General features: G+C 37.1%; 1 pseudogene; it reads right to left on the reverse strand.

Moving 5' to 3' along the window:
• Positions 1 to 11268: 11268 nt before the first annotated feature.
• LOC114687743 lies at positions 11269 to 26299 on the reverse strand (annotated as a pseudogene).
• Positions 26300 to 72089: the final 45790 nt, after the last annotated feature.

Below are 72089 nucleotides of genomic sequence, written 5' to 3' on the forward strand. Positions count from 1 at the left end.
AACAAAGGACAGACAGGGTAATCCTTTGCCTCAGTCTTCGGGAAACTCCCAGAGGGGCCTCATGCAGGCCCCATAGCAAATCCAGTTCAAACCTTTCCTGCAGCCATAGAGGAAATCCCTGCTCTGAGCGATTAAATAACCAAATGCCAATTGGAATAAACAAGGCTGCTTAGGATGATGAAACAGAGAGAATAGAAAACTCAGGAGAAAACAAAGAAAATTTTTTTGGCACACTTCTATTAATGAACAAAGAACAAATTAACAATAAAAATAAATGGTGTTTTGTTGTCTGCTCTGATAGACACACGTGCAGACATAACCATAATTGCACCAGAATTTTGAAATCCAACTTGGCTTCTTCAGGATGTAAATGTTCAACTCTTAGGAATTGGGACATTATCTCAGGTGAAACAGAGTGCAAGATGGCTCGAATATATAGGTACAGATAGATAGAGAGGAAAATTAAAACCAAATATGGCTAACATAACTATGAACCTGTGGGGTCGAGACTTGTTGCATCAATGGAATACTCAGATTAACATCCCTCCAATCTCAGAAACAAATCATAAACTAGCACATGTTACTGAGAGAAATATTAGAAGATATTGTTCTAATGAGTGGTCACCAGCCATCCATATTATACAAGAACAGGGCACAATAACTGATGATCTTCCAAAGACACCAACAGCTCTACCTTTAAAATGGTTAACAGACAAGCCTGTATGTGTTCAGCAATGGCCTTTAACAACAGAGAAACTCCAGGCTTTAGAAGAGCTGGTAGAAGAACAGTTAAATGCTCAGCATATTGAAGAATCAACCAGCCATTGGAATTTTCCTGTATTTGTTATTAAAAAGAAATCTGGTAAATGGAGAATGGTAACAGACCTTAGAGCAATTAACAAAGTAATTCAGCCAATGGGCTCTCTACAATCTAGGATGCCTTTGCCTACTCTGTTACCAAAAGGATGGCCTCTCATAGTTATTGATTTAAAAAACTGTTTCTTTTCAATACCCTTACAAGAAAAAGAGAAAGATTTGCTTTTACAGTGCCTACTTATAATAATTCTCAACCGGTTAATAGATTTCAATGGAGGTTCCCCCCACAGGGAATGTTGAATAGCCCAACCCTGTGCCAATATTTTGTACAACAGCCATTGGAAGTGATATGTAAAAAAATTACTAAATCTATAATTTATCATAATATGGATGATATTTTACTATCTGACTCAAAGGTTTGAAGGAGTAAAGAAAATTTTGCCTTGGTGGGGAATACAAATTGCTCCTGAGAAGAAACAAAGAAGAGATTCTATTAGTTATTTAGGATATAAAATAGAACTACAAAAAATTAGACTCCAAAAGGTAAAAATTCCGTGAGATAGACTATAGACTCCTAATGACTTTCAATAATTATTTGGAGATATTTCTCATTTATGAACTATTGTTGGGGTAAAAAATGATGAACTGACTAATTTGTTCAAAACCTTAGAAGGTGACAAGGACTTAAGTAGTCCAAGAGAATTATCACCTGAAGCTGAGAAGGAATTGGCCTTGATAGAAAAGAAAGTACATGAAGTGCACGTGGATCGTATTGATCCAAAGCTGGATTGCATTTTGGTTATTTTACCTTCTAGGCGTTCTCCTATTGGAATACTAATGCACAGGGAAGATATTATATTGGAATGGATATTTTTACCAAATAAACCAAATAAAAAATTAAAAACTTATGTGGAAAAAATCTGTGACTTGATTTGCGAAGGAAAATTGAGACTTCATCAATTAGCAGGAATAGACCCAGTAGAAATTGTCATACCTTTAACTAAGGAGGACATTGGAAAATTATGGACAGAAAGTGAACCTTGGCAAAGAGCTTGCAGTAATTTTTTGGGAGAAATTAACAATAAATATCGCAAAAGCAATAGAATTGATCTTATAAAGAGAGCTGATTGGATCTTGCCTCGAATTGTATGGGAAAAACCATATCTGGAATTCATACATTTTATACAGATGCCAACAAAGAAGGAAAGTCAGGTTATAAATCAGAAAATTTAAGTAAAGTGGCTCAAAGTCCGTATAATTCAGTTCAAAAATCAGAATTGTATGCTATTCTGTTGGTATTAATGGATTTTTCAGAACCTCTCAACATAGTAACTGACTCTCAGTATGCTGAAAGAGTTGTATTGCATATTGAGACTGCAGAATTTATCCCTGATGTTTCAGAATTAACTTCACTATTTGTTCAATTACAAGATACAATCAGGAAGATGGTGCCCCACAACAACAACAAGTCCATGTGGACAATAATAATATCACTAAGCTGACAAATATCATCTACAGATCAACTTTGAACTACAAGGTGCTCAGAGCAATTTTGAGATGACTAGCTGAGATAATCCAGTCTCAAGACTACTTGAATAAGGACTTGAGATAAACCCTGAACTTTGGAATTATACACAGACTGGATAATGAAGGATATAGTTACCTTTCCTAGAATTTGACAATTAACCCCAAATTTTTCTTTCAGAACAGAGATAACTTTGCCCATACCCAGTAGGAAGCAATTTTAAGAATACGATGCCCACATTCCCAAAGAGTTGGTGTGTGTCCGGTGGTTTTTTTGGTCTTTTTAATGGGTTTTGGGTCTGGGACAATTTTCATTGTTTAGGGGGGTTGGTTACAAGTTGTTGTCAAGGGTTAGGAAAAAGGTTTAAGCAAAGGAGATTAGATTTAAGGTTCTTGTTTAAAAGAAAGAAAGAAAGAAAGAAAGAAAGAAAGAAAGAAAGAAAGAAAGAAAGAAAGAAAGAAAGAAAGAAAGAAAGAGAGAGAGAGAGAGAAAGAAAGAAAAGAAATAGTCAATTACATGTTTTTAATACTTTACTTTGGATTGGATTGTTTTATATTGTATACAAATTTGAAACTGATATTGTTAGAAAATGCTATATGTATATTTCTAATAGTATTCATACCATTCATTTAACAATGTAATGCAATTTCCTGATCCTTGAATGTTATTATTACCAACTATTAGGATATAAAGAAATGAAAGTTAGTAGTTAGACATTACAATAGAACTTGTAGTCATATTAGATATGTTTTAAAAATTGAGCAGAGATGTTTTAGACAGGTCATCTTCAAACCCTTCAGAGATCTACAGAATGTGGCATTTAAAATGTTTTAATAACTTAGAAAATTTTTCTTTTTTGAGACATGTCGGCTCCTGGCAGTACCAATCTACTTCAGAGAAAATATGGGCATTGAAGAAACTGCATATGGAGTCAACTTTCATTGTGGCAAAAGTTAGCCACTGGACAACAAAATATCCTCTAAACAACAGGACAAAATGGACAGACAGAACACAAAACAAAGGACTACTGATTCTTGCCAAAACAAGTGTGGTTATGGCTTTATCAAAAAGGCATCTTCTGAGGCCAGGACAAAATGTCACCATCCCTGAAGTTTTCTTAGCAATCCTGAAAAAGTACAGTGCCGTTTTCTTCGAAGGCAGCTTAACAGGCAGAGGGCCAATGGCTTCTGTTCTGCAATGGAACAGCAGCTGAAAGCTCACACCTCTCAATAGTAGATTGGAATTTAATAGAGGCATGTGGAGAAGAAGGGGATGCTGAGATGAAGCCATATATACACAGCCAATAACAATGGGCAGCTGACTTCAAAAAATGTGAACAATTTCCAGAATTTAAAATCCTGAATCATGACATGACACTAGTGGAATTCAAGTGTATCTGGTACATGGACTGCTCTCACCCAATGTGAGGTTGAACTGTTGACCTTGTGTACATCCTACTTCACAAATGAGTCTGTCAGATATGCTAAGCCTATAGGCTGAAGATAATTCCCCAACACTGTGGAAACCTCAGGTGACTGTCCAGGCAGCTGGCTGTTTCTGTCAACTTACAGATTTTTTGGAAGTAGCTTGCATGCACTTCCTTTTTTTATTTTTGTTAGCTAATATTATTTCCTTCTTGGTTCTCTAAGGGAGTTGAAGGTTAGTTAGTTATGGCTGAAGATTAATTAGTTAGAGTTGAAAATTAATTAGGATAGAAAGTGCATTGGATACATCTTGGATTTGCCAAAATAGGATAGATAATGGAATTATTTTCTCTGATTTGTCAAATACCTGTTTTGGTATTTATTACTTGTATATATTTTATATAGTTATTGTACTTTTGTATGTACTTTTTCTTATGTTAGTTATAACCTTTTGCTCTTTTTTCTTTTTATTAAAATAGAAAGGGGGAAATGTGGTGGTATTCTAATTGTACTGAAATGTGATTTTGATTGTATGTTAATAAATAAAGTTCCCCGGTGGTTAGAGCTATTAGAGCCATAGAAAGAGCGTGGCGGTGGTGGCACACGACTTTAATCCCATAGATCTCTGTGTGTTCAGGGATACAGCCAGCATTGTAGACATATGCCTTTAAGACCTAGGGGGCTGTACATTCAGACAGTGATGAGGCAGTCACGTGTTTGGGTTTACAACCAATGAGAAGGCAGAACAAAAATACTATGAAAAGATGTATACACAGGAATTAGCTCTCTTTCAGGAAGCTAGGAGCACGTAGGAGGAAGCTGAGATTTTAGCTCTGAGCTCTGACCTCTCTGCTTTCTCTTTTACCTTGGTTCTGTGTTTCTTATTTAATGAGATGGTTGGTTACATCTACACCTTTGTCTTTACCTAACCTCTCTGGGTCTGTGGATTATAGCTTGATTATCATTACTTACCGTCTAATATACACTTACAAGTAAATATATGCAATATTTGTTTCTCTGGGTTGTAACCCAAATTACTAAATTGTCTTATTAAGTAAAAAAAAAAATCCAGAGCCAGATATGGGGGGGTGTTGAAAGATCAGAGAAACAGAACAAGCTAGTCACATTCTCTCCTCTTCAAAATCCTCAGCCTCAAGAGAGAGACTTCCTGTTTACTCATTCCTTTTATACCTTTCTGTGCCCTGCCATTTCATTTACTTCCTAGTGCTGGGATTAAAGGCATGTGCCACCCTGCCTGACTCTGTCACCATTGTGGCCTTGAAATCACAGAGATCTGGATGGATCTCTGCCTCCCAAATTCTAGGATTAAAGGCAAGTGCTACCACTGCCTGACCTCTATGCTTAATATAGTGGCTAGCTTTGTCCTCTGATCCCCAGGCCAACTTTATTGGGGTACAGAATATATCACCACATTTCTTCTTTATTGTCTAAAATAATAAAAGAATGTTATAACTAATATAAGAAAATTATACACAATAAGTACAATAAATATATACAACATATACAGGCAATAAATACATCAACAATGTCTAGTCCATTTGCATTTCACACATTCAGAAAAAATACTCCATTTTATAATCTATTTTGGTGAGTCCAAAATGTACCTAATTCACTTTCTATCCTAACTTGTATTACCAACCAAAAACTACCTTTTGATGTCTTTCAAACTTATATACTTTACATCTTTTAATACAGTTGCTAGCTTTGTCCTCTGATCCCAAGGCTAGCTTTATTGGAGTACACAATATATCACCACACTGGGTTTGGGTTACCTCACTCAGAATGAATTTTTTCTAGTTCCATCCATTTACCTGCAAATTTCATGATTCATTTTTTTTCTAACAGCTGAGTAATACTACATTGTGGAAATGTACCATATTTTTTAATCCATTCTTTGGTTGATGGGCATCTAGTTTGTTTCCAGTTTTTAGCTATTATGAATAAAGCTGACATGAACATGTTTGAGCAAGTGCCATTGTGGTAGGATGGAAAGTCCTTCAAATATATGCTGAATACCATAGGTGGGTCTTGAGGTAGATGGATTCCCAATTTTCTGTGGAACACCCATATTTATTTCCATAGTGGCTTTACAAATTTGTACTCCTACTGGCAATGAAAAATTATTCCCCTTGCTTTACATCTTCACCAGCATAAACTGCCACTTGCATTATTGAACTTAGCCATTCTGACTTGTGTAAGACAGAATCTTAAAGTTGTTTTGATTTGTGTTTACCTAATTACTAGAGATGATCAATAATTTTGACGTATTTTTTAGCCTTATTTTCTTTTGGGAACTCTGTTCAGGTCATACGCCTATATTTAAATGAATCATTTAATTTTCTTGACTTTTCATCTCATGATTTCTTTATATATTGTGACTATCAATCCTCTGTGGGTTGCATAGCTGATCAAGGACCTTAATATCAGACTTGATATTATGACCTGAAGAGAGAAGAAAATAAAGAATACACTTCAACTGATAGGTATTGGAAAGGATTTTCTGTGCAGGATACCAATAGCACAGGCACTGAGAATAATTGACAAGTGGAAACAAATGACATTAAAATGTTTCTGTATAGCAAAGATCACCATCATTCCAGTGAAGAGGCACTCAGTGGAAATACTCTGGTTACACTGGCCAAGGATTCAGTTATATGATTGACCTTCTCTCCTTCCTTTTTTCTAATTTTATTCCTCCCACTACAGTCTTATCCACAGCTGTGTAGCAGACCACCTGTTTTTGGTCTCCCCTTCCTCTCTGCCCCCATTCCCAAGGGTCTACAAAAATGTTGGTGGAATGCCCAGCTTTGCTTCCTCATGTGGACCCTTTCTCTCTGCCCCCAGAAGGCATACCCATCCCTTAGTGTTAGCTCCCAATACATAGAAACACATTCTACCTGGGATCCACAGGTGCCACACCTGGTAGGATCTCAGAAGCATTATCTACCTGATATCCCACAGCCACCACAGTCTCCTAAGAACCAGAGAGGGAAACAGAAACAAAGGAATGGACCTCAATGCAAGGTCAGATACATTGAATCTGATACAAAAGGAAGTGCAAACAGTTTTGAACTCATTGGCACAGGAAAGGACTTTCTGAATGGAACATTAGCTCAGGAACTAAGATTAACAATTGCATGGGATCTCATTAAACTGAAAAGCTTCTGTATGGCTAAGGACACTGTCATTCAGAAAAAGTGGCAGCATACAGAATGGAAAAAGATTTTTACCAACTACATGTTTGATAGAGGGCTATCCAACATATATAAAGAACTCATAAAATGGGATATCAGGAAAACCAACAAATTAAAACTGTGGTATCTGGTGATATTTTAATGGTGCTGAAATGTGATTTTATTTGTATGTTAATAAATAAAGTTTTCCTGGAGGTCAGAGGTCATTAGCAAGCCAGGAATAGACATCAGGTGGTGGTAGCCCATGCCCTTAATCTGATCACATAGCAGGCAGAGTCTCTGTGTGGCCAAGGACACAGCCAAGTGTGGTGACCCTTGAGTCTTTAATCCCAGTACCAAATGTAGAGACCAGGAGGTCTGTATAGACAGGCAGTGATGAGAAAATCATGTGGCTGGGCTTAGAGCTAAGAAGGCAGAACAGGAAATCAATGAAATACAAGGAAGAAGGTCTTTCTCTCAGGGGAAGGATGACAGAGAGTGGTAAGCTAAAGGGAGTTGTGGCTTTTGCTCTGATCTCTTAGGCTTTAACGCTGTATTTGGCTCTGTGTTTCTTATTTAATAAGATCATTTACAAATTCATCTACAGTGGTACAGCCAGGCAGTGGTGGTGCATGCCTTCAATTCCAGTACTCAGGAGGCAGAGGAGGGGGATCTCTGAGTTGGAGGTCAGCCTAGGATACAGAACAAGTTCCAGGACAGTGATGGCTACACAGAGAACCCCTGTCTTGAAAAACCAAAATAAAGATCTCCTCTATTTCCCCTTCCCAGGGCAATCTATGTGTCCCTCTTATGGTCCTCCTTATTAGCTAGCTTCTCTGGAGCTATGGGTTATAGTCTGGTTATCCTTTGCTTTACATCTAATATCCACATATGAGTGAGTATATACCACATTTGTCCTTCTGAGTCTGGGTTACCTCACTCAGAATGATATTTTCTAGTTCCATCCATTTGCCTGAAAATTTCATGAACATTAGAACAACAGCTATGGAACCTCCATGGGACTGGACTTGGCCCTCTGCATAAGTGAGACAGTTGTGTAGTTTGGTCTGCTTAAAGGGGGCCCTGGCAATAGGATCAGGATCCATCCCTGGTACATGAGCTATCTTTTTGGAGTCTACTGCCTATGGTGGGACACCTCACACAGCCTTGATGCAGGGAGAGGGGATTGGACCTGCCTCAACTGAATGTACCAGGATTTGTTAACTCCCCATGCGAGGGCTTACATTTTCAGAGTAGGGAATGGGGGGTGGGTTGGGGAAGGAAGGCTAGGGGAGGGAGGAGGGACAAGAAGGGGAATCTGTGGTTGGTATGTAAAATGAATAAAAAAATTCTTAATAAAGAAAAAAAGAAAAACATAAATAAATAAATAAATAAATAAATAAATAAATAAATAAATAAATAAATAAATAAATAGAAGTGGTACAGATCTAAAAGGAACGTTCTCAAAAGAGGAAACACAAATGTTGAAGAAGTACTTAATGAAATGTTCAATATCCTTAGTCAATAGGAAAATACAAATTTAAACTACTTTGTGATTTCATCTTTATCCATTAAAATGGCCAAGATCAATTAAATAAAATGATAGTTCATGTTGGAAAGGATGTTGCATCCATTGCTGGTGGGAGTGTGAACCTGTATAGCCACTATGGAAATCAATATAGCAATTCTTCAGGAAGCTGGGAATATATCTACCCGAAGATTTAGTTATCCCATTCTTGGACATATTCTTACTACAGAGACACTTGCTCAACCACATCAATTGCTGCTCTATTCATAGTAACCAGAAATTGGAAACAGTCTAAATGATTATCAAAAGGTAAATAAAGAAAACATGGTACATTTACACAGTGGAGTGTTATTCAGCCACTAAAACATGAAATTCACAGGTAAATGGATGGAGCTAGAAAAAAAAGTTATCCTGAGTGAGGTAATCCAGGCCCAGAAAGACAAGTATAGTGTATATTGACTTATATGTGAATATTAGCTGTTAAATCTTCTAAAAACAAGCTACAATCTGTGTCAGCACGGAGGTTATGCATAGAGTAAGGGACTGAGAATGGGAGAAGGATCTCCGTAAAAAAGGGACATAGAATAAATAGTTATTGTTGGATTAGTGGAGGAATTTGAGTGGGAGGATCAGATGGGGAGGGGAGGGAAGATAAGTCTACATTGGTGAATATGCTATACAGGAACCAGCTCTACTTTTTCATGTTCAGTAACTTTTCCATTCTTTCACTTTAATGTACTATCCATCTTTGATGGTGAGGTGTATCTCTTGGAGGCAGCAAAATGATGGATCCTATGCTCTAATCCAATCTGTTAGTCTGTGTCTTTTTTATTGGAGAATTGAGACCATTAATATTGAGTTATTGTGGAACAATGTTTTGTGGTATTCTAATTGTACTGAAATGTGATTTTGATTGTATGTTAATAAATAAAGTTGCCTGGGGGTCAGAGCTATTAGAGCCATAGCAAGAGTGTGGCGGTGGTGGCACACGCCTTTAATCCCATAGATCTCTGTGTGTTCAGGGATACAGCCAGCATTGGAGACATATGCCTTTAAGACCTAGGGGGCTGTACATTCAGACAGTGACGAGGTAGTCACGTGTTTGTGTTTACAACCAATGAGAAGGCAGAATGACTGGAAAATCGACTTACACACAGGAAATAGCTCTTTTTTGGGAAGCTGGGACAGCAGGAGGAAGGGTGAGATTTTAGCTCTGAGCTCTGACCTCTCGGCTTTCTCTTTTACATTGTTTCTGTGTTTCTTATTTAATAAGACGGTAGGTTACATCTACATCATTTATTAACTCCTGTTATTTTGTTGTTGTGGTGTGTTTTTTTAGATCACCTTTGGTTAACTCTTCTCGGATTATTGTGTCCTCTTGTTTGTATATGCTCTTCAGATTGTAATATCCCTCTTACTATCCTTTGTAGAGCTGTGTTGGTGAACATAAATTCCTTAAATTTATGGTGGTATTTTATTTGTGCTGAAATGTGATTTTATTTATATGTTAATAATGTTGCCCTCGGAGTCAGAGCTAATAGTAAGCCATTTTGCACAAGTCTGGCAGTGGTAGCACATGCCCTTAATCCGAAGACATGGCAGCCAGAGTCTCTGTGTTCACAGATATAGCCAGCATGATGACACATGCCTTTAATCCAAGTACCAACCATAGAGACCTGGAGGTCTGTATAGACAGGTAGTGGCAAAGAAGTCATGTGTTTGCGTTTAGAAACAATGAGAAGGCAGAACAGAAAGTCAATATAAAATACAGACACGCAGGAAGTAGATCTCTTTTCTCAGGGGAAGAATGGCAGTGGCTAGTAAGCTAAAGGCTGTTTGCTCGTGCTCTGACCTCTTGGGATTTTAGCTCTTTATTTGGCTCTGTGTTTCTTATTTAATAAGACTGTTTAGAATTATATCTACATAAATTTGTTTATATTATAAAAGTCTTTTTATCCTTTGATTATGACTGACAGTTTATGGATATAGTAGTCTGGGCTAGCATTCTTGGTCTTTCAGTACTTGTAGAGCATTGCAGATAGAAACAATTTTTATCTTAAAGAAACAAAGATACTTGACTCAAGGGTCACAAGAATTGCTGAAGAGTAATAGAGAATTCAATTTCTTTATTGAAAAATACACTTTTGTGTGTTTGAATACATAATAACAGTAGTAACCATGCATATATGTGTGTCATGGTCCAAATACCAAGTTTCCCTGTAGATTGTGTGAGGCTTCTTCTAATTTACAAGTTGATAATTGGTCTAGATTTACATGGTTAAATTCTACTGGAGAACAAGTTATAGATTCTTTGAATCTTTCTTTTTAAAAAAATTTAATATATTTTACTACACACTTTCTCCTGGGAATAAAAGCCATCTCTCCTTTGGCAACATTTATCATGTAATTCTGAAAAAAATATAATAAGATATACATAATACAAGGTACAAAGGCAAATAATGCCATTGATGTCAGTCATTATTTTAGTATTCTGGTAAATTGCTTTGTTTATATTTTGTTGGTCTTTATGAGAACTTGAAGATTAAAACCAATATTCTTCATATATTTTTTATTAAATAATTAATTTTCCCTGCCTTATCACATTTTCCCACCCTCCCTCCTCTTCTCCAAGTCTGTGCCTCCAATGCCCCCCTCCATCAATTCCCCTTGCCTTCTCTTCAGAAAAGGGCAGGCCTCCAATGTATATAAGCCAGCCATAGCATGTCTTATTGTAGTAAGACTAAGCACTTCCTCTCCTACTAAGGCTGGAGAAAAGGGTCCTCAAAACAGGTAACAGTCAAGGATAGCACCTGCTTGCACTGTTAGGAGCCCTACAAGAAGACCAAGGTACACAACAGTAACATATATGCAGAAGGCCAAGATACAAAAGATAAATGTGTTGAGAAAGAAATTAGGGAAACAACACCTTTCACAATAGCCACAAATAATATAAAACACCTTAGGGTAACTCTAATTAAGCAAATGAAAGATCTATTTGGCAAGAACTTCAAGTCTTTGAAGAAAGAAATTAATGAAGATATCAGAAGATGGAAATATCTCCCATGCTCATGGAATGGTAGGATTAGTATAGTAAAAATTGTCATCTTACCAAAAGCAATCTACAGATTCAATGCAATTCCCATCAAAATTCCAACACAATCCTTTAAAAACCTTGAAAGAACAATATTCAGCTTTATATGGAAAAACAAACAAACAAAAAAACCCAGGACAGCTAAAACAATCTTGCACAATAAAAGAATTTTTTGAATTATCACCATCCCTCATTCAAGCTCTACTACAGAGCAATAGTAATAAAAAATGCATGGTATTGGCATAAAAAAAAGACAGGCTGATCAGTAGAACTGAATCAAAGACTCAGACATAAGTTTACATAATTATTGATACCTGATAAAGAAGGCAGAACTATACAATGGAAAAAAGAAAGCATCTTCAACAAATGGTGCTGGTCTAACTGGATTTGAGAATGTAGAAAAATGCAAATAAATTTATATTTGTCACCCTGCACAAAACTCAAGTCCAAGTGGATCAAAAGCCTCAACATAAAACCAGATTCACTGACCCTGATAGAAGAGAAAGTGGGGAATAACCTTGAACGCACTGGCACAGGAAAACACTTCCTGAATAGAACACCAATAGCACAGGCACTAAGGTCAACAATTAATAAATAGGACCTCATGAAACTGAAGAGCTTCATGGCAAAGAACATCATCAAAAGGACAAAACAGAATGGGAAAAAATCTTCACCAACCACACATCTGACAGGGGGCTGATTTACAAAATATATAAAGAATTCAGGGAACTATATATCAACAAACCAAATAATCCAATTAAATTTTCTTAATTAGACCATAAAGACCAGTGGCTTATAATATTTAGTAATAAGGTTATTGTAAAAATGAAATCTTACATGAAAGCCTGCTACATTTGTGGTACTTTGCTAAAAGTGGAGAAGGGAGTTGGATTTACCAGCTGTCCTTCTCATCTCTACAGCAAGCACTCCTAAGGCACCTTAGTTGCCTGCTGAAATAGCAGGTGTGATTAAAAACTCAATTTCTCAGATGGTTTACCAAGGCTTATGGTAGCGCAATGATTTGGCAGATATCCTTCAACAAGCAAAGCAGAGGTTGTATTTATTACTGCAACCTGGATCTTCCAGGTTAGGCTAGAACCAAGATATTATCAGCCAGGACCTGCTTGTTAGCAAAAGTGGCTCAGCTCTTCATGCCTCTCAAATGATCACTTTATGGCAACTTTAAGAAATAATTGACACAAAGGGTGGAGTTGCCTTAATTTCCCACCCATTGCTTAGGTAGTTGAGTAGAAAGCAAACAGCTTCTGTCTAGTCAGTCTATGGGAGTTTTTATTTTCATTTCCATGAAGAAATGGGAGAGATTAGGTATAGTTACCAGGAAGACTTCTTACAGAAGCTACAGTTGTTTGAGAAATTATAGAATCGGCTAAAATACATCAAGTACAAAATGCTGATGTAATAATAGAAAAGTAGTTATGTACCTAAGACCTGCAATGTACCATTACATCCACCATGATGGGTAATCACTCCTGTCTTTTCTAAGCTCTGAAAGTACTCAGTCTACTATAATGGACAGTTTCACATTCAATGCCATCATAGGCAGATGTTGCTTCATAAACCTGGGCACTGATAGCTCAGCTAGGGTTCAGAGAGAAAAGAGAAATAGCCCACTGGCAGTTTTTCCATGACCTTTAATTAGTGGTTAGTGGCCTACCTAATTGAAATAAGTGATTTTTTTTTCATTAGTGCTTTATGGAGCCATTTAAAATTATAATCTTTCCTGTCTGAGAATTATTTTAATATGATTCACTATGATTACTTCAAATTGGATTTAATTTAGATTGAAATGTTTGAGCTCATATAATGGATAGGGCTCTGTTGCAGTGTGTGTGTGTGTGTGTGTGTGTGTGTGTGTGTGTGTGTGTGTGTGTGTGTTGTGCTGAAATTTCAGGAGACTGATTTTTTTCTTGCTATTGACTACTAGCAAAACACCAAGAATGTTATTTTACTCCAAAGATAGATTGTCCTTGTTGAAAGTTGTAGTTAGAGAACACATAGTGTACTAAAATTCTATTTTGGGAAGTAACAAAATAAGGCTGCACTGTTTTCCTCTATCCTTCTGCCCTATACACATCCCTGAAGATGAACTGCTACTTGTGTACTAAAAATATTTTTATATCCATATATCATGATAAAGCTCTTGGGACTTGGCTGGTCATCCTTCTTGATTAGGCAAAATAGTGAAATAAGAATTTGATTAAGGAAGCATCATGGAAAAAGCAGGCAAAGGCTTTAAACAACAGATAAAATGCTCATCCTTGTATCTAATTGTTGGCATTGTGTGAGAGCCCTTTCCCAGCCTCAAATAGCACTGTTTGCTTTCTTCTTGCTTCTTCGTCCTGAGTGGATCTTTGCTTGACTCACCACTTTCTTCCTCTATTGGGGCTTTCAAATGACTTAGTTTTGCCATAATCAACTGACTACAACATTTTGGTGCCTTTCCAAACACATATTTTTTAAGCCATTTGCATGATGACACTCTGTCTTCAGATCTCAGTATCTCATGAGGGTCCTGACACAGAGAGCTCCCTAATGCACTGGCCTGGTTCTTTTTATAACAGGAAGTATCAGTTAAAAGCTTTCTCCTACTTCAGGCTCCTTGGGTTTAAACCCTGACTGACCCAGGGGAGTCTTAATTTAGTGATTAACACTCTGTATGGATTACCCATGACTCAGATGCTGTAAGATCGATTTGGATATCACAGTGTGAAGATTTAAGAGCTAGTATTGAAAGCTACAGAGATGAATTATCAGAGTGCTCCCTGTAAAATTGGAAGCATCATGTACGAACTTGTGCCTGGAAACAAGAAAGGAAAGAGGCAAGCCTCATTCTGAGCCTAATGGGTAGAATGGTCCTTTCCTTTGGCTTCTTTCCAATTTTCTTAGCATTCTGGGAGCTGAAACTCAAATCCTTGGAAATCTATAAGAATTAATGTTATAGGAATGGAAAAATAAGGAGTTAGAAATTTCCTTGAAAGAGGTAAGATTTGTTAGTACTTCACAAATTATGCTGTACCCACCAACATGTGGATACAGACTTGAAAGATCAGTTGAGTCATCAGGATAAGGGAGGTAGTAATTTTCCTACTAAGAAAATGATTTTGAAAACACACAAGGAAAAGCTGCCACTTTGTCTTTTATCCTTCATAGACTGAGTCCCTTCAGGAAGTCTCACCTGTTGCTCAATTTCTACATGGCCTTACAATAAAAACCCAGAGCCAGATATTAGGGTAAATGCTGAAAGATCAGAAAGACAAAGGAACAAACCACAGCCACTGCTCACCTTGTCAATTCTTCTGACTGAATGCCCCTGAGTCCTCAGTCAAAAGCTCTCCTAGTCCCTGTCTCCTCATACTTTATGTGCTTTTGTCCTCCCAGCCATTTCACTTCCTATCTTAATCTTCCTAGTGCTCGGATTGATGGCATGTGTGCTTCCCAAATACTGTGGTTAAAGGTGTGTGCCACCACTGCCTGACCTCTATGTTTAACTCTGTAACTGGCCCTTTTCTCTGATGTTCAAACAAGCTTTATTTCTTTGATTACAAATATCATCACACTCACTCTTGAAGCAAGATGTTGATTATAAGCAGATTTTTCTACTTTACTAAGGGTTTTCATTTCCATGTTGAATGACTGACCAGCAAGAACACCAAGGCAGTCACCGTTGTGGTAATCCAATGGGCAATCCCCATTCACTGTCAAGAGAATGGAATAAAAACTATTTCTCATTGATCTTGTGACTTGGAATGTATAACATTATTAAACACAGTAAAAACATTGATGAATAACCAAGAACAATATTCAGTATAAGAAATACATATTTGTAAGAAAATATGTTCATGATAAAAACAGCTCCAAAATGAAATGAATGTAGGGAGTATTATGGAAATCTTTATAGGAAAGAGAAACTGTTAGCACATATAAACAGTTTCCTAAATGCTCAGAACACTTACTTAACCAGGTAATTCCAATTTAGGATATGAATACAATTCCTGCACTTGAGGAACTCCATTGCCTATTTCAAAACTATTCTATGCAAACCCAGTCTGAATCAAAGCAATGAATGATGCATATTTGTGATATTTCAGAATAGCATGAATCGAAGTTATTTGTAGAGTGATGGATAGGATTTCATAATGCTCCTTAAAAATGTATGGAGACCCTGAAGTGTCACAAAATCAGTATTAGGAAGCTGACCTAAACCTCCCATTAAATTTGGATTAAGGGTTGGTAACTTTCAAATTTTTAATAAGTATGTTTATAAATTATGAGGAAACATTTTGTTTGGCTCTCTGGCCCCAATTTTGCCTTTTGACAGCTATTCCAATGCTGTGACCATCTGTTTTGATGTGGGGACTGATAAGTTCCATAAGGCATTTCTATTCTCATTTCTCCTTTTTGGTGCAGGAGACATATTAACCTGATAGGAATTTTGTTGTGCAGATATTTAAATAACAGCATTCATATAGAATTCACATTTCTGCACTCATCGGTGAACAAAATAAAAGGCAGTGTGAGATTTTTCGTATAGCCAGGCAATGGAACACAGCCAACAATTTTAGACAGTGCCAAAATAGTAAAGTATGTTATTGTATTTTTATATTATCATTGTTAATTTTATAGACTAATATTCATAAGAAAATTCTAATAGATTCCATAAAATAAACAATGAAAAGTTTATCTCCCTTTGCTATATCCACTTCTGTTTTACAGAGGAGCTATTTTTTATTCTGGATGTTATCACCATGATATTAAAGACTTTCATGTACTTTCTTTAATATATCTGTACCAGAGAGTATATATTTAATGCATTTTTCTGTTGCTCTGATAAATGGGGGAACTTGAGCAAACTATGCTATTTTTAACACTTTACTTCAACTTCTTTATTAGTTACATTAATTTTTAAGGTTTTAAATTTATTTTTGATGAGTTAATTTGTGTGTGTGTGTGTGTGTGTGTGTGTGTGTGTGTGTGTGTGTGTGTTCTGTATGAGTGATTACTGTGGATTTTGGATATTGGACTCAGGTCACCATATTTATGAAACAGTGATTTTGCCTGTTGTGCCATATCACTAAGCCCTTATTAATTTTTTTGACTGTCCCAGAGTAATCACATATACTAATAAGGTAGAGTAATCACATATACTAATAAGGTGCACCATGATATATCAGTACATGCATATAAGATGTACTAATCATGCTAAATGAATTGCTTTAACCATAATCTCATACATTTATTACTTCTCTGCAGTAAGAACATCCAAGAGAAGTTCTCATATGATTATTTTATAATGTACATTACTCTAAACTGTTACTATCCTACTGTGAAGGAGAATACCAAACTACATTAGTTTACAAATCTCCTCCAGTGATTTCATTTTCAAATTTGTACAGTATATATCCCAGCTCTGTTTCTTGTTTCATCAAGTTTTAACACTACTGAATTGATCTCTACCTTGCAAATGAAGTAAACTCACACTTCCCCATATAACCCTGCCTTTCTTCATCTGGAACCAGACTCCTGCTTCTTCTACTATTTCTCTTATATAGTCAAGGCTTAGCACAATTGAAATTGATTTTGTAACTGTTTGCTTAAATCATGTGAAATTCTCAATTTGTGATACAAAAAATGTCAAATATTACTAATTTCATGTGCTTCAGTCTAATGCAATATTTTGTTTTCTGCTTCTTGATAACTTGATCGTAAAAATAATGAGATACATTTATAATCTCATATATACACACATGTACTTTTCATGATTTTAGAATGTATTGTCACAGACACATGGTTTTAAATGATATTTAATACTTATAAAATATAAACGTAGTGTCTCAATGTCTCTTGTGAAGGACTGCATATATATCTACCTACTTAATACCTGTTCATATTAATATGACATTTTTAACTTAACCTACCATAAACCATTATTAATTTCCATGCTCAAAAATCACATCCTTGCCTTTTTATAAAAAGCAATAATTGTGCCCTTCTGTTGCTGTAACCCCAAACCTGAAAATTCAGATTTATAGCTTTTCCTTTTCCTCTATCTTCATTTATCCTTTTCTTTTTGTCCTTTCTCCAAAATGTAGCTGAACTAATAAATCAGTCAAATCTCAGCCCCTCTAATATTACACTTATTCATGATACCATCAATTTTTTTAATATACTTTAGTAGGAGGCATCCAACTGGTCTCTCTGTTTCTATTCTTGACTGCATATCACAAACCCACTCTAGAGGCCCTATAGTTCATGGCCAGAGTGACTTTAATGCAGAAATCTAAACATTACATTGTTCCCTCTAAAACACTCCAATGGTTTAGAATGAAAAAAAACTTGCTAAAAGCAACTTCACACAATAGCCACATGCTTTGATCACATTTTCCATCATTCAGACCCCTCATAGGCAGTCGATTATCTGTAGTGACTTCATTGTTTCTATTACATAACATGATTCTTCCTGCATGAAGATGTTGAACATGATGATTTGTCAGCTGTCCATACTCTGCTTGCAATGTTTTACCATATCTCTTTTCTGTTTTTTATTTGGATATAATATATCATCTTCTTAGCTAATATATTAATATATTATCTTATATAATATAAATATACTAATTATTAATATATTACCTTAATATAGCCATATATTATCTTAGGTAATCATTAATATATTGTCTCCTTACCTGATCACCCAGGATTAGATAGTAGGGTCTATCCCATGATTAATCAACTATCATGTTAGATTATCTTACATAAATATTTTTCATCTGTCTCCCACTAAATGAATGTTAGATAGATTAGGTAAGAGTATTTTCTGATTTTGTTTAAACTCATTTATCCCCTCAGTATCTAAGACAATGTCAAGCATATAATAGGTTTTCAAAAATGTTTGTTGAATGACACACTTCATAAAGAAATAAACATAATCTGATATCATTAAGTATAGATGTAACCGTCTTGTTAAATATGAAACACAGAGCCAAATACAGTCAAAAGCCAAGAGGTCAGAGCAATAGCTAAGAGCTGAGATTAAAAACCTTACCCTTCACTGCCACTGCTGTCCTACCTCTCCAAAAGAGGCCTACTTCCTGTGTGTTTGTCCTTTTTATTGACTTTCTATTCTGCCTTCTCATTGGTTGTAAACCCAACCACATGACCTCCTCTTCACTGCCCATCTATACAGACTTCCAGGTGTTCTATGGTTGGTATGAAGATTAAAGGCATGTGTCTCCATACTGGTGGTATCCATGAACACAGAGAGATCTGCCTGTCATGTGATCAGGAATAAGAGTGTGTGCTACCACTGTCAAACTTCTGCTATGGCTTGCTATTAGCTCTGACCCCTAGGCAACTTTATTTATTAACATACAAATAAAATCACATTTCAATACAAATAAAATATCACTATATTTCCCCTTTTCTATTTTAATATAAAGAAAAAAAAGGAAAGTTGTAACTAATATAAGAAAAACTATACACAAAAGTACAGTAACTATAAGCAATAAATACCTAAACAATGTCTAGTCCATTTGTATTTGACAAATTCAGAGAAAATAATTCCATTATCTATGCTATTTTGGTAAGTCCAAAATGTACCTGATTCACGTTCTATCCTAAATTATATTACTAACAGAACTGTCTTATAACGTCTTTCAAATTTATATACTTATACTTCTTAATGAGTTTCTTTTATGATATTCTTAAAAAGGAAAACTATAACTATAACTAACTAATCTTCAACTGCCCCAGAGACCCAAGAAGGAAAGAACATTACCTAATAAAAAAAGTAAAAACTGTAAGTGCATGCAAGCAACTTTCAAAATATTTGTGAGTTGACAGAAACAGCCAGCTGCCTGGACAGTCACCTGAGGTTTCTCCACAATGTTGGGGCATCATCTTTGGCCTATAGGCTTAGCATATCTGACAGACTCATTTGAGAAGTAGAATGTACACAAGGTCAACAGTTCAACCTTACATTTGGTGAGAGCATTCCATGTACCAGAAACACCTGAATTGCACTAGTGTAATGTCAATATGGTGATATTTTATTTATACTGAAATGTGATTTTATTTGTATGTTAATAAATAAAGTTACCTGGGGGTCAGAGCTAATAGCAAGCCATTGCAGAAGCTGGGTGGTGGTGGTGCACGCCTTTAATCCCAGCTCTTGGGAGGCAGAGCTAGGCAGATCTCTGTGTTTTAAAGGATACAGCCAGCATGGAAACACACACCTTTAATCTCAATACCAACCATAGAAGACCTGGGGGTCTGTACAGACAGGCAGTAACGAGGAGGTCATGTGGTTGGGTTTACAACCAATGAGAAGGCAGAAGAGAACGTCTATATAAAGAAAAACACACAGGAAGTAAGTATCTTGGCTGAAGAGGATAGTTGCAGAGTGAAGGGTAAGGCTCTTAATTCTGACCTCTTGGGCTTTCATCTTTGCATTGATTCTGTGTTTCTTATTGAATAAGATAGTTACTTCTAAATTTCATGATTCAGGATTTTAAATTCTGGAAATTGTTGATGTGTTTTGAATTTAGATGTCCATTCTTCTTGGCTATGTGTGTGTGTGTGTGTGTGTGTGTGTGTGTGTGTGTGTGTGTGGTGTGTGTGGCTTCATCATAGCATCTTGTTCATCTCCATATACCTTTATTAAATGCCAGTCTACTATTGAGAGCTGTGAGCTTAGATACTCTTCAAGAATAACTGTTTCAGTTGCCATTCAACTAAACATCAGAAGCTGTGAATTTCTCCCAAAAATTACTGCAAGCTCTTTGCCAAGGTTCACTTTCTGTCCATAATTTTTCAGTATCCTCCTTAGTTAAAGGTATGACAATTTCTGCTGGGTCTATTCCTGCTAATTGACGAGGTCTCAATTTTCCTTTCCAAATCAAGTCAGAGATTTTTTTTTCCACATAAGTCTTTAATTTTTTTTATTTGGTTTATTCGGTAAAAATATCCATTCCAATATACTTTCTTCCCTCTGCATTAATATTATTGTAGGAGAATACCTAGAAGGTAAAATAACCAAAATGTAGTCCAGCCTTTGAATGATATGATCCACGTGTCCTTCATGTACTTTCTTTTCTAAGAAGGCCAATTCTTTCTCAGCTTCAGGTGATAATTCTCTTGGACTATTTAAGTCCTTGTCACCTCCTAAGGTTTTTAACACGTTATTCAGTTCATCATTTTTCACAGCAACAATAGTTTGTAGATGAGAAATATCTCCAAATAATCTTTGAAAATCATTAAAAGTCTGTAGTCAATGTCTCCTAATTTTCACCTTTTGGGGTCTAATTTTTTGTAGCTCTATTTTATATCCTAAATAATTAATAGAATCTCCTCTTTGTCTCTTTTCAGGAGCAATTTGTAACCCCCAGCAAGGCAAAACTTTCTTTACTTCTTCAAACATTCTTTCTAAAGTAGCTGCATTTGAGTCAGATAGTAAAAATACCATCCATATAATTATAAATTCTAGATTTAGGAAATTTTTTATGTATCACTTCCAATGGCTGTTGTACAAAACATTGGCACATGGTTGGGCGGTTCAACATTCCCTGTGGGAGGATTCTCCATTGAAATCTTTTAACCAGTTGAGAATTATTTTAAGTAGGCACCATGAAAGCAAATCTTTCTCTGTCTTTTTCTTGTAAGGGTATTGAAAAGAAACAGTCTTTTAAATCAATAACTATGAGAGGCCATCTTTTAGGTAACAGAGTAGGCAAGGGAATTTCCAGATTGTCGAGAGCCCATTGGCTGAATTACTTTGTTAATTGCTCTAAGGTCTGTTACCATTCTCCATTTATCAGATTTCTTTTTAATAGCAAATACAGGAGAATTTCAAGGGCTGGTTGATTCTTTAATATGCTGAGCATTTAACTGTTCCTCTACCGGCTCTTCTAAAGCCTGGAGTTTCTCTGTTGTCTTTAACAACAGCAATTGCTAAATCCATACAGGCTTGTCTGTTAACCATTTTAAAGGTAGAGCTGTTGGTGTCTTTGGAAGATCATCAGTTGTTGTGTCCTGTTCTTGTATAATATGGATAGCTGGTGACCACTCATTAGAATAATACCTTCTAATATTTCTCTCAGAAACATGTGCTAGTTTATGATTATTTTCTGAGGTTGGAGGGATGTTAATCTGAGTATTCCATTGTTGCAACAGTTCTTGACCCCTTAGGTTCATATCTATGTTAGCCACATATGGTTTTAAATTTCCCCTCTATCCTTCTGGACCTATACATTAGAGCAATCTTGCACTCTGTTTCACTTTAGATAATGTTCTAATTCCTAACAGTTGAATGTTTTCCTCCCGAAGAGGCCAAGTTGGATGGCAAAATTCTGGTGCAATTATGGTAACATCAGAACTTCTGCCTACCAGACCAGACAACAAAACACCATTTATTCTTATTGTTAATTTGGGTCTTTGTTCATTTATAGAAGTTTGCCAAATTTTTTTCTTTATGTTTTCTCCTGAATTTTCTATTCTCTCTGTTTCATCATCCTGAGCAGCCTTGTTTATTCCAATAGGCATTTAGTTATTTAATTGCTCTGAGTATGGGTTTTCTCTATGATTGCAGGAAAGGTCTGAACTGGATTTGCTTTGGGGCCCTGCCTGAAGCCCCTCTGGAGTTTCCCAAAGACCAAGGCAAAGGATTATTTTAGCAGGAATCTTTAAAGTTCTTATTAATAAAATCAAACCTGGAGCCAAGTATTGGGGTGAACACTGGGAGATCAGAGTGACAGAACAAGCCACAGCTAACCTCACCTGGCCAACTTCTCAGCTGATCTTGTTTTCTCATACTGGAAGCCTCTGTGTCCTCATATCCAAATGGCTCTCAGCTTAACTGTGCTGCCCAAAACCTAGAAGCTTAACCAGCCAATGCTTAATCAACCAAATGGTTCTATTTTCTGGTCCTCACACCTTATATATCTTTCTGTTTTTGCCATTACACCCTGGGATTAAAGGCTTGCTTTCTGGGATTAATGGCATGAGTCACCATGCCTGGCTGTTTCAAATGTGGCCTTGAACTTACAGAGATCCAGACAGATTTCTGCCTCTGGAATGCTAGGATTAAAGGTGTCAGTGCCACCATTTTCTAGCCTTTGTATCTAGTGGCTGTTCTGTCTCTAACCCCAGAAAAGTTGATTAGGGTGCACAATAATTTGGGGAACACAATACCACCACACTTCCCCTTATTTTGTCTAAAATAAAAAAAAGCTTATAACTAATACAGGAAAAACTATCCTATACGTATATACAATATGTACAGTCAAACAGTACCTTAACAATGTCTAGTCCATTAACATTTGACAGATTCATACAAAAAACTCCATTATATATATTGACAATGTCCAGTCCAGTAATATTTGATAAACTCAGACAAAAAATTTTCATTACTTATATTATTTAAAACAAGTAGTTCCTTTTTAAAAGAATTTTTTTCATAATAGATTCTATAATCTATCTTTTGTCATTTTTATATTTTCCTGTTTTTGTTTTTAGTGTAGATTCAGTGATCTACCCATTTATCCTATTATTCTTTATCTTCTTTCTCAGAGTGATTCATATCTACCTCATATCTATATTTTATTTTTTATTTTTCTTTTAAACAACACCTCTTGATATAATCTCCTTGTTCAGCTTTTTTCCTGACCATTACCAATTAACAACTTGTAACCAACCATCATAAAATATAACAATTATCCATAAGCCATTGAACTACCAAAAACTTCCCTTCCTACCCCTTGGGAATGTGAGCATTGTTTTCTTAAAATTACTTTGTGTTTTCTAGAGGTGAAGACATGTTTAGGGAATTCTGAAAAGAAAATTTTGGGGTTAATTGTCAAGTACTGTGTCATTTGTCCATTCAATGCATAATGAGAAAGTGCAGGGCTTGTTGCAAGTCCTTGTTCAAGTAGTCTGTCAGGCTGGATCATCTCAGCTAGCCATCTCAAAATTGTCCTTAGTAGTTTGTACTCCAAAATCAATCTTTCCGTGGTGTTAATAGATTTACCATAGTCCTGTGGAATCATCATTGTGGGATCCCATCAGCTTTTTGAAGATTTCAAAGTCACTGTGCGGTGTGGTCATGGTCCCCTGTAGACTTTATTGTGTGCTTCCTCTTTGGTTTGGAACAATATTGGAGCAATCACAGTCTGATAAATGTCTGTCTTTTGGAACCATCAACATTCTTCCCTAGAAGAGAAAATCTTCACAACAATTTCTCCCCACCGTTTGTCTTGCCAAACTTTTGCAAACTGACCTTTGTCGATGCTTTCTTGTAACAGGATGGTCCTGGCATTTCTTCTCTGAAAAAGTAATAGTAAACCTTTTGTTCTAGGTAGCAGAATCACCACAGACACCAACACAATGAGAAGCAGCTGCTGCCTCCATGGTCCTCCTGCCACCGTTTGTGTCTGTGCCCCTGCCAAAGCTTCTCCTTAGCAACCCTCCTAGGCTGGCCTCAAACTCAGAATCCTCCTACTTCTGCTTCCTTTACTACCAGCATGCACCACTAAAACTGGCTTAGCATAGCTGGGGTCTGAACAGGAGCCTGCAAGGCCACAAAGAAGCAGCTTTTTTATGAGTTCATACCATGAATGTTGGGCACCACATGTAACATGAAACTTAAACATTCTTGTTAATAAAAACAAACCTGGGACAGATATTAGGGTGAACACTGGAAAATCAGAGAGACAGAACAAGCCACAGCTAACTTCACCTGGCCAACTTCTCAGCTGATCTTGTTTCCTCAGATTGGAAGCCTCTGTGTCCTCATATCCAAATGGCTCTCAGCTGAACTGTGCTGCTCAAAACCTAAAAGCTTAACCAGCCAAATGCTTAAACAGCCAAATGCTTCTAGTTTCTCATCCTCACAGATTACCTTGCCTGTCCTTTGTTGATCTACATTCATTGGTCAAGTCTTTTCCCTTACCACAACTTCTGCATACTCCAAAAGGAAGGGGCATTCTGTTGCCATTGTTCCTTGAAGAAACATTGTTTCTAGGAATAACCTGTTTACAGTCCCTTTTCAAATGTCCTTACTTTCCACATCCAAAACATCTGACATTCTCAAACCTCTTGAAATTGCTTCTCCTATTCACATATCGTCATGGTCATGAACCTCAACATTAACAGTATCTCTAATCCAATCTTCCAAGCATGCAGATCTTGCCTTTAATGGCCTGATTATTCTCTTGCATACTGCATTTGCGTTCTCAAAAGCTAAAGATTCTATTATTATCAGGCTACCTCCTGAATTTGGGACAATTCTCTTTACTGCTGAAGTCAATCTTTGTAAGAAATCTTTGAAAGATTATTTGGGGCCCTGTATAACCTTTGTAAATGACTCAGTTTTCTTTCCTTGTTCCCCAACTCTGTCCCATGCATTCAAGGCTGCCATTGGACATAGAATTAGGGTTTGTATATCATAGAAGCATTTTGTTTGTAATGCAGCATATTGGCCCTGTCCAACAAGCTAATCCTGGAAGACTTGGATACCTTTATCCCTACATTGTTTTGTTATGTTTTTAGATTCCTCTTTGAACCACATTTGCCACTGAAGCTGTCCTCCAGGTATCAGAACACCATGTGCCAGCTCCTGCCAGTCCTGTGGTATAATCCTATCATAAATTAACCAAATGTTTAACATTTGCATTACATATGGGTGATGCATGCCATAAGACACTATTGCCTCCTTAAACCTTCATAAATCTAATATTTCAGTTGGAGTCCAAATATTTTATGCATTCTCTTGACCAGGTAGCTGCTCTAAGGTTACCAGATAAATTAAGGGTGATTGTGTGAAAACAGGCTTTCTTTCTGTAACCTTATGATCCAATCTTGAAACAACTTCAATGTTAATTTCTTCTGTCTGAATGTGAATTTCTCTATAATTCATTTTAACAGGTTTAACAGGTTTTTCTAAAACTTTTATCCTGGTGCTTAAATTGACTATCTTTTTAAATAGTATCCTGAGGATAAGAATAGTAATAAAGTGCATAATTCGATCAACATTAATCTCATATAGTTGTTCCATTGTCAGACTGCCTAAAATTTCAAACAAAGCCCAATTTTCATCCAGTGTACACATAAAACCCATTTTTTTTAGTGTGGAAAGAAATTTTCTCTTTTAAATAGTTTCCTTTAAAATATATGATATCTTAATTAACTTACCAAGTCTGTGTAGAACAGTAAAAATCCGAGGAATTTCAAAACAGCTACCTTTGAATTCCCTTTCAACTCCAGCTTTGCCCACATCAGCTCCTAGATGGGTACAGCCAAAATCAAGAGGGTACATAAAGCACAAGGATGTGGCCCCAGTGGCACCACCTGATGCCATGTTCCCAGCAAAGTAGCGCCAAAACTGGGTCCTCTTGTCCACACCACCCAAAAAAAATCTGCTTGTATTTATCTTTGAAGGCAAAGTTGAGAGCCTGGGTGGGGAAGGATCTGATGACATTGGCCAGGTTACCACACCAGAAGGACAGGTCTCCCTGTTCCTTGGGGCTACGAACCACAGAGTCTATAATGCCCCTGTATTGCTTATCTGCTGTGATTTGCTTGCTGGCATGCTGGACCTGCAGCAGCAGCTTTACCTGCTCTATGGGCACTACCACCATCTTGGAGATGGCCGCGGCCACTCCACCTGCCAAGAAGTCCTTGGCGAAGGATACAGCGGCATCTGTCATGTTGAAAGAAAAAAAAGGCAGAGGACTATGGGACAGGACTGGGTCGACAACTGGCTTTGACTCCTGGGCTCCTGGTTAAGATCTACAAATCTGCTGGGATTAGGGGCCTGTACCAAGGCTTTAATGTGTCAGTACAGGGCATTATCATCTACCAAGCTGCCTAATTTGGCATCTATGACACTGCAAAGGTGCTGTGGGATGTTCTGTATGTTCTGTGGGAGCCTGTTCTTGGGTTCCTCGTGGATTTACCCAGCAGGTCTGCATAGAGGATGATTAGGACCACAAGCCTGAGTGCAGGTGTCTGAGATGGTCTGCACTTGGCTGTGCTGTGGGATGGACTGTATGTCAAGTTGCTCTGATTGGTCCATAAATAAAATACTGATTGGCCCGAGGTTAGGCAGGAAGTATAGGCGGGAGTAACAGAGAGGAGAAATAAAAGAACAGGAAGGCAGAAGGAGTCACTGCCAGCCGCCACCCTGACAAGCAGCATGAGTAGATGCCAGTAAGCCACGAGCCACATGGCAGGGTATATATTTGTGGGAATGGATTAATCTAAGCTATAAGAACAGTTAGCAAGAAGCATGTCATGGTCATACAGTTTGTAAGCAATATAAGTCTCTGTGTTTACTTGGTTGGGTCTGAGAGGCTGTGGGACTTGTTGGTGACAAAAATTTGTCTTGACTGTGGGCAAGGCAGGAAAACTCTAGCTACACAAACCATATAGGTATTTTTACATACAGACTCATGTATATTATAGGTTTTTAAGGAAAACAGTTAATAATGTGATTTCTTATGACCTTTTCAGAAATCTTTACTGCTATTTTATCTACCCCCTGCTCCTTTTATATAATTTCCTTCTTCCTATTTATAACCCGTTTTCTTTTTTTATTGATCAGAATAATTATATCCTGCTATTTACCTCTCTATTGGCTTCCCTAGATCCCTATCCCCACAATTATCCCTTTTCAACTTTCCTTGCTTCTGCAGTTACTCAAGGATATATATTTACATCTGAAGATATGGAGATAGGAGGCTCTGATAAAAGAGAATGTGATATTTGTCTTTCTTGGTCTAGGTTATTTCACTCTGCATAATCTTTTTTAGTTCTATCCATTTACCCACAAAGTTCATAACTGCATTTTTCTTTATAGCTGTATTGTACTCCATAGTGTATATGTACCACATTTTTACATAACGTCTTCATTACTGATTGCTACCAGACCATTCCCAGTCCCACATGCAGGGACACTGAGAAAGAGCATAGGAAAACACATTAGAGTGTTGCAGAATCTAGTTCCATATATTTTTGATCTTTGGATGGTGTATCTATCCTTAACTGCTGCTACTCATACTTTCCTGCTTTGTTCTGGAAGGCATGTATCTGTGGTGTTGGTAGCTGCAGAGCTCAAGAACCCTAAAAACCTAATATTATTGATACAGAGAAATTCACATCACATTTTTATAGTTCCATTGGACTCACTGCTCCATATTTATTGACTCTATAGTAAATGCAATATTTTTCTATGGTGAATTAAATACTAAATGTTAAAGATGGGATCTAACAGGGCTAGAATTTGGAAAAAGTGAGGGAAATTATCTATGCAAGTACAATCCTGGATCCTATCAAAATATTTTTATTGAACCTGAAGCAAGAGCAAGAAAAATCATGAGAATTGCTGTTTTGCTTTTCATCACTTTAAATGAGAAAGAACTGTAAAGTACTTGCAAAAAAATCTTAAATGTGATATAAGTGAAAAATAGGTCTATATAACTATCCTTATTTGTCCCCAGTAATGATGGACTAGCTGAATTGACATTTTAAACAAGTCTGTTCAATTCTTTTAATCATTAATTCAGCTCCATTTTCCCCAAGCTACAAGAAAACAATTAGGTAGCAAAAAATGTGCCCTAAGTGTCACTCTAATAGGAAGCATCTGATTTAACTTTCTGTCTCTTCTTTATTCTCTTAATTATCACTTATTTAAAACATAAAGCTTAAAGAAACACCATTCCTAGCTCCAAGTCACACTTTGGGAAATGTCCTTTACAGTCCCATATTGAGAAAGAGTAAGATGGAAAGTGCAATTGGAGGAAGTTTTGGATTTCCACATACTCTGTGACTTGGCACCTTAGTGGAATCTAAAGCATTTTAATGTAAGTGCTAAAAGATGGTAAAAATCATGTCTTATGATATAGAAAATGGAAGTTGCTTCCAAAGCTGCATTAATGAGCCTATTTCCCTAAACTTCATTAAACCAAATATAGGTGCTGTTCAGTTCCAGCCTGTCTGGCAGTTATTAGAAAATGATGTTAAAATGGGAAGATTTAAAATTTACAATTTAAAACTTAATGTTAAAATCTGGCCTTGGAACTACCCTGAATTTATCATCCAATTTAATTAAAGGTATATATAAATTCAATGAGGTATATATTTTATGTCTGGATATGCATAGTGGACAGTCTGGAAGGAGAAAAAAAGAAATGAAGAAATTCCATTTGCATAGTCACAGTGTAGTACAGGTGTTCTTGCTCCTAAAAATATTGCATTCTTGTGAATGAACTAAAGTAGGAATTTTGAGAGGTCTAGAAAATGGGAGACTATACAAGAATCAAAAAGAAAAATGATATAAAGTAAATGTGAAGGAATTATGTAGATGTAACCAACCATTTTATTAAATAAGAAACACAAAGCCAATACAGAGATGAAAGCCAAGTGGTCAGAGCAATAGCTAAGAGCTAAAAACCTTACCCTTCCTCTCGTGGTGGTCCTACCTCTCTGAAAGAGACCTACTTCCTGTGTGTCTGTTTTTCTTAATAGTGTTTCTGTTCTGCCTTCTCATTGGTTGTAAACCCAACCAAATGAACTCCTAGTCACTGCCTGTCTGTACAGACTTCCAGGTCTTCTATGGTTGGTATTGAGATTAAAGGCATGTGTTTCCAATGCTGGCTGTGTCCTTGAACACAAAGAGATCTACCTAGCTCTGCCTACCAAGTGCTGGGTTTAAAGGTGTGCACCCACCACCGCCCAGTTTCTGTGATGGGTTGCTAATAGCTCTGACCCCCGGGCAACTTTATTTATTAACATACAAATGACATTTTAGTACAAATTAAATATCACCATATTTTCCTTTTTCTATTTTAATAAAAAGAAAAAGGGAAAAAAGTTGTAACTAATGTAAGAAAAACTATATACAAAAGGACAATAACTATATACCATATATACAAGCAATAAATACCTAAAAAATGTCTAGTCCATTTGTATTTGACAAATTCAAAGAAAATAATTCCATTATTTATCCTATTTTGGTAAGTCCAAAATATACCTAATTCACTTTCTATCCTAACTAACCTGCAACTATAACTAACTAAACATCAACTCCCTCAGAGACCCAATAAGGAAAATATATTAACTAATAAAAATAGAAAAAAACAGGAAGTACATGCAAACAACTTCCAAAAAATTGTGAGTTGACAGAAACAGCCATGGACAGTCACTGAGGAACCCAAGAATGGGCTCCCACAGAGGACCCTCCATTGAAATCTTTTAACCGGATGAGAATTATAAATAGGCACCATGAAGGCAAATCTTTCCCTGTCTTTTTCTTGTAAGGGTATTGAAAAGAAACAGTCTTTTAAATCAATAACTATGAGAAACCATCCTTTTGGTAACAGAGTAGGCAAAGGAATTTCAGATTTTAGAGAGCCCATTGGCTGAATTACTTTGTTAATTGCTCTAAGGTCTGTTACCATTCTCCATTTACCAGATTTCTTTTTAATAACAAATACAGGATAATTACAAGAGCTGGTTGAATCTTTAATATGCTTAGCAATTAACTGTTCTTCTACCAGTTCTTCTAAAGCCTGGAGTTTCTGTGTTGTTCATTACCATTGCTGAACCCGTACAGGCTTGTCTGTTAACCATTTTACAGGTAGAGCTGTTGGTGTCTTTGGAAGATCATCAGTTGTTGTGCCCTGTTCTTGTATAATGTGGCTGGCTGGTGACCACTCATTAGAATAATACCTTCTAATATTTCTCTCAGAAACATGTGCTAGTGTATGATTATTTTCTGAGGTTGGAGGGGCGTTAATCTGAGTATTCCATTGTTGCAACAGGTCTCGACCATACAGGTTCATAGCTGTGTTAGACACATATGGTTTTAATTTTCCCCTCTATCCTTCTGGACCTATACATTAGAGCAATCTTGCACTCTGTTTCACTTTAGACAATGTCCTAATTTCTAACAGTTTAATGTTTACCTCCTGAAGAGGCCAAGTTGGATGCCAAAATTGTTGTGCAATTATGGTAACGTCCACACTTGTGTCTACCAGACCAGACAACAAAACACCATTAATTTTTATTGTTAATTTTGGTCTTTGTTAATTAATAGAAGTTTGCCAAAAAATTTTCTTTATGTTTTCTCCTGAATTTTCAATTTTCTCTGTTTTATCATCCTAAGCAGCCTTGTTTATTCCAATAGGCATTTGGTTATTTAATTGCTCTGAGTAGGGATTTCCTCTATGGCTGCAGGAAAAGTTTGAACTGGATTTGCTGTGGGGGCCTGCCTGAGGCCCCTCTGGGAATTTCCCAAAGACCAAAGCAAAGGATTGTAACATGAATCTCAAATGGTCTTATTAATAAGATCAAACCCAAGGCCAGTTATTGGGTTGAACACTGGAAGGGCAGAGAGTTAGAACAAGCCACAGCTTCCTCACTTCACTGGATCCTTACTTGGTCTTGTTTTCTCAGACTGGCAGCCTCTGTGTCCTCATATCTGAGTGGCTCTCAGCTGAGCTGTGCTGCTAGACGTCTGAATGCTTAACCATCCAAATGCTTAACCAGGCCAAATGCTTAACCAGGCCAAGTTCCTTTAATTTCTGGTTCTCACTCCTTATATACCTTTCTGCTTTCTACCACCACTGCTTGAGATTAAAGGCTTACTCCCTGGGATTAAGGTGTGTGTGTCACCATGCCTGGCTCTTTCCAATGTGACCTTGAACTCACAGAGATCCAGAGGGATATCTGTCTCTGAAATGCTAGGATTAAAGGCATGTGCTACCATTGCCTATCCTTTATGTTTAATATTGTGGCTCTTCTGTCTCTGATTCCAGATAAGTTTATTAGCATGCACAATATTTGGGGGAATACAATACCACAAAGGATTACCTTACCTGTCCCTTGTTGATCTACATTCATTGGTCCAGTGTTTTCCCTTACCACACATTCTGCATACTCCAGAAGGAAGGGACATTCTGTTGCCATTGTTCCTTGAAGAAACATTGTTTCTAGGAATGACCTGTTTACAGTCCCTTTTCAAATGTCCTTGCTTTCCACATCCAAAACTTCTAATATTCCTCAAACCTTTTGAAATTGCTTCTCCTACCCACATATTATCATGGTCATGAGCCTCAACATTAACCATTTCTCTAATCCAATCTTCCAAAGGTGCACATCTTGCCTTTAATGGCCTGATTATTCTTTTGCATGTTGCATTCGCATTCTCAAAGGCCAAAGATTCAATTACTATCTGACTAGCTTCTGAATCCTGAACCATCCTCTTTACTCCTGAAGCCAGTCTTTGTAAAAAATCTGTGAAAGATTCTTTTGGGCCTTGTATAGCCTTTGTAAATGACTCAGCTTTTTTTCCTGGTTCCTCAACTCTGTCCCATGCATTCAAGCCTGCAATTTGACATAGAATTAAGGTTTGGATATCATATAAACATTGTGTTCGTACTGAAGCATATTGGCCTTCTCCAACAAGTTGATCCTGGAAGACTTGTATTGCTTTATCCCTACATTGTGTTGCTATGTTTTTATCCTCTTCCTTGAACCACATTTGCACTGGAGCCGTTGACAGGATTCCAGAACAGCCTGTGCCAGCTCCCGCCAGTCCTATGGTAAAATCCAATTATATGTGGACCAGGAGTTTAACATTTGCTTTACATATGGGGAATTCATGTCATCAACTTTTGTAAATCTAACATTTCAATTGGAGTCCAAATATTTTGTATATTCACTTGATCAGGTAACTGATGTATGTTTACCAGATAAATTAAGGGTGATTGTTTGAAAACAGGCTTTTTCTCTTTACCTTATTATCCAGTCTTGAAACAACTTCACTGTTAATTTTCTGTCTGAATTTGAATTTCTCTATAATTCATTTTAATAAGTTTAACAGGTTTTTCTAAAACTGTTTTCCTGGCACTTAAATTGACTATCTTTTTAAATAGTAACCTGAAGATAAGAATAGTAATAAAGTGCATAATTCAATCAACATTAATCTTCTCATATAGTTGTTCCATTGTCAGACTGCCTAAAATTTCAAACAAAGCACAAATTTCTTCCAGTGTACACATAAAACCCATTTTTTTAGTGTGGAAAAATATTTCTCTTTTCAATAGTTTCCTTTAAAATATCTGATATCTTAATTGACTTACCAATTCTGTCGTAGAACAGTAGAAATCTGAGGGAATTTCAAAACAACCACCTAGTGTCTGAGGTGTGAATCCAAAGAGAGAGAGAGAGCAAGAAAGTATAGCTACAAGTTCTGGCTAAAAGCTTAAATCAAGCCATGTGTTCCCACTTGAGCCAAGTCAAGCCTGGGCTCCGACTTCCTTAAGCTCTGACCACATCCATTGGCTTTACAGGCAAAGGCCCTGTTTTCGGTAGGGCAGGCCCGAGTTGTTTGTAGCACCAGCTTTAAGCAAGTAGCTCCAGCTGCAGCTAACCGCTTGGGGCTATGGTCAAGTCCAGCCTGAGACCAAGCCGACCTGGGCCCGCGCTAGGGAGCTGGGCCACACAGGTGGGAAACCAGACCTGGCACCAAGCCAAGCCAAGCCAAGCCAAGCAAGCAGGTTTTAATGGATTCTTGTCACATTGGGTGCCAAATGTAGATGTAATCAACCCAACCATCTTATTAAATAAGAAACACAAAGCCAATATAGAGATGAAAACCAAGAGGTCAGAGCAATAGCTAAGTGCTAAAAACCTTACCCTTCAGAATTGAAATAGTGTCACACTGAGGAACACAAACGATTATGTTGTGAAAAGTTATATAATTAATTAAATCCTCATTGAAGTCTCTCAAGTGTGTATTTGCAAAACGAAGCTGTTTTTTTTCTGATACTTTTGTTGGAGCAATCTTAGTTGAGTTCAGAAGAAAGGGTGCCTGAACTAGCCTACCCTCATAATCAGATTAGTGAATACCCTGCCATCATGAAGCCTTCACCCATTAACTGATGGAAGCAGATGAAGAGATCCACAGCTAACCACCAGGCTGAGCTCCAGGAGTCCATTTGAATAGAGAAAAGAAGGATTCTATGAGCAAGGGGCATCAAGATCATGATGGGAAACATACATAGACAACCAAACCCAACTTCTGGAAACTCATGAACTGTGAACCAATAGCTGGGGAGCCTCCATGGTACTGGACTAGGCCCTCCATATAGGTGAGACAGTTATGTAACTTGAACTGTTTTGGGGCCCCTGGCAGTGGGAGCAGGATCCATGCCTAGGGCATGAGCAGGCTTTTTGCAGCCCACTGCCTACAGTGGGACACCTTCCACAGCCTTGGTCCAGGGGCAGGGCCTTGGACCTGCCTCAACTGAGTGTATCAGGCATGGAAAGCCGTGCCTTGGAGGGGGTAAGAATGTGGTTTGGCATGGGGAGAAAGGATGAGGGGTAGGAGGAGGGTGGGAATGGGATATGTTGGTGGTATATAAAATGAATAGAAAATTTCTTAAAGAAAGAAAAGAAAAAATACAAAAAAGGAGAAAAATAAAAAAAGAAAGACAATTAAAGTTTTGTGTTATGTCCATATTTAGGAACAAAGTGATGACAGTTCAAATGTCCATAAAAACAAAATTGAACACAGTTTTAATTTCTGCCCAATCATATTTTTCAAAGTAATTCACAGTCCACACGGTTCACTGACTTTCTTAATTGTTCATGCAATGCCAGAAAAGCAGAAAGGCAATGCAGTAGAGAATGGGGATTCTGATGTGCCTGCATTATTACTATGTACCCCTTGAAATAATTTACAGTTCCTAAATGAGCCTCATTTTTACCTGTGTCCAAAAATCACAATTATTACATTTTTTATAACTGTGGATATTTAGCAGATAATTTATAGCAAATGGTTGGTACTATTCTTGGTACAGAAGAAGCCTCTAGCTACACCTATACAAATGTTAGCTATCAGTGTTCTGAATAAGCCAAATTTCCCTGTAAACTATACATAATAACTTCTAATTCACAGGTAAAGAAAGCAAGAGAGAGTCTGTTCCTTCAGCCACTTTTGGCTGTTTGCATTTCTTGGCTTTACACCATCTGGAACCCTAGTACCTAGTCTGGGCTTCTAGCCTGCATTTCAATTGGCCTGGCACATCAAAGTCTGACTCTTCAAGATCCACAATTGCATTTGTGTCTTGGCCTGGCTCCTGATGGCTTACCATGACATTCTGTTATTATATAACCTTTGGAGATCAGGGAAATCTATCCCCACCCAATAAAAGTTTATTTTCATTCTGCAATTAGACATCAGAATACTGGTAGAAATTTTCATTTCACTTAGGTTTCCTTGAGTGTAAGTTAGAGGTTTCAGTGCCTACAAGCTCAGGTATACTGCTAATATGTAATCTACACACACACACACACACACACACACACACACACACACACACACACACACAGGTTAAATATACTTTATCCAAAATTTTGGCACCTAATGTATTTCCAATTTTGGAGTTCTTCATATTTTAGAATATTTACATGTATTTTACCAGCTATGCATCACTAATCTCAAATGCAAAATGTTCCAAAATCTAACACTCTTTGGAATGTGATAGATTTATGTTTTTAGATTAGGGAGATTAGAAATGTTCAGTATACATGTGTATTTGTGTTTATGTATATATCCATAGAGACACATATTTAATTTTTCCTAAAAATATTTGGTTTACATACTCCAATACACATGACAACTAAGAATCTCTATATATTCATATAAAATGCATTGAACACTGTGGTGTTATTATGTCTCCCAATATATTGTGCACCCTGTTCTGGAGACTTTCTCAGGTTCCAAGCCGCAGTCACAATCATTATAAAATAATCACTCAGATGCTTATATCATTATAACTGTATGGCGTGCAGCTTCTTGCTAATGTTTTATATTTAAATTAACATTTCTATAAATTATTATCTTGCTTACGTCTTTGTGTTTCTGGGTGTCTGTCTCTATTGCTTAGATTCTCTCTCTTTATATCTGTGTCATGGCATCATCATAGAGTATATCCACAGCACTTTTTCTTTTTTTTTTAAGGTTTACTTTCATGTAATTAATATAACAATTACGAGCGTTATGTTCATATTGATTTTTTTTTATTTTGTTTGTTTTTAGCTTTTTTTTATCATAATGAAAAAACTATTAGTTCAACACATCAAAGACTGAGAAGAACATAATGGTACCTGAGAAATGGTAGACGGATGCAAGCAACTTCGGAATCTTGCAAGAGTAGACAAGACAGCTGAGCCTGACATCACCTGATGTTTTCAGCATTGTTGTGCATTCAAATTGGCTACAGGCCTAGAGTATCTGACAGCACCCTAATAAACTTATCTGGGGTCAGAGAACAGAACAGCCACTAGATAGACATAGAGGCCAGAAAATGGTGGCACACACACCTTTATTCCTAGCCTTCTGGAGGCAGAGATCCATCCAGATCTCTGTGAGTTCAAAGGGACACTAGAAACAACCAGGCATGGTAACACACACCTTTAATCTCAGCACTTGAGACCTCATGTCTTGCTTGGGAAAGACACACGCCCTTAATCCCAGGAAGTGATGGTAGGATTCAGAAAGGTATATAAGGCATGAGGAGCAGGAACTAGAGGTCTGTTAAGCTTTCAGGCTTTTAGCAGCAGCTGAGATCCATTTGGATGAGTACTCAGAGGCTTCCAGTTTGAGGAAACAAGATCAGCTGAGGAATTGGCAAGGTGAGGTTAGCCGTGGCTTGTTCTGCTTCTCTGATCTTTCAGCATTCACTCCAATAACTGGATCTGGGTTTGTTTTATATTTTGCAGATTCAATACCATGGGATAATCATATTGTTTAGAATTTGGAACCATTTTGAAATAGCTGTTATTCAAAAATTAAAAATCAAAATAGCTTCTCATTGCATTTACATTGCCTGACAAATAAATTTTACATTGCCTGACAAGCTCTACAAGACGTTGGTTGATCAAGCTTCTGCTCAACTCTCCTACTACTCATGTCCTGTTCTCACTACTTCTTAATTCAAGTGATTTTCAGTTACCAAACATACCATTTGTTTTTCCTTCTCAGTGAATTGATACTACTTATTTCCTTGTCCTTGACTGCCTTTTCTTCTGGTCTTTATGTAACTAATGCAAATTCTTCTAAAAAAAATTGTTTACAATGTCTTCTTAGAGATATTTTCCATTAGGTGTCTTGGTAGGTTCATTCTCATTCTATATTTTATTTGTTTCAATCATTACAATATATGTATTTCTCATTTTTACTTTTTACTATTAGTTCTTAAAATTTTTAACTAGTTTTGACCACATCCACCCTCCAAATCTTTCCAGATTCATCCTCTTTCCCTATTGACCAAACTTTGTGTCCTTTTCTTTTTACTGATCAAATGCAATTTTACTGCATATATTTTCATGATCATGTGGCCTTCCACTAGTGAATGGTTGACCTACCAGGGGCAAAATCTTCCAAGAAAGTTGACTCTCCTTCTTTCCATAGCTATCAATTACCAATAGCTCCTTGTCTAGGTATGTAACTCCTCTCTCCATGCTGGGATTTGATATGGCTTAAATATATATAGGTCTTGTGCTTGCTGTAATAACTGCTATGAATTCAGATGTAAAGCTGCCCTACTGTTTCCTGAAATCATTGTTTTCCTTGTATTCATCCACTACTGCTGGCTCTTAAAGTCATTTGACTCTTCTTTCACAATGATCCCTGAGCCTTGGGAGGAGAGGGTTTGTTATAGATACCTCATTTATGTCTGAGCACTCCACAAAATCTTCTTATTCTATGCATTTTGGCCAGTTGTATGTGTTAATTACCATTTATTGCAAATAATTTCTGATGATTGTTGAGAGATGCACTAATCTATATGTATAAACATAAGTCATTTTAATAACATATCCATTTAACATCCTAATAGTATTAGGTTCTTTGCTTGAGCCTATGACCTGTCTAGTCATGGGGTCTTGGGTCAACAATAGTCCCATGAATGTTTTTGTCTTATTGAATGGGGCTTAAATACAGTTAGAAGCATCCATGATGTTTGAGTCACTGTTATACCAGTGGATATTTCTTGCCAAGACAATCATAAGTGTAGGTTACAGGGTTCACAGCTGGGTAAGGCTAATGAATATTTTTTTTCTTTTTTTTTATTGCACAACGCTCTTTTATTATACTGATCTGGAAAGAGATTTAGTATTTATGCCCAAACGAGCTCTGAACCACATGATAGGATCAAGCAGCTAGAACATGATTCAGACAGTCAAAGACAAAAACCTGGACATGATCAAGGGGCACTTTACCTCTACAAGACAAGGCAGAGTAATCCTAAAACACAGCAGGAGGCATTCCTGCCCCTTGAGGACAAGGAATTTATCTCATTTGCTATGAGGAATGGCTTATTTTCTGGTGACTACATGGGACTATTTCAATCACTAGTAGAAACCTCAGAGGGGCTTTTGTGTGCTGATAAATATATATGCACCTTTTTTTTTTTCTTATTGTATTCTGCACTGTATCTTCCAGCACCATGAAAGCCAGTCAGCACAGATGTGCTTCCAGGGGAGTATCAGCTAGATTTCTCCATGTTACATAACTCAAGAATGTGGTGTCTACAGCTAGAAGGTGAGGAAAATGTATATCTTTTTTATTGGTATAAACATTTTACTACCTTCTATTCCTAATAACAGTAGTAGATTTATAAGTGTTAACTGAATATATGAGTCTAGACATACAACATTTAAGCATTTACCTACATCATTATAAAATTTTCAGAGGCATAGCATCAGTAGTAAAATCATTTTCATGCTATGTGACTCTTACGTATTGATTAAGCCAATATACAAAAACTATTCAACCTCAGTGTGGTCTGAGGGCCCCGGCCCCCCACTGTGAGTGGCTGCCACCTTACTTGCCAACCTTGACCAGATGTCCTCCCTATTCAGATTCCCTGCTGGTTTCCGTCTCACATAATGATCACTGGAGAGATCACTGGAGGTTCTTTGTTCCTGTATCCTGCATTTGGTGTAAAGAGCTTAGATGCAAGAATGTTTGGTAGTGAACTTCTGCCCTCTGCGGATCCTCCATTGTGCTATAAGCCTGTATTTAAGGTTTCCTCCCTTTTTCAATAAAGGGCATTCAGCATTCTGCTGAGGCGAATGACCCACTGTCTTTTGTCTCTGTTTTTCGATCCACAGCCCCTCGCTTGGACATAGTGAACTGGTGGTGGTAGCGCAGGCGTTATCACTACAATAGTCAGTATTATTTGTAAAAATATTTGAATTTTGTGATAATTTGGAAAGTAACACATTTTCAAACTTTAAGATGCATGCTTTTAATTAATGATAGACTTTCATGTGTTTTCAAGTATGAGTCATTTGGATTTCTTCTTGTATGAGCTGTCTTAAATACCTTATGAATTACAGTCATCTCTTCCAATGCTAATGTTTTAAATGAGGGTCTTACACTTTCTACATCAGAGTGATGTAACAGTTTTCTATTTTTCTTGTGACCTCCAGTCTTAGTGTTATTCAATGTATCTTCTTTCTGAAGTCATTTTGCTTTCTAAAATGAATATTCCTTCACATTATTGCTTGATTATAGTTCTTAGTCTCATTTTCTGGAAGATGAGGTATAAAGTGTTAAGCACTATAGCTCAGTAGTATAGTTACAACAGTTGTAGTTCAAGGTCTCATCCCCAGTCAATGTACTACACCCCTATACACATCTACACATATGCATACATATTAATTTCTGCGTACCCTTCCGTCTTTCTCTGAAATATACTTATATTTCATTTTCTGTACAGTTGTGGCATATCTACTTATGTTTTAAGACAATGCCAATAGTTGCTTTTATTTTTTCTCACATATTATCCTATTTAATAATTCTCACCTTCATTCTTACCATACCAGATCTCAATATATATTACAGAACCATAGTAAAAGAATATGGTACTCACACAAAAAGAAATGTAAAGAAATGGATCACTTCTTATACTATTCATTCTTAGTTTCTTGCTATATCCTGAAAGAGTTTATTGCCCATGAATGCCCATTAAATATAGTTTCTCAGTTATTTAAATATTAATGTTTTCTTCTGTATTTTTCATGAATTACAATGTGTGTGAGTGTGATAGTGCATATGTGGAGGTTAGAGGATAACTTGCCAAAGTCAATTTTCCTTCTCTCATGTGGACCCTGGCAATTGAAATCTACTTATCAGATTTGGTACAAATGCCTTTATCCAAAAAGGCATCTCAGTGGCCTTCCATATGGATAACTTATGGATGTTTTATATTTTAAAGACAGCAATCATTTGCCTTATTTGTTCTGAAATTCATTATTTTTCAGATTGCCCTTTAAGTTTGATTATGGGATGGTTGGATGATTTGGTTTTGTTATAGGAGTTTTTAATCTGTATAAAGTCAAATTATTAATGTGCTAAACTATTTTTTCCATTATCTCCAGCTTAGAAATTTCTATTCCCATTAGAGATTTGATAAATATTTACCTCTATTTTCTTCTTTTTTTTATGGCCTGAATTTCTTAAACATTTTTTCTCAATAATATCTTTATAATTTACTTCATGGTGCACAATAATGAATTCCATTTATTTTTCTCCAGATAGTTAATTATATGTTCCAATACTATTTATTAGTATTCTGTTTCTTACTATGATTTGACTTACTTGCTTTATCATACAGTGACTTCATGTATATAATGAGTATGGATGATAAATACGGTTTTGTTGAACCCTATGTCAGTATTTGTTTCTATGTCTTTGCATTTTATTAATGAAAGACTTACAACATATGCTTAAAATGCAGTTGTTATAAATAAAAATTTTAGTATCTGATTGGATGTTTCCCTTTATTATTTATTATTTATTTATTATTTTCTTTATTCTCTTCAAAGTTTTCTGTGAATATATCTTTCTTTTTTTCTGTGAAAATTTAGGATTATTTTCTCAGGTTTCCAAAGGAGACAAGTTAATGTTTTGGTTAGAATTTAACTAAAATTATAATTTTTTAAATAATTGGGTTTTTGCTTGTTTGTTTGTTTTGTTTTTGTTTTTTAGCAATCCAGTCTTCTAACTCAGGAACATGATGTATCTCCCTAATTATTCAACTTTTCTGTATATATTTCTCAATAATGTTTTATAATTCTCTTTTAGTAGGTATCATATGGTTCTAATTATGATTACTCCTAAGAATTTTGGATTTTACTCAGAAAACTTCTCCTCTATGACTAAGACTACTCATTTAGCCAACTGATAAAAATCCAACCAGAGGACTGGGAAAAATATTTTCTAGGGTGTATAGTCTGGTGGCACTTGAGACCATATATAATACAGTGGTGTAGAGTATGCAGCTTGGTCTTTAGACAGATGCAGCAATTAAATTTATTCATGCACTTTTTACCTATGTGATTTTGAGTAAATTATGCAAAGTGAAAAATCTGGTTTTCTTGCATCATACACAGAACAGGGAAGCAGGTAATGCCTGTTGCCTAGGAATTGATAAGTAACATCCCAGATAATGCGAGAAGGCTTAGCACAGCACTCAGAACATAAGAAGTGCTCAATAAAATGTGTGTTATTCCTGATATGTGTGTGTATGTTGATAATGACAGTGTTTGGACACACATAATAAAGAAAATAGGCTTATCTTAGAAGTTTCAGATGGCCAAATGCCTGGAGATGGAGCTTAGTGGTATGTACTGAGCAAGCATGCAGCCCTAGGATTCAGCTGCAGCAGCCTTAAAATGCTCATATTGCCATAGTTATGGGAGAATAAAAAGTGAAAACAGAAAAACAAGGACTCAGAAGGAGAGGAAAGTGGGAAAAGAAAAGGTCGTCAAGGGAAGGACTTCTACAAGTCTTTCCTTTGAGCTAAAGAATGTCATGGAATTATTGTTGAAATGAGCCATAAAATCCAAGTTCCATGATACTCCAGAGGCTGGGAGAAGGGACGCTAAAATAAACAATGTGCTAAAATAAACAATATATATATCCACTCCCCTGCCTATCAATGGGAACTGGGAAGAGAAGGCTCAAGAACTGCTGTGTTGGGAGCATCTGGTCTGGTGACTGTGAGCATGTGGGAATCAAGAGGCACTTATTTAGCATGGTGTAGCTCAAATAGTGTACCTGGGTAATTTTATTGGGGAGATTACAAAGGGAAATGAAATTTCCTTGCACAGAAATGGGCAAGAACTTGTGAATCACACTTTTTGACATAGGAGTTGTTTCATTTTGTTTATTATGACATATTTTTGAAGCTATATGAGACAATTTGGTCACTCCTTAAATGTGCATGAGAGAGAGAGAGAGAGAGAGAGAGAGAGAGAGAGAGAGAGAGAGAGAGAGAGAGAGAGAAATTGACAGATTGTTATCTCTCTGTGAGTACTTACACATATACACATGCATTCTTTCTCTTTTGAGATAAGTTCTCTTGTAGCCCAATTTGGCCATCCACTTGAGGATGTCCTTGAATTTCTGATCCTCCTGCCTCCATCTCTAAACTTCTGAGATTACAGGAGTACACAGATAAAGCTAGTTTGTGCAGTCCTAGAAATAAAACCCAGGATTTATGCATGGTACGCAAGCACTCTTCCAACTGAGTATATCCCTATCTGATAGCCTACAAATACATTCTTAATTGGGTCTTAAGCACAGCAGACTTTGAATTCTAATCTCTGGGTATTTTTACACAGGCAGAAGAAATTGTATTTATTGGGTATGACATTACTTAATGTTCAATCAAACTAACATGATTAATCTGAAGTTTTTAGGGGAATCTTGCAGGTGAAGAATGCTGTGACAAGAATAAATCATTGCCTAGCGGTTCTGGTTCTAATGCTTGTACAGCTGCAAGAATAGTATCAAGATGCAAGTTAGCAACAAAGCTTTTAATAAATACAGGTTTAAATAGTAGATTTGAGGTATTCTTGAATATCATAGTTTGCTGAAAAAAAAAACCTCAATGACAAACCAATTCAAGGGTTTTGTAGCTGGAGGGCTTCTCTCCAGGTTCCCCAAGCCCCGTTGTCCCACAATCCACTTATAAAATAATCACTCAGACGCTTATATCACTTATAAACTGTATGGCCATGGCAGGCTTCCTGCTAACTGTTCTTTTATCTTAAATTAACCCATTTCTATAAATCTATACCTTGCCACGTGGCTGGTGGCTTCCCGGCGTCTTCACATGCTGTTTCTCCTGGCGGTGGCTGCAGTGTCTCTCCCCCAGCCTTCCGCTTCCCAGAATTCTCCTCTCTCCTTGTCCCACCTACCTCCTGCCTGGTCATTGGCCATCAGTGTTTATTTACATAGAGTGATATCCACAGCACTTCCCCTTTCTTCTTTTTTTTAAAAAGGAAGGTTTTAACTTTAACATGGTAAAATTACATATAACAAAACAATTACCGAGCAAGAATTATAGTTACAATATTAAAGAAGATGTCCTATCTATCTTATATTTGTGAGTTTAAGGTTTATAGCTAACTTATCTTTTATCATAACTGAGGAAATTACGACTATCTAGTCTTTAACCACATCAAAGACCTGAGAAGGAACATAATGGTACCTGAGAAATGGTAGATGGATGCAAGCAACTTTCGGGAATCTTGCAAAAGTAGACCAAGACAGCTGGCAGCCTGGACAGTCACCTAATGTTTTTCAGCATTGTTGGTGCATTCAAATTGGCTACAGGCCTAGAGTATCTGACAGACCATTTTTAGAAGCAGGAATTTTAAGAGACCATCTTACCCTGTCTTGGCAGAGTACAGTGGTCGCTTTCCTTGTGTCCCGCTTGTCCAGAAAGGACAGCATTGCATTTGTACTGTCAGCCATCAAGGCAAGGGCAGTTCTTTGCCCAGTAGGCCATTTTGTGCCAAAAAGACAAACTTCCAAATGGAAATGTCTTAGAAGCCCAACATTCTCTCGGGATCAATTGGTGCAGCCAGGAGCAATTGTGTCTCACGTCAACAGAATTCTAAGTTATTTAAATGCCATATTCTCCAGGTCTATGAAGTGTTGAAGATTACCTATCTATCTGAAATATATCTATGTATACCTAGAAGACTTAACTAACATGGCTACAGATATGATTATCATAGATGACTAATTATTAATCTATTTTTTAATTATCCATTACAATTTTAAATGAGTTATATAAACACAACACCTCAAACAAGAATAGAAATATATACATATATAGAGAGAGTATAACAAAATTAACTTCAAGTTTGTATCAATGAACCAAAATTTATACCAATGTAAAACATTTTAAACATAAACTAAAATCTATACCAATGTAAAACATTTTAAACAAGTTATTCTTTAAAAGTAGGTTCATTAATCTACCCTTTAATCTTATCATCTCCATATCCTATATATCCATATCATATCCCCTTTTCTTTTTAGAAAGAGATCACATTTATAATCAACCTGTTTTAAATAAAAATATTGGTTTTTCTCTGTCCCACACCAGAGGCTCTTTTGATTTGGGACACAAGAATCACTTAACCATTTTTTTTTTTTTAAAGCAATATGTCTGGGTTTAGAGGGGAGTGAGCCAATTCCACCTCTAAAGCCAGCTTGGTATATTTGGGAATTTGGGCGTAGCATCTCTTACTACTTCCTGCTGGAGGGGGCGCTGTATCTTATGGGATGTAAAGAAAATTTTAGACCTATGGGGTAGTCCGTGAGGCTGTATTGTGTGAACCAGTTGCCTTGAAACCGATCTGGATGTTGGATCATCTGGGCCATGGTGTCATCGGAGTCCTTTCAGGGGGTCTTGGCTGGTGAAACCTAATGTATCTTAATCTGGAACAAGTCCACAGCCTCTGGCTTTCTGTGGAAACAAAAGCAGAACCTCTTTTCCAAAGTAACATATCCTTATATCTAAATTTTGAAGTCAAGGTACCTTTAAAATATACATTTTGGCATAACTCAACAGGTTTTGTAATCAAATGTTTTTCTTTAGTTATGAATATCAAAGAGAACATAATCCAGATTCTCTGTGTGGTAGCCATCTTTATGTGGCTTATGTTTTATATTACCTTGAGCCTTGAGCCTATTGCTTTAAACTGTACCATTGTAAGCCCGAAACGGCGCTGTGGCTGCTGGCTCCACCCACTTCAGCTGCCCAACATGGCAGTGGTACATTTTTCGCCAGCTCTGGGAGTCATCAAGTCTCAGAAATAGTGGGTCTAAGCTTTTATCAAAGCAGCGTGTAGCCCAGAAACCTCTTTTCTTTTTTTTTTTTTTTAATAATAGTAAAGATTAAATCTACCACACAGCTTAATGTGCCGCTGGCAGACGCCTCATTTCCGCCATACTGCCGTCAAACGCACCCGCCAGGAACCCGCCAGTGTTTAAACCTGTGTTTTGCAGCGTCTAGCTGTCCGTATGAGACAAGAAGCAGGAACCTGGTTTTGGCTCTGTTTAGAATTGATTATTAAATATTCTCAGGTTTAAGGTGGAAACTCGTGCCCCACGTTGGGCGCCATTTGTAGCTGGAGGGCTTCTCTCCAGGTTCCCCAAGCCCCGTAGTCCCACAATCCACTTATAAAATAATCACTCAGACGCTTATATCACTTATAAACTGTATGGCCATGGCAGGCTTCCTGCTAACTGTTCTTTTATCTTAAATTAACCCATTTCTATAAATCTATGCCTTGCCACGTGGCTGGTGGCTTCCTGGCGTCTTCACATGCTGTTTCTCCTGGCGGTGGCTGCAGTGTCTCTCCCCCAGCCTTCCGCTTCCCAGAATTCTCCTCTCTCCTTGTCCCACCTACCTCCTGCCTGGTCATTGGCCATCAGTGTTTTATTTACATAGAGTGATATCCACAGCAGGGTTTCATTGGACAGACAAAGCCACTGGGACCCAGAGGAGAGAATGGACTCATGCACACTTTTACAAGGAGCTGCTTAGCAGATTCACCACAAAACTGAGGTCTCCTGACTCACAGTGCCCTTTCACTCCACCATAACATGAGTCTGTTTAGTTTTAGAGCACCCCCTAGGCCATCTGTTTCTTGTCTCTTAGTTATTCTTTGCCCTCAGATCTTCTTGTGCATGTAGGGCATATGTTAGAAACCCACCAGGGTAATTATTTCTTTTGGAAATTGGAGTAATGAGAACACAGTACAGACTGAATATAGGAAAAAAGGAATATTTTCCAGAAGCTAGACTGTCATTTTTAATATTTTTTTCTTTTTGTATAGAGATAATTCTGAAAAGACTTTTTAATTAAACATGTGTTTTCTGAAAATCTACTACTTCCCTATCTGGGCAGGGACTTTGAGACTAGCCCTGCCCCTCCTCATGACTCTCCATATAATTATTCTCCTTAATTTCTTATTTTTTGATATTCTAATATAATTACATCATTTCCATCTTCCCTTTCCTCACTCTAAGCTCTATCATGGATACACCCTTGCTTTCTTTTAAATTTATGGCCTCTTTTTCATTCATTTTTTACACACACACATATGTACACATACACACAAAATGTGCAAATACCTATATGTGTAAATACAACCTGTTCAATCTTTGTTACTTGAATGTATGTTTTCAAGGCTATCTATTTGGTATTGGATAACCAATTGATTTGTTCTTCTCTAGGAAAATAGACATATTAACATGGATTGGGGAAAGCTCAGTAGATCCCAACCATACACAAAGGACTACAGGAAACTAAAGAATGCTGAAAGCGGGAATCTTTTTTTTTGTTGTTGTTGTTTTTGTTTTTGTTTTCAAGACAGGGTTTCTCTGTTTAGTCCTTGCTGTCCTGGAACTCACTTTGTAGACTAAGCTGGCCTCAAACTCATAGATCTATCTGCCTTTGCCTACTGAGTGCTGGGATTAAAAGCATGTGTCACCACTGCTGGAGAGGAATCTTTTTTTAAAAAACAATATTTCTACTTGAGAATTTCATACATATATACAATGTATTTCCATTATATTCACCTCCCATTTCCCCTGTCCCCTCCTAGATCTAAGCCTGCCTTCCCATCCTCTCCTACTTCATGCCCTCTTTTTTTTTTTTAAATAACACACCAAGTCCAATTTCTGTTGTCCATATACTCATAGGTATGTGGGGGTCATCCATTGGAAACTTGGTCAACCTACCAGGTATCATATCTCTGAAGAAAACTGACTCTCCTTCCCTCAGCTGTCAGCCATCAACTCTTAATATCTCTTTCAGTAGTGGTAGGTATTTGTGAGCCCTTTCATCCTCAGTAGTACACTATTTTCCTGACTGTATGATATGCAGGTAGGCAACAATACACAATGTGGCTTCATGAGTACAGTGTGGTCATGGTATGTCTAGAACATATTGGTTCTCACAGTCTTTCTACCCCATCTTTCACAACAGACCCTGAACCTTGCAAGGGAAGGATCATATAGATGTCCCATTTATGGCTAAATATTTCACAGACATGCTCTGTACTTTAACCAGTTGTTAGTTTCTGTGTTAACCACCATAACACACACACACACACACACACACACACACACACACACACACACCCTCTGATTTCTGTACTAATCTATCTCCATGGAAACTTAAAGATATATTCTCATATTACTATGCTATTGGGTACCATTTAGCCAAATCTGTAATATTACAGCATTCTTTTACAACATACCCCTAGTTTCCTCCAAGGCCAGGTCTGGCTCTGATTCATTATCCAGAGTAAAGGGTAGAGATACAGGAATATCTATAAGCTGAATCCAGGGAACAGAGAAGAAATGAAGGCAAAGCCTAAATTTATGGCTCTCATATTGTATGTTTTCTGTGTGGCCTAGGTTCAGGGTCCATTTCTTCCTTTTTATAAGGCAATATATTATGATCACAGAGCCACTTCTACATCATGTGACAGTAATCACTAAAAATCTTTATGGACCATAGGAAGAGCCAGGAATTTAATAAGTACATGTTATTTGTTTTTGTATATGTGTATATGTGTTTGCCTGTGTACACAAACATAATTTTATTTATGTATATGTGTATTTGTGTTTGTGTACACAAACATATGTGCTTTTGCATAAGCATACAAGTGCATGGGCAATGTGTAGAGGTTAGAAAATAACTTGTGGTATTCTATTTGACCACCATCATTTTGATAACTCACATTGCCCCAGAAAGAATGTTCAGTCTGCATAGCAACATATGGGGAAAAGGATCCTCTTTTCATGGGAGGGATACTTAGGTCATAAGACTTAAGACCATTTTTTCAAGGTCACAATCCTTAGAACACACAGGAATAAAATCTAGGTCTCTCGATCCCCCAAGCCTAGTACTCTTTCTACTAAAATAAATGTGCCTTATACACAGAAATTATCCAGGTTATCTGCTCTTCAAGCAGACATGGGAATGTACTGCTCTGAGTATGTTCTCTCACCTGGCAGAAAAGTACAGAATATAGAAATGAAAAGTTATCCCTGAAGGAACAGGTCTCCACATTGTGTATCAGCTTTCCAAATGAGTCAGTAAAGGGCTTAGGGAAGAATCTAGTCTGCCAGGTGGGTTGGTGAAAATGAACAAGCCCCATTGATCTTGGTTTAGAAACAAGCACATTTCTATGTTTTCTATGTTCCTATCATCCAACAATCTAGATTTTTATTCTATGTATATTCTGATGTCAACTTTCTGAAAGGTTGTTTTTAAATAAAATGTGACATAGATGTAACTTGGGCAACAGAAAACACCTCTGTAATGCAATTTGACATTTCTAATAAACACCCAGTGGTATGGAGTTTATTACTTGGCCTTTGTGTATGAAACTACAACCTCTTGCAGCTTCTAAAAACAGCTTCTAAATTCCATGGTTCATTGCCAATCTAGAGATTCTTTATACACCAGGAATTAAAACCACAGTGTATAATACATTTCTAGGCCACCTACTTTGTGCTATCTCCCCCTCACCTCTCTCTCTCTCTCTCTCTCTCTCTCTCTCTCTCTCTCTCTCTCTCTCTCTCTCTCTCTCTCCTCTCTCTGTATCTGTCTTATGTATATCTGGGTATTATATGTGCATCTGTGTATGTGTGCTCATGATACATGGATGGAAAGAATGGCCATGAAGCCCTTGTCATCACAAAACTTAACTAGCATCAAGAGAGGAGAGAGTAAAATGGTTGACATTTATAGGACACTAGTTTTTGTTTTCAAAGACATTACTAATAAAAGCCCTTTTACAAATCCTTGGGGGCTTTTAAAGCACACAAATACTGTTTTAAATAGCTGTGGTGTTTTTCCAATTGAACATGCATGCTTTCTGTTTTAAAAATGAATCAGAACTATGGAAGCACAATATAGACTATGGCTGTTCCTCATACCCCCCATGACTTTGGAAGTAGTTATTTCTGTCAGTCGTTTAGGGCTTGTTTCCTATAATCCTCTTTCTCATATATACACGTGTATAATCTGTTTATATCTACACAGAGAATTTGCACCAGCTTTCTTCACTTCTCTTGATATGTCTCAAATAGCTTTTCATCTGGATACAAAAACCTTTCTGTTTAGTGAGTGTTTATACAATTCCATTGATTATACATTCTTTAATTCTTATAATGGGTTAGTAATTTAGGACCCACCAGATAAATCTAGCCAACTCTCTAATATTGCAAATAAAATTTTATAGGAGCACAATTATGCCTATTTGTTTACATTTTATCTAAACACAAAGACCAAGTAACCTGCAAAACTGAATATAGTTACTATCCATCTCCTCACAGACAAAGTTTGTTGATCGCTGTTTAAATTCAACTAATGTTATCTGTTTCAGCAGATAACTTATATATGTGTATGTACATAGATATTTTGCATGCTTGTACATAGATGTATTATGGTGATATTTCATTTGTACTGAAATGTGATTTTATTTATATGTTAAATAAAGTTACTTGGGGGTCAGAGCTAGTAGCAAGTCATAGCAGAATTCTGGCAGTGGTAGTACACACCCTTAATCCTGATTACATGACAGGCATATTTCTGTGTGTTCAAGGACACCAACAGCATGGAGACACACACTTTTAATCTCAATACCAGCCATAGAAGACCTGGAAGTCTGTATAGAAAGGCAGTAATAAGGAGGTCACATGGTTGGGTTTACAACCAATGAGAAGGCAGAACAGACAGTCAATAAAAAGTCACACAGGAAGTAGGCCTCTTTTCTCAGAGGAAGGACAGCAGCGGCTGGTAAGCTAAGGGCTATTTGCTAGTGCTCTGACCTCTTGAGCTTTTAACTCTGCATTTGGCTCTGTGTTTCTTATTTAATAAGACTGTTCAGAATTACATCTATAATGTATACTATGAATCACATGCTATATTAGTCTCATGGCACAAATAGAGTGGATCACTCATACATATTGTCAGTGTCCTCAGTTAGTTAATTTATGAATGAATGATTATATCAAGTGGTTTGCACAAATGCAGAACACTTCTGTAAAGTGAGAAGTTACTATCTAATTCACTTTCATTGTAGACAATTTTCACTACCTGCCATGTTCATTTAAAACATACATGCTCAGACATGTGCCTACAAAATATTCACATAAGCACACACTTGCACAAGCACATACTCATGAACTAGATAAAATGATGTCATGTAATTATGGTATGCACTGGAAGGTTTGCAGTGATGTGACCTTCTGATTGTATTAATGCCAGTATGTGTCCACATTTCCATTAAAGAAAATAGGAGAGATTTGGATTTGATGAATTCATGAGCTTGAGGTAGAGCAGAATGGAACATGAACACTCAGAAGAGCAGCAGTCAAGATGCTCTTCATAGAAGGCTACCCTTGCATCCAGATCTGACTGTGAATCAGTGGTTTGCTCAGGGACAGGCAGGGGGATGAGGAGCTGTTGGCAAGATGAGAAGGAAAGAGTGATAAATGAAAATGTTTTGTCAGTGACATGAATAGAAGTAATAAATCTTCTAGACACCCCAGTTGTTGCACCCTATTTATCAGGCACTAGGTGAGCACTTGCCTCCTTACCTTAGTTCAAGAAATTCTGGCCTGTCCATTTCTAGCTGAGTGACCTTGTACAAGTCTCTCCATCTATTTGAAGTTTAATTTCTTCAGTTACAAAATATACATAATAGTTGCATAGGAATCTATAGGTTTTTGTTGGGGTTCAATAAAATAATAGGTTATTGTTTTCCATAGCCACAGTAAATATTAGCCATTATTGTTTTTGTTGCTGTGTTGTCTGTTCCTATTATTTGCTGTTGTAATGATATCCACTTTAGACATGATGGTGTTGAGGCTGGAAAAGCATACTTGACTTGTTCAAATTCTAACAGACAGAATGCTAGATGAGGTGGAAATAATATCCATCAGTGAGAGTTTCAAGATAATGTGCTCCAATCCTATTCTAACATTCTACTTTCTAGATGCACAAGGGTAACTTGGGTAACCTACTAAACTTTAGCCCTCCAAATTGGAAAATTTGGGAAGACCCATGAGATTTTTTTTTTCAAAAAAGATACTACTGTGGATGCTGGACATTGGGCTGCCTTCTGAGAAGCATGGCTGCTGTGGACATCACTCTGTATAAATAAAACACTGAGTGGCCAGTAGCAAGACAGGAAGTATAGGCGGGAGTAGCAGAGAGGAGAGAAGAAAAGGAGAGGAAGGAGAGAATTGAGACACAAGCTGCCATTCAGGGAGCATCATGTAGAGGCAACAGGTAAAACCACAGAACACATGGCAACATATGGATTAACAGAAATGGGCTTAGTATAAGAGTAAGAGCTAGACATTGGTAGGCCTGAGCTAATGGCCAAGCAGTTTAAATAATATAAGAGTCTGTGTGTTCATTTTATAAATGGGCTCTGGGACTGGTGAGGCTTGGAGGGAGCTGGAGAGAAATTCTCCAGCTACACATGGCTCTAATGCTGTGTATCAGAGAGCTAGCATTTTAGACTGTGGACATTTTTCAGAATTCCTGGCTTATTTTCCCAGCTTGTTTTTCTTCAAGTTAAGAGCAGTGGCTATTAGGGTTTCCATGTCTGTGTATGGGTCGCAGAGAGTCAGCTTATCTTTTGATTTACCATTATTTCTAGACATTAACACTTGATCAAGACAAAAAATAACAATAAAAACACTAGCCAGATAATTCCTGCTTTCCCAGGTAAATATTTTCAGTACCTGTCAGATTCACTCCTAATATGCCAGTTGATTGTTGTAAATTATGACAGTTTAACTTTTCTGAAAATTACTGTAGATCAGTACTTTGGGTTTTCTAACAATTCATAAAACACAAGGATGCTACATCCCTGTTACTCAGATACTACTCCAGGCACTTGGATAGAAGTGCTTGTTCTCATTGGAGGGAATGTAAGAGTGCTATGTAGGAAGTTCTTCTTAAGTTAAAGTGCAGACAGGTAACTACAGACAAAGGGGCAGGTAGGACATCAAAAAGAGAGCACACTGTTCTTCAGAGTGGCAATGGAATGCCACACCAACCATGTTTTTTTTAAAGATAGATCCCTCAGAAAAGTAGGAAAATATACTACATATATGCCTACTTGACTGTTCCCAGTGGAAGACCCAGCAAGTGCAAAGAGTCTGAAGATGGATTCTGCCTATTCAGTCTGAAGATCAGCCAGGAAGAGACCATGAGAGGGAGTGAGGGCAGTAAGCAAACAAAGCTTTACAAAGTTCAGGAAAAATGGGGCACTTTATTCTTATGATATAAATCCAGCACAGGATTTTGAAACGAGAGGTTTTGGCAAAGCAAGGAGTTTGAACCAGGCAAGAAAAGGACAAAAGCACAATTAGTAGGCTGGAAAAGACTGACAATAGTTTATTACAGTAGTAGACTTTGCTCATTGACAGTGTTACTGGGTAGAATTCTATGCAAATAATCAACATTATGATTTAATAACACCTGAAGACCTAGTGTGTTGAACACACATATTGGCTTAAAACTACTGTGATCTCATCAGATCTTCATCACAGTCCTATCAAAATCTTTCCATAATCACAATTATAATCAAAGAAATATTAAACTTATTCTCATCTGTGTCAATTATTTTTGTTTCACCTTTGTTATGTGAGAAGCTGGTATAAGATGATTTCTTTAGACCAAGATTTCAAGGCCAGCCTGGGCAACATAGAAAACTTACCTCAAAAGAAATAGGTGCCTATATAGCTCAATGGTACAACACTTGCTTTGCATGTATAAGGCCTTTGGTTATGTTTCTAGCAAAACAAATATGAACACAAACATATGCATGCACACATATGCCCACATGACCATACACATTCTGGGGACATTATTAGAAACTTTTAAGTTGTAGTTCTGGTCCTTGGCTAACAAATTTTGGTCCTGTTTTATAAGAAAAGAGAAAAGAAACCTGTGTTTACCTCATCAGAGTTTCCAAGATTTTTGAGATAAGCTCATTTTTGTGTTTCTTTTCCTCTCACTCAATTCTATTATCTACTTGTGTAAAACAAAGTAGATAATTGCTAAACAGAATTATTAATAAAAAGAACCCAAAGCCAGATATTAGGGTGAAAACTGAGAGATTGGAGAAATAGAACAAGCCACAGCCCACCTCACCTTACCAACTCTTCAGCCCCCAGAGAGAGCCACTTCCTGTATATCCATGCCTATATACTTTTCTGTGTCCTGCCATCTTACTTCCTCTCTCTGCCCAGCTACACCACTTTCTCTTTCCGCCCAGCTCTATAATTTCCTGTCTGTTTATATAGACTTCCAGACCTCTATGGTTAATTAGCACTGTGATTAAAGGTGTGTGCCACCACACCTGGCTCTATTCCCAGTATGGCCTTGAACTCACAGAGAGCTGGATGAAGCTCTGCTTCCCAAATGCTAGAATTAAAGGCATGTGCTACCACTGCCTGACCTCTATATTTAGAGGATTTTTACTCTGATCCACAGATAAGCTTTATTGAGGTGCACAAATAAAATATCACCACATACTTGTACGAGGAAGACAAGGTTCAGCTTTGGTATAAATACGACTAAATCATTTATGCTGAATATGTTCTCAAGAACTTGGGTGGTTCACTGAAATGGTGTTAAGGACCTGTGGCAGACTAGTATTCATTATAGGTTATGAATTTCTGAAGATGTTACAGTGCACCCCCTGTACCATGGTGATTCATATGAGTAGTCAAAAAGAAAAGTTGTTGGTATATTTAAAAAGTTTGAATCAGGTTGGAAAATCTGAGCTAACAACATGGAAGAAATTGTTAAGGTAAAACAATCTAATAAATCAATTTTTTTTTTTTTGGTTTTTCAAGACAAGGTTTCTTTGTGTAGCTTTGTGCCTTTCTTGGAACTCACTTGGTAGACCAGGCTGGCCTCGAACTCACAGAGATCCGCATGCCTCTGCCTCCCGAGTGCTGGGATTAAAGGCGTGTGCCACCACCGCCCGGCAAATAAATCAATTTTAATACATGATATTCTCCCTCCACCCTCTTTGATCTTTTAAGCATGGGTACACACTGGTATACAAACATGTACATATAGCTATACACAGGTATGGATGCTTGTGGTGGTATTCTAATTATATTGAAATGTGATTTTGATTGTATGTTAATAAATAAAGTTGCCTGGGGGTCAGAGCTATTAGAGCCATAGAAAGAGCATGGCGGTGGTGGCACATGCCTTTAATCCCATAGATCTCTGTGTGTTCAGGGATACAGCCAGCATTGGAGACATATGCCTTTAAGACCTAGAGGGCTGTATATACAGACAGTGATGAGGCAGTCACGTGTTTGGGTTTACAACCAATGAGAAGGCAGAATGACTTGGAAACGATTTACACACAGGAAATAGCTCACTTTCGAGAAGCTGGGACACAGCAGGAGGAAGGGTGAGATTTTATCTCTGAGCTCTGACCTCTTGGCTGTCTCTTTAAAAAAAAAAAAGAAAAAAAAAAGACAATTACTAGTTTTAAATACTTTACATTGGATTGGATTGTTTTATATTGTATACAAATTTGAAACTGATATTGTTAGAAAATGCTATATGTATATTTCTAATTGTATTTATACCATTCATTTAACAATGTAATGCAAATTTCTGATGCTTGAATGTTATTATTACCAACTATTAGGATATAAAGAAATGAAAGTTAGTAGTTAGACATTACAATAGAACTTGTAGTCATATTAGATATGTTTTAAAAATTGAGCAGAGATGTTTTAGACAGGTCATCTTCAAACCCTTCAGGGATCTACAGAATATGGCATTTAAAATGTTTTAATAACTTAAAAAAAATTTCTTTTTTGAGACATGTCGGCTCCTGGCAGTACCAATCTACTTCAGGGAAAATATGGGCATTGAAGAAACTGCATATGGAGTCAACTTTCATTGTGGCAAAAGTTAGCCACTGGACAACAAAGTATCCTCAAATCAACAGGACAAAATGGACAGACAGAACACGAAACAAGGGACTACTGATTCTTGCCAAAACAAGTGTGGTTATGGCTTTATCAAAAGGCATCTTCTGAGGCCAGGACAATATGGCCCCATCCCTGAAGTGGCCTTCGCATCCGGAAAAGGTACGCTGCCCTTTTCTTCGAAGGCAGCTTAACAGGCAGAGGGCCGATGGCTTCTGTTGTACAATGGAACAGCAGCTGAAAGCTCATGCCTCTCAAAGTAGACTGGCATTTAATAGAGGGATGTGGAGAAGAAGGGGATGCTGAGATGAAGCCATATATACACAGCCAAGAAGAATGAACAGCTGAATTAAAAAATTGTCAACAATTTCCAGAATTTAAAATCCTGAATCATGACAGGACACTAGTGGAATTCAGGTGTTTCTGGTACATGGACTGCTCTCACCCAATGTGAGGTTGGACTGTTGACCTTGTGTACATCCTACATCACAAATGAATCTGTCAGATACACTAAGCCTATAGGCTGAAGATGATGCCCCAACACTGCGGAGAAACCTCAGGTGACTGCCCAGGCAGCTGGCTGTTTCTGTCAACTCACAAATTTTTTGGAATTTGCTTGCATGCACTTCCTGTTTTTATTTTTGTTAGCTAATATTATTTTCTTCTTGGGTCTCTGAGGTAGTTGAAGATTAGTTATGTTGAAAATTAGTTAGCTATAGTTGAAAATTAATTAGGATAGAAAGTGCATTAGATACATCTTGGATTTACCAAAATAGGATAGATAATGGAATCATTTTCTCTGATTTGTCAAATACCTGTTTACGTATTTATTACTTTTATATATTGTATATAGTTATTGTACTTTTGTATATAGTTTTTCTTTTGTTAGTTATAACCTTTTGCTTTTTTTCTTTTCATTAAAATAGAAAAGTGGAAATGTGCTGGTATTCTAATTGTACTGAATTGTGATTTTGATTGTATGTTAATAAATAAAGTTGCCCAGGCGTCAGAGCTATTAGAGCCATAGACAGAGTGTGGCGGTGGTGGCACACACTTTAATCCATAGATCTCTGTGTCTTCAGGGATATAGCCAGCATTGGAGACATATGCCTTTAAGACCTAGGGGCCGTACATTCAGACAGTGATAAGGCAGTCACGTGTTTGGGTTTACAACCAATGAGAAGGCAGAATGACTGGAAAAGTGACTTACAGACAGGAAATAGCTCTGGGACACAGAGGAGGAAGGGTGAGATTTTAGCTCTGAGCTCTGACCTCTTGGCTTTCTCTTTTACATTGTTTCTGTGTTTCTTATTTAATAAGACGATTGGTTACATCTACATCCATCTATCATTTCTCAGGTACCATTATGTTCCTTCTCAGGTCTTTGATGGGATTGAAGACTAGCAGTTATTGTTACAACTTAGTATATATAATATCTTAGATAGAACATATTAAGTATTAGATTCAGGTTCTTTAGGATAGGACACCTTTGAATGATCTTTATAACATGCTATTTACCTATGCTCTATACTTATCTGGATTTTAATATGTCAAGGTAAGGTGTTTTCCCTGCAGCTTCTTTATCTTGAAGTATGATATTCTATATTTCCATGGAGGTTTTCGGTCTATAAGACATTTTTTTCATATGCAATCTCACATTCATGTAAGGTAGGCTGCCAGGGTTGACTAAGCCCATTCTTATGGATAAAGAAATTGAGACTCAGATTTGAAAGCACTTGCTCTTTGGCACCAAGTCAAGTCTAGCATATATTCCCATTATACCTACACCTCACTGCTAAATCCGTAGATTGGAACTAGAGGCTGGGTTTCTTTTCATCGTAGTACCTGAAGGACAGCAATCAAAGCTGGAATTCTGTCTACACTTAGTCCCTTATGCTCTCATGGCTTTAACTATGCCCTTGAAGCATGAACATTTCCAATGTAGATTCTTCAACTCCAGACTTGTCTTACTTAGTACCTGGAATGACTAAAAGCATTTCTAGTGCAGTAGATTCCAAAAGGAAAACCCCATTTTCCCTATTCAAGGCCCATTGGTCATTCTAATTTCTCATGTAGTTACATGCTGCATCTTTTCACTCACATCTCATCCACTCTAATTGTTCTGATACCATCTATGACTTCTCTCCTCTTATACACCACATCCAGACTATTATTAGCAAGACCTGTTTGACTGCTCCTTTTAAATATGCTCCCTAGTCTATCAACCCACATTCTGCTTCTATCAGCCTGGCCCATTTTCCCACTTACAGCTCTCACACATATTACTGTATATTTGCTCCTATATTTTGCTCTTTTGTGAGTTCATTGCTCCTATTTTCTCTCCTTTAGTCTCACCATAGGGATATTGATAAAATATGTGTCAGTAAGTTAGAGGATGGACTACTAGGAAAGGAAAAAGGAAGCTAAAAGAGCTAGGTAACAGGGGAGGATATGAAAGGGTACAGGGAACGTTGATGTAGTTGGAAGTTTTCCTGTGTTCTGCCTGGTCTGTAGGCACTCAGACCCAAGTATGCTTCCCACCTGGCTACTGGCCAATCAGCATTTTATTAAACCAGTGTACAAAAGCATTATTTCCCAGCAGGTTGGATTCCAATGAAGCAGATTTTAACATGCCTGGAAATGACCAAGAAAAGCACATGTTTCTACACAATTACTATAAATTAAAATAGGAAAGTATGTGATACTAAGTCTGATCTGTCTCTGCTTAAAACCCTACACTCCCTCAGAGTAAAAGTCTGCACAGTAGCATTCTCCAGGTACCCATTATGTCTATGGTGCTTGCCCATCCCCAGCTATTCTTACAACTCAAAAGCCACTGTCTATCTGTTTCTGGAATGCACCATCCTTCTCCTCATGGCCTTGGCATTGACTGTTCTTTCCATCTATGTCCCTTACCATTTTCACCTAAGTTTCATTAGGGATACATGCTGTATCTTTTCACTCACATCTCACTTTCACTGTGAAATACATCCTTCTCACCTAGTTTATATTATAACCACATTCACTAACCCCTTGTTATGGCTTATTTCCATTAGAGTATCTAGCTTTTGAATATTAAAAAATTATCTTTCTTACTCTATTAATTTATAAAGCTCATGGCAGAAATTTGTTTTGTGTATCTCCAAAGCTTAAAATGCTGTAGAAAGGTAGTGATGTTATGCATTTTTATGGGTAGATATTTGTTGAATATAGTGAGGTCAAGTTGAAAGTAAGCCAGGGAACATCACAGATAAAGAATTAATAGCACTATATCATGAGATATCTGCAAGCACCCACACAAATTATAATTTTTAGACTTGGAAAACTGTCTAGGCAAGGATAGGATAATAATAAAAGATGAGCTCAAGGGGTACTTCTTAAGTGCAGGAATCTTGTAGGAATTAGTTTTGTAGCTCCAGATTCCCAGTTATTAGTCTATATAGCACATTACAGTGCCAAAGAAAATTCATATGAAGTTCATGAAGAAATGGTGGTGATCCTGTGCACAGGAAGGGTCATTAGTAACTATACATGGGCAGGTCAATGAAAAGAATGAAATAACATTGATGATAAGAGCAAACTGTATGAATTTATTCTATATTGGATACATTGACAGATATTTATCCATATTAACTCTCCTTTTCACGTAGGGTGGAAAATACTCTGTGGTAAATATTTTTTGTGGTACATTTTTTTCCAGTATAGAAATAGAAGTAACTGTAAAGTAGAACAGTTTCAGTTTTTACCTTTAGAGTGGAGATATAAATCTGGACAGCTCCACAACCCTGCTTCCTAAACCCCACATTATACCAAATGAACAGCTTAAATTTATTATAGAAAGAATACAAAATATCTTGTATTCTTAAGTAGTATTAGAATTCAGTATTTTCCACTGTTTTGAACCTATATTAAGACTAGACATTACCATAATAGTTTAATTTCTTGTTCTGCCCCATCTTTAAAGCTCACCGCAATTTACAGATTTACATACATAGGGGAGTAAAAGTCAGGGTGATGACCGGAAGAGAGGGTGAGGGCTCACCCCTCTATAGCAGTAACCCCATAGTTCACCATTTTCCAGGAGAGAATGGGAAGAATGTAAAAATAAAAGGTTTTGTATATTATTCTACTGAGAATTTCAATATTTGGGCATGAATTTGGAAGACTTTGACCTGAGGATAAAATGCTGTCAAAAGACAGGAACAGAAGTTACCTTTGAAATTTATTTGCACTGAAGAGTAATTTGTTCAGGAATTGCTCTACAGTAAATAACTCTACTAAGTGATGTATATATTTATGCCAATCAAGCAATGACTGATGTTAACTTTCACTTTTCAACTTTTTCTGAGATAATAATATAATTGTAATGTTTCTCCCTTCCCTTTTCTCACTCCAAACTCTCCCATATACCCTCCCCATTCTCCTTCAAATTCATGGCCTCTGTTGTTATTAACTGTTACTGCATGCATATATGTACATGTCTATATTACTAAATATACAGGACAAAGCCTAACATAGGCTTTTAAAAAACATAGAGCCTGTATTAGAATGACAAGGAGCTATAACAATTTAATGTTGTGCTCTTTGGATTGGGTGATATAAGGTTAGAATTTTAAAACTTTATCGCTATTGAACTGCTTCTTTCATCTAGTTAAAATACTAAGAATCTCTCTCCCTCCCTCCCTCCCCTGCCCTCACTTTGTCTGTCTGTCTCTGTCTGTCTGTCTGTCTCTCTCTCTCTTTCTTTCACACACACACACACACACACACACACACACACACATACACATACACACACACACTCTTTCAACTGCATATCTTTGCTGAAAAATGTACAATGAAGCATAATCACTTCGCTTTTAAGTGAACTTCTGCTGCAGATTAATATACATCTATCTTGGTGACTCTGGAATAAGAATGTTCTTAGAGAAACCATGGTGGCACATGCCTTTAATCCCAGCACTCAGGAGGCAGAGGCAGGCAGATTTCTGTGAGTTCGAGGCCAGCCTGGACTACACAGTGAGTTCCAGGAATTGCAAAAAGCTACACAGAAAAACCCTGTCTTGAAAAACCAAAAACCAAACACCAAACAAACAAACAAAAAATTGTTCTCTTAAATATACAAAGTTAAGACTGTACTCTAAGGCACATTGCAACTTAAGTTTTATGGTATAGTCTGTGTTTGTGACCAGTGACCATATATTTTCCAGTATAACTAAGTGATTGTACCAGATGAGTGCAGCATGGGTTAATGTGTTTCAGTTTGATAGAAAAAGACAATAGTGAGATAATATTCTTTGCTGATATTCCTTAAATTACTGGAAATTAGCTATGATTTTGTTCTCTAGGCTAATGTTCTGCTAACTTGGCAGAGTCCTTTTCTGTAACATGAACTATCTACTTCAGATGTAGTCTTCTTAGGAATGTTGGAAAGGAAGACTGAAAAGGTTTAGTACTATATCACAATCATTCACATAGTTCCTGTTCTGTACCAGGTACCATGCTGGGTCCTGGAGATATGGACATGAAGAAGGCATAACATTGACCCAGTTTGCTACAGCTCTGAAATGGGGTCTGATGGCTCTAAAATTCAATGGGAATCTCCAGTGTCTATAGAAAGCAATGCTTTTATTTCCATTCAGAAAAGGATCATGGCCAACATTCATTTAATAACTTGATCTGGGTGATTAAGGATTTTCCTACAAATTGTGGAGCTGAAAATAGCTAGAAAGATATGCTTAATATTCATAATTTTATATAGTTCATATATTATTCCAAATGTTGCCAGTATCACTTATAAATATATGATTGACATAGAAATGACTTACTGAATTCCATAGTGCTATCTGCCTGCAAAATTGTTCCCACCTGTATAATTCATAGTTGTTTAAGCCAATCATGTTTTAATGATTTGATATATTAATAAATTAAGGTTGAGGCTCATATATATACTATTTATAGTAGGTCATGTTCATTATCTGAATCTTATATTTGGGCCAATGTACTTATGATTTTCAATTTAAAAAACAAATAAAAGGCTTCAATTTTTTTTCCTTTTATTTTATTTTACAATACCATTCAGTTCTATATATCTGCCACAGATTCCCTTGTTCTCCCCCTTCCTGCCCCCCTCCCCTTCCCCCATCACACCCCCCATTCCCACCACTTCCAGAACAAAGCCTCCACTGAGGACTGAGATCAACCTGGTAAACTCAGTCCAGGAAGGTCCAGTCCCCTCCTCCCAGACTGAGTCAAGTGCCCCTGCATAAGCCCCAGGTTTCAAACAGCCAACTCATGCAATGAGCACAGGACCTGGTGCCACTGCCTAGATGCCTCCCAAAGAGTTCAAGCCAATCAACTGTCTCATCTATTCAGAGGGCCTGATCCAGTTGGGGTACCCCCAGCCTTTGGTTCGTAGTTTATGTGTTTCCATTTGTTTGGCTATTTCTCCCTGTACTTTATCCAACCATGGTTTCAACAATTCTTGCTCATATAAACCCTCCTTTTTCTTGCTAATTAGACTCCAGTAGCTCTAACCGGGCCCTAGACGTGGATGTCTGCATCCAGATCTGTCAGTCATTGGGTGGGTTTTCTGGCATGACTATTAGGGTGTTTGGCCATCCCATCACCAGAGTAGGTCAGTTCGGGCTGTCTCTCGACCATTGCCAGCAGTCTATTGTTGGGGTATCTTTGTGGATTTCTGTGGGCCTATCTAGCACTTTGTTTCTTCCTTTTCTCACATAGTCTTCATTTGCCATGGTCTCCTATTCCTTGTTCTCCCACTCTGTTCTTGATCCAGCTGGGATATCCTACTCCAATAGGCTCTCTATCCCTCAACCCTTGCCTTCATTATTCCCACTCATGTCCAGGTTGTTCATGTAGATCTTAGCCATTTCTCTGTCACTGGGTGATCCCCCTGTCTTTCTTGGGGTCCTTTTTTCCAGGTAGCCTTCCTGGTGATGTGAGCAGCAGTCCAGTCATCCTTGTTCCACATCTAGTATCCTCCTATGAGTGAGTACATACCATATTTGTCTTTCTGAGTCTGGGTTACCTCACTCAGGATGATTTTTTTTCTACATCTATCCATTTGCCTGCAAACCTCATGATGTCATTGTTTTTCTCTGATGAGTAGTATTCCATTGTGTATATGTGCCACAATTTATTTATCAATTCTTCAGTTGAAGGGCTGTGGTGGTATTCTAATTGTACTGAAATGTGATTTTGATTGTATGTTAATAAATAAAGTTGCCCAGGGGTCAGAGCTATTAGAGCCATAGCAAGAGTGTGGCGGTGGTGGCACACGCCTTTAATCCCATAGATCTCCGTGTGTTCAGGGATACAGCCAGCATTGGAGACAGATGCCTTTAAGACATAGGAGGCTGTACATTCAGACAGTGATGAGGCAGTCACGTGTTTGGGTTTATAACCAATGAGAAGGCAGAACAAAATACTATAAAAAAAGGAACAGACAGGATATAGCTCTTTTTTCCAGAAGCTGGGACACAGAGGAGGAAGGGTGAGATTTTAGCTCTGAGCACTGACCTCTTGGCTTTCTCTTTTACATTGTTTCTGTGTTTCTTATTTAATAAGACGGTTGGTTACATCTACATCTGGCGCCCAACGTGACAAGAATGCATTAAAAACTGCTTGGCTTGGTGGCAGGTCAGCTTTACTGCAAGGGCGGCAGGCGGCCAGCGGCGGCCAGCGGTGGCAGGCAGTGTTTGGCTTTTAGTCCAAGCGGCAACTTCTTAGCCTGGGTCTAGGTCTGCTTGACCTCAGACTGGACTATTGGTGAGCTGCTTGCTTAAATCCTGCTTGCTTAAAGCCGGTGCTACAAACAACTCAGACCTGCCCTGCCGAACAGGGCCCTGCCTGTAAATCCAATGCACATGGTCGGAGCTTAAGGAAGCCAGACCCAAGCCTTGACTCGGCACAAGAGGGAACACGTGGCTGCATTTAAGCTTTAGCCGGCTAGGCTTTCTTGTGCGTTCTCTCTCTCTCTCTCTCTCTCTCTCTCTCTCTCTCTCTCTCTCTTTGGATTAACATCTGGGACACTAGGTGGCTGTTTTGAAAATCCCCTCAGATTTCTACTGTTCTACGCAGATTTGGTAAGTCATAACATATCAGATATTTTAAAGGAAACTATCTAAAAGAGAATTTTTTTCCACATTTAAAAAAAATGGGTTTTATGTGTACATTGGAAGAAAATTGGTTTTTGTTCGAAATTTTAGGCAGTCTGACAATGGGACAACTATATAATATTAGTATTGGTGGAATTATGCAGTTTATCACTATGTTAATCCTCATTTTAATATTTTAAAAGATAGTCAATTTAAGTGCCAGGATAACAGCTTTAGAAGAACTTGTTAAACCTGTAAAAATTCAGACAGAAGAAATTAACACTGAAGTTGTTTCAAGTCTGGATCATAAGGTTACAGAAAGAAAGCCTGTTTTCACACAGTCACCCTTAATTTATCCTGTAACCATACAGCAGATGCCTGATCAAATGGCTACACAAAATATTTGGGCTACAAATGAAATGTTGGATTTAAAAAGTTTTAAGGAGGCAATAGTATCTTATGGCATGCATTCCCCATATGTAAAGCAAATATTAAACTCTTGGCCAATATATAATAGGATTGTACCACAGGACTGGCGGGATCTTGCACAAGGTGTTCTGGAACCCAGCCAGAGACTTCAATTTCTGACCTGGTTTAAGGAGGAGGCCAAAAACATAGAAAAACAATGGAGGGATAAAGGAATACAAGTTTGCCAGGATCAGCTTATTGGAGAAGGCCAATATGCTTCAGTACAAACACAATGTTTATATGATGTCCAAACCCTAATTTTATGTCGAACGGCAGCCTTGAATGCATGGGACAGAGTTGAGGAACCAGGAAAAAAATCTGAGTCATTTACAAAGGTGATGCAAGGCCCAAAAGAGTCTTTTACAGAAAGACTGGCTTCAGCAGTAAAGAGAATGGTCTCGGATTCAGAAGCTGGTAAGGCAATAATTGAATATTTGGCCTTTGAGAATGCGAATGCAGGATGCAAAAAATAATCAGGCCATTAAGGGCAAGATCTGCACCTATGGAAGATTGGATTAGAGAAACAATTAATGTTGAGGCTGATGAGCATGATGATTCGTGGGTAGGAAAAGTAATTTCAAAAGGTTTGAGGAATGTTAGATGTTTTGGATGTGGAAAGCAAGGACATTTGAAAAGGAACTATAGACAGGTCATTCCAAGAAACTATGTTGCTTCAAGGAACAATGGCAACAGAATGCCACTTTCTTCTGGAGTATGCAGAAGGTGTGGTAAGGGAAAACACTGGACCAAGGAATGTAGATCAACAAAGGACAGACAGGGTAATCCTTTGCCTCAGTCTTCGGGAAACTCCCAGAGGGGCCTTGCGCAGGCACCGTTTGCAAATCCAGTTCAAACCTTTCCTGCAGCCATAGAGGAAATCCCTGCTCTGAGCGATTAAATAACCAAATGCCTATTGGAATATATCATGCTGGTCAGGATGATGAAACAGAGATAATAGAAAATTCAGGAGAAAGCATAAAGGAAATTTTTTGGCAAACTTCTATTAATGAACAAAGACCAAAATTAACGATAAAAAATAAATGGTGTTTTGTTGTCTGGTCTGATAGACACAGTTGCGGACGTTACCATAATTGCACCAGAATTTTGGCATCCAACTTGGCCTCTTCAGGAGGTAAATGTTCAACTGTTAGGAATTGGGATATTATCTCAGGTGAAACAGAGTGCAAAATGGCTCAAATGTATAGGACAAGGACATAGAGGAAAATTAAAACCATATGTGGCTAACATAACCATGAACCTGTGGGGTCGAGACTTGTTGCAACAATGGAATACTCAGATTAACATCCCTCCAATCTCAGAAACAAATCATAAACTAGCACATGTTACTGAGAGAAATATTAGAAGATATTGCTCTAATGAGTGGTCACCAGCCATCCATATTATATAAGAACAAGGCAAAATAACTGATGATCTTCCAAAGACACCAACAGCTCTACCTTTAAAATGGTTAACAGACAAGCCTGTATAGGTCCAACAATGGCCTTTAACAACAGAGAAACTCCAGGCTTTAGAAGAGATGGTAGAAGAACAGTTAAATACTCAGCATATTGAAGAATCAACCAGCCTTTGGAATTCTCCTGTATTTGTTATTAAAAAGAAATCTGGTAAATGGAGAATGGTAACAGACCTTAGAGCAATTAACAAAGTAATTCAGCCAATGGGCTCTCTACAATCTGGGATGCCTTTGCCTACTCTGTTACCAAAAGGATGGCCTCTCATAGTTATTGATTTAAAAGACTGTTTCTTTTCAATACCCTTACAAGAAAAAAAAAGAAAAATTTGCTTTTACAGTACCTACTTATAATAATTCTCAACCAGTTAAAAGATTTCAATGGAGGGTGCTCCCTCAGGGAATGTTGAATAGCCCAACTCTGTGCCAATATTTTGTACAACAGCCATTGGAAGTGATAAGTAAAAAATTTCCTAAATCTATAATTTATCATTATATGGATGATATTTTTCTAGCTGACTCAAATGCAGATACTTTAGAAATAATGTTTGAAGAAGTAAAGAAAATTTTGCCTTGCTGGGGATTACAAATTGCTCCTGAAAAGATACAAAGAGGAGATTCTATTAATTATTTAGGATATAAAATAGAGCTACAAAAAATTAGATCCCAAAAGGTGCAAATTAGGATAGATAGACTACAGACTCTTAATGACTTTCAAAGATTATTTGGAGATATTTCTCATCTACGAAGTATTGTTGGGGTAAAAAATGATGAACTGACTAATTTGTTCAAAACCTTAGAAGGTGACAAGGACTTAAAGAGTCCAAGAGAATTCTCACCTGAAGCTGAGAAAGAATTGGCCTTGGTAGAAAAGAAAGTGCATGAAGGACACGTGGATTGTATTGATCCAAAGCTGGATTGCATTTTGGTTATTTTACATTCTAGGCATTCTCCTACTGGAATATTAATGCAGAGGGAAGATATTATATTGGAATGGATATTTTTTAATCTTGAAAGCACAAAATATTTTTTTTTATTTATTTTTTCCCATCACAGGCAATTTATTTTGTTCTATTCATTCACAGTTAATACAGAAAATACTTGGAAACATTTCCATATAATGTTTGACACAGAAATCATCAAATAGAAGTATACAATGTTGACAGGAGGCAGTACATTTATAATTTATAACCCAAATGTATTTATAAATTAGAAATGGAAAGATCTACAAATGAAATTATGAAGGTTCACCAAAGTCATTTAATCTGTTAGTTTCTCATTCACTTTTATGTCTTAATAATATTCTATTGTATGAATAAGCCACATTTTATTTCTCTCCAGTATTTGATAGCTATTTGAGTTGTTTTAACTTTTTTACTATTAGCAACACACTGCTGTAAACCTTCATGTACATGTTTCATAGGTGCACATTTTCAGTAGTTTGAGGTTATTTCCTAAGGGTAGAATTGTTGAGTAACAGAGTAACAATGTTTTGCATTTTGACCAACCACCAGACTGTTTTGCCAAAGTGGCACACCATTTTACAATCTCACCAAATCCTTGTTTTTAAGGCTCTGATTTTTGTACAAAAGCATTCAATCATTCTGTCAGACCAAACCAGGAAAAGTAAGGTATAGTTCAGAGCTGTTCTATTCCATTTACTATGCAAAGCCAATCTTGGCGTTTGCAACTCTCAGCCCTTTTGAGTATTCTTGCAGTGTTCACCTTTTCCTCCACCACTTTTTTTTCTTCTTTTTTTTCTGGTTTATTTCTATCTATTACAAATGTATAAGAAATCCTCCATCAACGCTGCTGATAGCAGCAGAACCTTGAGAAATATACCTTTGGTTTGCCTCAGAAAAGGAACACATATTGTACTGTAAAGTTTATAAAATTGGTGCAAAACATTGTAATAATGTTACAATACCAGTTTTAAGAGTTCAGTGACTAATGGGGAGCCGATGGGATACATGCAGAACTGTGAAAGCGATCTCACTTAGCCAGCGGTACACGTAGACTGTAAATCTACATTCAGATCATTTCTGAACTAAGACTCATCTCAGTTTATCTGTTGAGGTCAACCAGGAAACCCTAGAATATACCTTGATTTTTGCAAAAAAACAAAATAGGGGGAGGGGTTTCTTCAACATTTCAGTCCACGAGTAACAGTATCCTAACGGGCAAAGTGTTCTCTCACTGTCAACATAGAGTGAACTGTTGCTGGAGGTCAACTTGGGCTTTAATTTGCATTAGCACTTACATACATAGTAGTCCAAGTTGTTGACCTCATGACTTTAAAAAGTAACTCTAAAAAAGTAAAATGGCCCTTCTTGGAAGACTAAAGAAAGACATCCAGCCACAGATGTAAAAAATCTCATCAAAACAATATACCCTTTTATGAATTACGCCTCAATTAAAAAAAAAAGTAGCCCCAAATAAGAAGCAGCTCTGAAATGGATATTTTTACCAAATAAACCAAATAAACAATTAAAAACTTATGTGGAAAAAATCTCTGACTTGATTTACAAAGGAAAATTGAGACTTTGTCAATTAGCAGGAATAGACCCAGCAGAAATAGTCATACCATTAACTAAGGAGGACATTGAAAAATTATGGACAGAAAGTGAACCTTGGCAAAGAGCTTGCAATAATTTTTGGGAGAAATAACAATAAATATCCCAAAAGCAATAGAATTGATCTTATAAATAGAGCTGATTGGATCTTGCCTCAAATTGTACGGCAAAAACCCATATCTGGAGTTCGTACATTTTATACAGATGCCAACACAGAAGGAAAGGCAGGTTACAAATCAGAAAATTTAAGTAAAGTGGTTCAAAGTCCATATAATTCAGTTCAAAAATCAGAATTGTATGCTATTCTGTTGGTATTAATGGATTTTTCAGAACCTCTCAACATAGTAACTGACTCTCAGTATGCTGAAAGAGTGGTGTTACATATTGAGACTGCAGAATTTTTCCATGATGCTTCAGAATTAACTTCACTATTTATTCAATTACATGATACAATCAGGAAAAGGAATCATCATTTATATATAACTTACATTCGATTCCATACTAGTCTGCCAGGCCCTCTTGCACAAGGCAATGATGAGATTGATAAATTATTGATAGGAAGTGTGCTGGAGGCCTCAGAATTTCATAAAAAACATCATGTCAATAGTAAAGGTTTAAAAAAGGATTTTTCCATAACCTGGCAACAAGCCAAAGAAATAGTAAGGAAATGTCCTACTTGTTCCTTCTACAATCAAATGCCATTACCAGCAGGATGCAACCCAAAGGGTACTCAGAGAAATGAAATCTGGCAGATGGACGTGTTTCACGTTGCAGAATTTGGAAAATTGAAATATGTACACCACACCATCGATACATATTCAGGATTTCAATAGGCAACTGCTTTGAGTTCTGAAAAAGCTGATTCTGTAATCACTCATTTGCTAGAAGTTATGGCCCTCATGGGTATACCTGCAAAAATCAAAACTGACAATGCTCCATCATATGTCTCTGTTAAAATGAAACAGTTTTTTGCTTATTACAATATAAAGCATATTACAGGCATACAACATAATCCTACAGGTCAAGCAGTTATAGAAAGATCAAACAGAACTCTAAAGGATATGCTAAATAAACAGAAATGGGTAACAAACCCCCCAGAAATAGACTGCATAATGCTCTTCTAACTTTGAATTTTCTGAATGCCAATGAGAAAGGAACAACAGCTGCAGAGAGACATTGGATAATAGAAAACACTACAGAATTATATCAGCCTATATACTTTAAGGATGTGCTGACCTCAGAATGGAAACCAGGGTATGTATTACATTGGGAACGAGGTTTTGCTTTTGTTTCTACAGGAGAAGATAAGCTATGGGTACCATCAAAATTGATAAAGGTTCGATTTGAACAAGAGAGACCTCTTAATTAGAGGAGGTGATAGTTCATCAACCAGCATGAACATACAATTTAAACTAACTTGTATCAATAACACATGCCTTTTTATTTAATCAGATAATAACTTGCCAAAAGGAAACATCCCCAAAATTAGTCTTGGGGAAAGGTTTTTGCTTTTGTCTTTTAGGAGAATGAAGGTTAAGGAATCTGAAGAACACTGGACAAATGAGACAACTGAAGAAAAGGGACAAATCATCTATCCCAAGAAACAGAATGAAATGGTGTATGGGTATATATTATATAAAAAAAATTTTATGTCTTCCTAAATGTTTGTTTCTGCTTTTCTCTAAAGATTTAACACTATTGGTCTTATAATAGTCCCAGTTCAATTAAAATTTAAAGCTGACCTTGGAGTTGGAGAATGGCTCTCTCCTTCTTTAAACTCAAGCATGTTGTTAAAAGGAAAATGCAAACTCCCTGTATCATGCCATAATAAAAGAGCCATCTTCTGTTATGGTACAGGACAAAAGCAAAATTAATTAAGGGACTATTCTATTACTAATCTCAACTCTTTGATTCTATTCTGATTCTTTAAACTTTTCTTAAAGTATGAATTTTATATTGAAATTTATAAGATTAACATATATATATATATATATAGATATATAGATATAGATATATAGATATATACATTTTAAACTTTGTTAAGATATGAATGGTCATATAGAGTACCAACCAATTCTAGAAAAAAAAAAGGCTTTAATTACCTGCATATATATGTTTTTGTGTTCGAGTCTCTTATCAGTTTTCTGCATGAAATCATGGCCAGGCCTAACATCAACTGAAGTCTCCAGAAAGAAGATGGGGCCCCACAACAACAACAATTCCACGTGGACAATAATAATATCATTAAGCTGACAAACATCATCTACAGATCAGCTTTGAACTACAAGTTTTTCAGAGCAATTTTGAGATGACTAGCTGAGATGATCCAGTCTCAAAGACTACTTGAATAAGGAATTTACATACACCCTGAACTTTCGCATTATACACAGGCTGGATAATGAAGGATATAGTTACCTTTCCTAGAATTTGACAATTAACCTAAAATTTTTCTTTCAGGATAAAGAAAACTTCGCCCATACCCAGCAAGAAGCAATTTTAAGAATACAACTCCCACATTCCCAAAGAGGTGGTGTGGGGCGGGTGGTTTTTTGGTCTTTTTAATGGGTTTTGGGTCTGGGATAATTTTCAGTGTTTAGGGGGTTTGGTTACAAGTTATTGTCAAGGGTTAGGAAAAGGGCTAAGCAAAGGAGATTAGATTTAAGGTTCTTATTAAAAAAAGAAAGAAAGAAAGAAAGAAAGAAAGAAAGAAAGAAAGAAAGAAAGGAAAGAAAGAAAGAAAGAAAGAAAGGAAGGAAGGAAGGAAGGAAGGAAGGAAGAAAAGAAAAAGACAATTACTAGTTTTAAATACTTTACATTGGATTGGATTGTTTTATATTGTATACAAATTTTCAACTGATATTGTTAGAAAATGCTATATGTATATTTCTAATTGTATTTATACCATTCATTTAACAATGTAATGCAAATTTCTGATCCTTGCATGTTATTAATACCAACTATTAGGATATAAAGAAATGAAAGTTAGTAGTTAGACATTACCATAGAACTTGTAGTCATATTATATATGTTTTAAAAATTGAGCAGAGATGTTTTAGACAGGTCATCTTCAAACCCTTCAGAGATCTACAGAATATGGCATTTAAAATGTTTTAATAACATAGAAAATTTTTCTTTTTTGAGACATGTCGGCTCCTGGCAGTACCAATCTACTTCAGGGAAAATATGGGCATTGAAGAAACTGCATATGGAGTCAACTTTCATTGTGGCAAAAGTTAGCCACTGTACAACAAAGTATCCTCGAATCAACAGGACAAAATGGACAGACAGATCACAAACAAGGACTACTGATTCTTGCCAAAACAAGTGTGGTTATGGCTTTATCAAAAGGCATCTTCTGAGCCAGGACGAATATGGCACCATCCCTGAAGTGGCCTTCGCAATCCGGAAAAGTACAGTGCCCTTTTCTTCAAAGCAGCTGAACAAGCAGTGGGCCAATGGCTTCTGTTGTGCAATGGAACAGCAGCTGAAAGCTCATGCCTCTCGAAAGTAGACTGGCATTTAATAAAGGGATGTGGAGAAGAAGGGGATGCTGAGATGAAGCCATATATACACAGCCAAGAAGAATGAACAGCTGAATTAAAAAACTGTCAACAATTTCCAGAATTTAAAATCCTGAATCATGACAGGACACTAGTGGAATTCAGGTGTTTCTGGTACATGGACTGCTCTCACCCAATGTGAGGTTGAACTGTTGACCTTGTGTACATCCTACTTCACAAATGAGTCCATCAGGTACACTAAGCCTATAGGCTGAAGATGATGCCCCAACACTGCAGAGAAACCTCAGGTGACTGCCCAGGCAGCTAGATGTTTCTGTCAACTCACAAATTTTTTGGAAGTTGCTGGCATGCACTTCCTGTTTTTATTTTTGTTAGCTAATATTATTTCCTTCTTGGGTCTCTGAGGGAGTTGAAGATTAGTTAGTTATAGTTGAAAATTAATTAGGATAGAAAGTGCATTAGATACATCTTGGATTTACCAAAATAGGATAGATAATGGAATTATTTTCTCTGATTTGTCAAATACCTGTTTAGGTATTTATTACTTGTATATATTGTATATAGTTATTGTACTTTTGTATATAGTTTTTCTTTTGTTAGTTATAACCTTTTGCTTTTTTTCTTTTTATTGAAATAGAAAAGGGGAAATGTGGTGGTAATCTAATTGTAGTGAAATGTGAATTTGATTGTATGTTAATAAATAAAGTTGCCCGGGGGTCAGAGCTATTAGAGCCATAGCCAGAGTGTGGCGGTGGTGGCACACCCTTTTAATCCCATAGATCTCTGTGTGTTCAGGGATACAGCCAGCATTGGAGACATATGCCTTTAAGACCTAGGAGGCTGTACATTCAGACAGTGATGAGGCAGTCACGTGTTTGGGTTTACAACCAATGAGAAGGCAGAACAAAATACTATACAAAAAACGGACAGACAGGATATAGCTCTTTTTTCCAGAAGCTGGGACACAG

The sequence above is a fragment of the Peromyscus leucopus genome, chromosome X (genome assembly GCF_004664715.2).
Source record: "Peromyscus leucopus breed LL Stock chromosome X, UCI_PerLeu_2.1, whole genome shotgun sequence".
Classification (NCBI taxonomy): domain Eukaryota; kingdom Metazoa; phylum Chordata; class Mammalia; order Rodentia; family Cricetidae; genus Peromyscus; species Peromyscus leucopus.